Below are 72,089 nucleotides of genomic sequence, written 5' to 3'. Positions count from 1 at the left end.
TTCATTTCTTGTTGTATTATTCCATAGGCTTGGTGTCTACTCATTGGGTCTGCAAAACAAAATATGTGCCAGGAACACAGATATTTCTCTACAATCCAAGCTGTGACTCTACAGTAAGTACATAACTGAACTGTACAGATCTAGGACATATGAAAATAACAATAATATAAACTGAGAAAAACAAAATAGGACAGGTAAAATTTCCAGTATTTAAGGATGAAGAACAGGATTCGGCAAATCCGCTCGCCAACTCGTAAATACGAGTAGAAATTGGCTCCGTTGGAGTGAAACTTGCTGTAGTACTTGTCCTGCAGGGCGAGTATTTTTTACCAAAGATATAATAAATCTAATTAAAATGGAGCAACGAAGAAGCCAGGTAGCAAAAATACATTAAAACAAAAGTTAATGTTATGATCCATTCAATTCCGTTACGCAACTGCATTATGATCGCATTAGCTCGACACTCGACAGTGAAGAACAAGATTCTGGTAAGTGCCGTTTTTAACGGACTTTACAATCGACGCTATCTGTAAAAAAGTCGTCTTCTTGATGAATTGCAGATTTAGTACAAATTAAAAAATCGGCTTTTTTTGTGAATTGCAGGATGAGTACAAAATACAACAGAATGAGTGTAAATTCTTAGCAGCTCGTCCTGCAGAACAAGTTGCTTTCAAAGAATTTGTCGAGCCCAGAAGAAATGTTACAGTAATAAATAAAACAAGTTATTTTTGAACATATTAAATGTTCAAAGTTTCAGAACAGTAACTGAAACAAGTTATGATGACCCTTAAGTTTTCAGTTATCTTCAAATAATGTTTGATAACTCAAAACAGTTGACTAATAAATGCATATTTTCATATAAAATATTGTTTAAACCAATAAAGTAGCAAGAAATGTAATGCAATGCAGATGTATAAGCGGCCCCGGCAGCTTAGTATTTAGCACCAGAAAGGTATTACAAGGCCCCGGGTTGGAGAGTGCGCAGCTGAACATTTTTCTCATCCTGTGACATTTAGCTCCCAACAAAGGACTCACTGTGAATGGTTTTATTATGTCTGTGCTTCAAGATAATGGAAACTTAAGGACGAATTTCAATATAGCAGGGAAGTGTTTTTGCATGAAACTTGTATAAACTGTCTTAGTGACGCAGCTGTACATATTTTTCACCATATTACAAATTGTTCATAGACACTATAAAAATAACAATTATGTTTACCACTAGAAGTAATAAAATAATAAAATCTGTAAAACGATCCTTTGGAAGCAAAGAATGCAACCAAGAAGAATAATTCTCCCATTAAATTGTTCCTTTTGTTGCAAGATTAATCAATAAATAAAGAGTTTCCTGTAAATAGAGATTTAATCATTTATACATAAAGATTTAAAGAAGATGTATTTGATAAAATTTAAGAATCATAAAACGAACTCTAACTGCATGAATGCATTAATATATTTTTTATACATTTCTGTTACGAAATGTACTGCGACGAATCTACGTCATGCGCCATTTTCTACGGTAATATAAACTCCATACTTATATAAAGATCATTTACGCAGGATAATTCAATTAATTATTGAAACAATTCTAGATATGCAGATAGTGGACGAAATATCATAAAACTGGTCCGAGAAAGTAAAAAGTGGAATCGTTATGACTGCAATTTTATCTTCCAGCTTGTTTATTCTTTATAATAATACATATCAGCACGAAATATTTATATTCACTAGTGATGGGCTAATCGATTAGATTTGCCAATCAATTAATCGGCATAATCGGACAAGCCAACCGATTCGATTAATCGGATATAATCGGATAATCGGTTAGTCTAGTTGCATATCTATAAGTTCACCTCACAGTGTATGTTTTATGTCATTACTTAAGAAATGAACCACACCGATATCAAATATTCTATTTCTATCGTATCCATAAACACGGGTAAGTTAACACCATAAAAGTAAAATATTTGTGAAGATAGTAAACTTCAAATCAGATACTCGTCTTAATTTCAACAGGGACTTATCTAGTGATATTGTGTTATTAAATTAAAATTATTTGGAGCAAAAAAGTATCAACGATTTATTAGATCTAATTCTTAGTTAACAACTGAAATGATTTCAATCCCACAAAATCAAAAATTGGAAATAACTTTGATAATATGCTTGCTTAAGTTTTTCGCATTCTATGCATACTGCCATACTAATGTCAAGAGCTTAGGTTGATAGTTTTCCCGGCTTGATTTTGTAAAAGCCATATACCTTCCAAAATCTGGGTGATCACAGGTGATCTCAATTTCTTTCGAGACTTGGATGAAGGTTTCCCTTAGCGTAATTGTCCCAAAGAACCGTAAATACCAGAAAGAAAAAGGTCAGAAACAACTAAATTATCCGTTTAGGGTGCCAAGTAATTAATCGGTCAGGGAAAAGTGAAGTCGGCGATCGCGCTCATGAATGCAACGCCGACGATTATTCGATTGTCGCCCATCACTAAATTATTCACTTGTGTATCTATAGAGAATATCATGTCATTTCACTTGCGGCACGGGTAATTTTATTATATTTATTCAAATGCTCTTCATCACAAAAAGCAGTCTCCATGAAAAATATCATGTTGTTGTTGTCGTCGTCTCTGTCAATATGAAAACGTTTTATTTATTAACGATTACGTAATAATTATTTGGTATAGGTGTTATGTATTTGTGTAACGGGTAAGAAAGTAACTAGTTTTTGTTGGCTAAATTTATATTTGATAATATTCAGTGTACACTTACATTTTTTATGTCATTGAGTTTCTATCCTTGTTAATGTGAATCTCTCTCCAAGTCTATCCTACCGTATGCAATATGATAAAACGACATGATATTTCCAAGGTAGATAATATACATACATAATTATCTACTGCGTTTGTATCGCAGTTAGTTTTTGAAACGAAATAGAGAGAATAATACTGTAATTTATACCATATTGTTATAATTTACTTCTTAAAATACTATCGTTTCATGTTTAGTTTTATATGTGTCACAGAGTGAGAGAAATGTGCAGTCAGTCCGGGGCTCGAACCCGACACCCCTCGCTTACAAGGCGAGTGCTCTACCGACTGAGCTATACGGCTGCCTGACACATCTTCTCCCCTACACCCCCCACAAATTGGAAACTCGTCCTTGAGTTCCAGAGGTAAATAATATTGCATACGTCGTAAGACTGACCAAGCAAGCTTGCCACGATCCCATGTTGGGCGCCATATTTCACAGGGTGAGAGAAATGTGCAGTCAGTCCAGGGCTCGAACCCGGGACCCCTCGCTTACCGGGCGAGTGCTCTACCGACTGAGCTAACCGGCTGCCTGACACATCTTCTCCCCTAACGTGACCAAGTCCGTACCGTGACATATGTATATTTTAGAAATATAAATATGATGCATATCTGACGGTATCAAAAAGAATATCAAAAAGAAGAGGTAGTTCTGCACGTTTTGATAAACCGGAAGTAATGGTTTAATTTAATTTTTCTGGAAAACGTAGAATAAAGCCTGGTTTCGACGTACGGAAATGAAAATCATTTTATGACTTCATGGCAATACATGTAGGTAAGTGAATTTATAACACCGACAGCGTTACTATCTTTCTAAAGTTAAAATATGATATTAAAACATCTGACAAGTTTAATAATTCCGAAAAATGCATTAAAATTAGCTTGAAATGGCGATTCTCTTTAATCGTGGGCAATTATCTCAAAAACAAGCACACAGACCTATATATTTTATTTCACCATATTATAGGTCGTTTGTTTATTTACAGCCGTGAGGAGTTTTATAAATATCTACATTGTAAAAAAAATCTATTTGCGATAATGTTATCAGAATTGTAATTTTCCCATAGACTCCCATTAGGCTCTCTTCAGTAACTCACAAAATCGCTGTATATATATGAGACTTGACACAGTGTCCGTAGCTGGCGTTTATTCATAGATTTCTGTAGCGCTTCAGTTGCACTGCCATTTTACATTATGGATGGACACGAGGCAACATTCCTAAAACTATTTCAGTTCAGGATAGATCTACGTTGTATTTTCACGCAATTATTTTCTGTCTGTCCGGGAAGAGACATATTGTGTTGTATATTCGGTTGAAAGTGCGATCCTTTGGAAGATTGCCTCATTAAAACCAGGACGTCATGAATCTCCATCAATGCGAATGTTATCTTATGAATTATTCTGGCAATATAAAAGTGAGGTATTATAACATTGATTTAAAACAGAACTATTTGTACTGCTATATATGGACAAATGAGAGTTTGCCGTGTTACCATGGTTGCGGCCAGCTGCGTACAATTCTAGAGTATGATAAAATATATTTGTTTGACAATATAGTCTGAAATATGCAAAGCATACGTGTAACATAAACAACTGTGCCAAAATGTCATGTTAACATTTTATTCAGTAAAGTGTGGATATCATTTATTCAGCAATAGCAAATGCGACAAGAAGTCACTTCTGCTTAAAACACGAATGTAACGAAGTGATACCATGTTGATATTTAATATGAACGTAAAAGTAACTATGGCAACATTTCATTTCATTTAACCAACGAATGACCGTCTTTTTATGATGTCTTTTACATTGCTTTCATATTTGGTAATATTTCTTTGTCATGTTAATTAACATCATCTCTGACTCGCACTTTGGTTACAAATAAAAACCTGATTATTTCCTAAATCTGGTTAAGACCTCGGAAAGCCTTTTTTTATATTCCCTCAAGACATATAAGAAGACACAAATGTCTTAAAAAATAGCTAGAATTTCTAATATTCTTCATTAAAAAGATAATTACTTTTATAATACATATTAATGCACCTGTTGCCAGATGTTATTATTTCTGTAATTCAATCGCGGCACTTGTTTCACTGTACTCTCGTAAAAAACTGAAACTGAAACTGAAACTGGTTTATTTGCTTAAACGCCTATTTCTACATTTAAAACATATTCAATGGCGTTTTACAATACAAGTTGAAATAAAATATTAAATATAAAATATTTTAAATAAGATTAATTAAAACGAATCAAAATAGCAATTATTAATTTAAAGTCAATGATAATACTATATTTTAAAATACTACTAACATACAATTATCACAGACAAACATTAAATTTCTATCACTGTCACCAGCATCATTGTTTAAAACTCAGTCATTCTTAGAATAATGCAAAGTAGTCTCTGAAGAAATGCGTTTTCAACCTTTTCCTAAAGCAGTCAATTGAAGAACTTTGTCTGATGTTCAACGGCAAATTGTTCCACAACTTTGGCCCTATAGTACTAAAGCTTCTATCACTAAAAGTTTTTCGCTTGTTGAAAGGGACGATGTAACAGTCAACTGATGACTCCGAGGATCTGAGGGAGCGTTGGGGGATTTTCGGTGTTAAGAGTTCAATCAAATATGCAGGCGCATTTCCAACATGGCAATTGAACATGTACGTCAAGATCTTAAAGTTTATTCTGGCTTTGATCGGCAGCCAGTGCAAATCGTAGAGTGCCTGCTTAGAACTGTCTCTTCTTCTACGATTCAGAACTAAAAAAGGTCAGTTAAATATAGTAGATCATTATAGGTGATTTGATCTGTATTGAAGAATATGAAGAAAGCTTTCGCGATCTGGAAGCGACATATTATTCCAAATATTTCTGCGGCAATGCAAAATGTGATAGTACAACATCACGACTGAATGTGTGTAAAGCAGATTACAATATTCTTTTCCACTGTGTATTGACAACATTAGACATATTGTCGATGATGTTTCAGGGCTGTATTCCAACTGAAATCACTATTCCATCACATGGTCTATTCCATAAACTTTAAATTTCGTGTTTAAATCGTATAAATGCGACCTACGCACTGTCTACCAACATCAATTAGTTGATATTTTAGTCCGTGACGTCCGTGCAGAGTACCTAATTAGAGCACAAGCTTCATAGATCGGCTTAGCTATATCTTCATCTCAAATTTTGGATAAGAAGTTACAGAATCACTTGCTAAATATATCCCATTGTCAATCATTTTATCATAAATACCACTTTTACAAACACATTTAACAAATTTTGAGAGGTTTTCATTCTTACTGTCAAACTTTAAAAAGATGAACCGTCACATTTAAGCAATATTTTATCACATTTTGCACTTTTCAACTATATTGTTAGAGATTTACTGTAAAATCATTTATTTTCGTTGGCATGAAATTTCGTGGTTTTGGTCAAAACAGCAATTTCGTGGGGATATGAATTCGTGGATTTGAACTTTTGAACATGAACTGATTGGGAATTTTACTTGTTCGTTGGGATATTCGTGGATTGACTCAACCACGAAAATTAGTCCCCCACGAATATCAATGATTTCACAGTATTTATGAATTGGAAAGACACACTACGCAGTATTTGGTCCCTTTTCAAAATATATTTTATTGTTTTTACGAAAATTTTAATTACCTCCTTTTATATGGAAGTATTTTAGGAAACAAGACTATTTTTATTTCAAAATAATTCTTTGTTTTACAGCTGAATTTGACAGAAGTTGGGATATTTCAATAATGTGAGTTTTAATACAGCTTGTAGCTTCCAAACTCATTTATTTCCTTCTATTTTGGTAGACAAAGGGAGAAACCTGCACTTCGAATGAATTTCGGCTGTGTTTAGAATTATCGATGCAAATCTTTGACGAATATGATACAACAATTTTTGTTTTCATTCCATTCCTTAGGCTAAGTATGTTTATCAAGTTTGGACTTAGGTCTAAATACACATATATACACACTCAGTCGTCAAAATTCCCAGCGACGTCCGCTAACTGTAGATATTTATTATACACATATATAAATTCTGTCAAAAAATCAGCTTGTATTTCACAAGTAAAAATGAACTGGCAGACAAAATTCCATATTGTTCCATTTGTATTGTATGTTGCCGGACTATTTTCATTTAATATGCATTACCTGACACAGCTCTATAAAATGCGCACACAAAAACTTCACTCATTTCTATTTTAACATCGACAAACATTTAAGATTTATTTCGATAACAAAGAGAAGGAGGTGTTTAATAAAAGGGACATTACAACAGTAGCTAGATCTGGGATTTTGTATTCGGCTATCGTGGATTTTGCAAGGACGGATCATACTCGGCTCATGCGCGCCTTGTCAGATCTGATCTGGCAAAATCCAGAGCATCCCAGATCGACCTACTATTATAATAACCCTATTTTACGTCTATACTGCCTTTAATCAATAAAAGTATTGTAAGTTGCTATATTAGATAGTGATCGAGGCTGTTATTTCATACGTGAACCCATACCCTTAGAAGTAATAGTTTGTAGTTCATTCCAAAAATATGCGCTTGAAGTTCTCACATTTAGATAATTACAATCTTGCACAAAATATAGCCGCGCATATATAAAATATACTTTTAGAAACAAAATGCCTTAAACGCTCAGATTCATGTGAAGAAAGCAACTAGTCTGAATTGATCGGATCCTTTTATTTTATCTATAGAAATTAAGAATAGCACGTTTACACGTTGAAATTTCAATCCTTATCTTGTTGTTTCATAACTCATTTTGGACAAAACAAAAGAATAATCTTAATGCCTTTGAAAAGTGTACCAATGAGATTTCAGTTTTGACGTTTCAGTACCAAAATATAAAATAAAAAAGCGCCCCCGTCCACGCCTCCCACTCCACCCCAACCGCACCATCCACGGAATATCAACCTCTATATTGTCATTTGGAAAAACATGTAGTATTGACTATAAAAAGACGCCATTTATATTAGTTAAATAAAATGGAATTCGTAATGCTGCCTGTATTAAACAGTGTTTGAAGTATATTAGAAGTAAAAATACGTGTCCTTATAATTCATAACTAGAGACTGAGTTTTGATATTATGCGTGTACTGATACGTATATAATCAATATGCGACTGAAGTTTATAATTAACCCTTACCCTGCTAAATTCCTATAATGAACTTGTCCATGATCTTTCAATTTCAATAGTACCATTAACCGTTAAAAAGGGGTGCTTACCAAAAAGATATTGACTGAATGGTGAACAGTGCAGATCATTATCAGACTACATGGATGTGCAGGCTGATCATGATCTACACTGGTCGCCAAGGCAGAATCAATCGTGTCCAGCATGACAGGGGTTAATATCTAAAAACTTTAAAAAATTTGAATGTAAATAAAACTGCAACTGAAAAAGTCCTTTTGTGAATCTGAAAGACAAATATTTAAAGCAAGTTTGAATCTACATTATAATCCAACATTGAATATTTCTTTCCTCACAGCAGATAATTTGTTTCATGTACCTTTCAAATTACTACATGCACTTTTTAAAACCATTTACAAAAGTCTATTGGCAATGAAATATCAAAATTAAGGGCGAACTGAATTATACAATCGCATACATTTTATACATTTCAATACCGCAACACATTTAGAAAAGTCGCAAAATAACACATCAGTAAAGAACATAGATTTATTTAAGTAACTGGTTCACATTTTATTTAAGATATATTAATCTAAAACATTTTTAAAACATTTTTAAACAACATTTTTAAAGATGGTATATAAGATAATTGTTCTGAAACGAACTTATTCAATTTGACCCCGTTTAGGTGGAATATTTGGAAAAGAAGAGGGGATAGGGTTTACTCATCCCAATGTACTTTTGGGGGATGAATAAAATGAATATTCGCGTATGTTTGTCAAGAGTCCGTCAAAGATACTTCTCTGTATAGCTTTGTAAACACTTGGGGTCAGGAACCTCTGCCAAATCCCTCGCCTCCTCCACAACTGCCAGCTGATATCCAATAGTCTCGGCGAGACAGTATTATGATAGGATTTTACTATGAATAACTACCTAAAACGTCAAACATCTCCAATTCCTGGCTCCCAGCTCTTTCCTTCGACTACAAAGAGCAAGCAAGCAACCTAAAACAAATGGCGTTGACCAATCGAAAGCTGGCTTACGAAAGCCATAGTGCCGCGGCCATCATTAATGAAAGAAAAGAGCTTAGTGACACGCATAGGACCAATCTGTCGTAAGTAGAATATTGCATCAATCGCTTCTCTATAATTGCAGAAATGAGCTAAACAGTCAGAGAAACTAAATAAGCCAACTGAGCACTTAGAAGCTTGCGTATTTGAAACAAATGCCGTTAGAATCTTAACAATGGAAATATTTCAGGGACTGGATAAATGTTTATATTTTTTTAGGCAGAATGATTGCTTCTTTGGTAGTAATGAGTGATGGCAAAATTTGCATCGGCATGCGGACACTTCTCTAATATTGAGTTATTACTTTTCATTGACCCTTTTTCAATGGCATATCACTTTGAGCTCCGTCCCTGTCCTCTCATAACAAGAGCTAAGCACGTCACTTTCTAGCTTTTATAATTTCTTAAAAGATTATTAAGATGGGGTTATATCGGACAAATTTTGACACATAATGATTAAAAATGGAAACTTGAGTCAGAGAAAGTCTTTAACAGAAAATATTCATGGATCTATTTTTTTCTTACTGAAAACATTAAACCAACTCAAATGTCTACGATCATTTTTTTAAAAATTCAGATTTCTTTTCATTCATTTTCTTCTGTGGTATTAACGATCAGTATATTTTTTCTCGCGGAATGATACACATATTCTCATTACGTTACAAACAGTAAAATAATTTTGTGAAATTTATATATATATAATTCAATTGCTAGTTCATATGATATCTAATAGTGCTAAAAAGAATTCGTTTTACACCCCGTGATGTAAGATGACTCACGTGCTGCAATTTATCAATGAATGCTAAAGATACGCTACAATAAGAAACTAGTGCTAAAAAGCATTCGTTTCACTTCATGCCTTCTATTAGTAAAAGAAAACGGCATGCAAGAAAAAGAATCTGAAACATCTGGCTCTCAGGTTACTATTTTACGGTAATTCGACAGTTACCTTCGAACCTGTTATTTCCATCCGCACCTTCAAACAGTGAAAGATTATTATAATATTGTTTTAATGTTGCTCTGGTATGAACATAATTATATAATAATTTTGTACGGTTTCATTACAAAATGTAATAATAAACAGTATTTTAATTACAATAACCGAAGTTGTTGTGCGTGGATGAAGTTGATATTAAAAAGCCTTTTGTTGATATAAAAAAGAAGGTGAAATATACAGTTTAAACAGGAATTTGATGAAAATGTACATAATATGAGTTGTCTACTCCTGACAATAGGATGCGCGAAAAGTCACTGTTCCACATCTAGCTTTTAATTTTTCATAATCTTCAATCATTTATGTTCGTGGTTTGTCTCGCTAAAACGTGCAACATCATGTGACCTACATGTGAATGGTTTGCTTTTCATTCTCGCATACTAGAGGTCCAGCATCATGGTTCTTTTACTTTGTTTATTAGGAATAATGCCGAATCTCTAATCTACGAAGAGTGATTGCTTTAATATATGCATACTGGGGTATTCTGAAATTCCTATGATTACTTAAAAAAATGAAGCTAAAATTGAAATGCTTTATATTTTTTGATGTACAAAATGACCGAATTCTACAAAGAACCATTTCATGAAATAAGCTCCAGTTTTTTTAAGAAATGGGCATTTTCGTACTATGCTGCATTTGTGTGTTTTCTGATATCATAACAAAATCATAAATCTAAGACTATAGCTATTGAGTGCAAAAACATAGCTATTGAGTGCAGAAAACTCTAGACTGCATTTATTTAGTACAAGTAAAAAAAATTCAGTCAGTCGCATAAAATATTATATTCCTAACTTAGCTATTTTCATATAAAAATTGTCTTTTTACTACATACGCAACTACTACAATTTTGTATTTAATCTATATAAATGATAAAATTGTGTCCTTTAACCATAGAAAACTTGAAATAAATCGCCGTAAATGAATTTTTAAAATTCTAATTCACATACAAATGACATCACAAATGACGTCTTAAACTCAGTTTGAACTTAATCTGTCGATATGAAAATAAATGACGTGTTTAGTCTAATTGTAATTCCGTGAAGATTGAAAATATGTTTGTAGTAATATCTCGTGTGGGCACTTTGGCATCAAGAACAGCTCGACAGTTCGTAGTTCTTACTATCTCTAAATAAACTTAGTGCTTCTTTCAATAAATTGCATTTTAGATATATTTGTTTAACTAAAAAAAAACGAATAATAAAACCGGGACCAGCTTACAGCCTTGACGTTATAGATCATATAGTTCACACATTTGATACTTATCTAAAGTACAGTAGTACTTGTAATCTTATGTTAAACATAAGGTAATGCTATTGTCGAAATAAAGATATCTAATGTTTAAAAGTACTTTTGATCTAATGTTAAACTCAGATATTGCTGTTGCTCAAATAAAGGTAATTTAGCGTTTAAAAAGTAATTTTGATCTATGTTAAACACAGATAATGCTATTGTCGAAATTAAAATAATCTAAAGTTCGATAGTACTTTTGTTCTTATTTTAGACACAGGTAATGCTGCTGTCAAAAATAATAAAGACTCGGTTTTTGGTCCGAAGTGTTTTTCTTTGCTTGTAAAGAATGTTATTGAAGGTACACAGTCCACTCAAACTGACGAAAAAATCGTTACCATGTATGTAAATCGATTTCTGTACACAACGAATAATTTACGGGTTTATAGTTTTGGACGAGTACTGAACATTATATTATTGTTGAAGATTTGTTTGTACTACGTCAAAAACCGCCTCTTGCTTTGTTTTTTGTTGTTGTTTTTTTGGTATATACACGACGATTTTGTTGTGTGAAAATACTAACATCATGCATATATCGTAACCCTAACCTTTAGTCAGTATATTATACATATTATACACTAAATGCTTGCGAACATGAAATAATTTGTGTATTTTTGCCGAGTGCTCCTTTGTGGTTGTTAGCCATAACTATCTATCTATGCATTATGTAAAGGACTATAATAAATTCTTCATTGCATTCAAACTTTCTCTTCCTTTCTAGCTTTATGTACATGTGTCTTTGCGTATACGGTCTTAGTTGATCATATCATTTCTCAAATTATTGTCCTACTCATTTTGTATCTTTTCTTCAGTCCAATCTGCATTAGGTCTGTCTGAAGATTCGTTTTCGATTTCATACTCTTTTGTTACTGCTCGGATTTTTCTACTTGATCTCCCCTATTACCGGCATTTTTATCTTTTCCTTCTGAATCAGTATTTCGGACGTTGTCAAGTGATACTCTGTATGCTTCTGCCATCTCTGTAACAATTCCTTCTGTTGGCTCGCTATTTCTCCCTCTTGTTGTTAGCCGCTTCGTTATTTGTCCAATTACGATGACAAACGCAACCACTCCAAATGTGATTAGTGTCGCTACTCCAGATTTCGTAAATATCGTTTCTTCTTTATCTCCAGTTTTAATATCACTGCTGCCAGTGTAATTTATACGGTTATTTGTTGTCGGTCTTAATTGGAATTTATAATTTGTATCATTCTTGTTGAGAAAAATGTAACTGACCGTTTTAGGGACATCATTAAATGCATGGCTTAAGCAAACAAGATATAGCTTTTTTTCTTTGTAGTGTACAAGCTCATAGTTTGGCTGAGATAAGACTGTACCTGAACTAGATATATGTTGTCGGCCGATCTTTTTGACTTCATGTTCAGAACGGGATACCCTAAAGCAAAGATTAATTGGAGAAATAAAAAATGAAGTTCGATTGTCTTTTACTTTTCCGTTTCCTAGCCCGTTATTTGATTTAATCATATCAAAACAATAGTTACAGTATCGAGTTTGTGGTTTCAAGTTAATGTACAATTGTGAAGATGTATCAAAACTGATGACAACTTCGAAAAGTTGATTGATCGTTTCGTTGTCAATTATGATTTCAAGCTGTTGCTTGAGAAGCACAAAATTGTTGATCATTTTCAAAATAGAAATATATTTTCCATGGTCGAAGTTTGCAGATATTGACAAAATTACCAAATACTGGCCATATTCTCTTGCTTGCAACGGCATGGTATTGCTTTTCCAGATATAATACTGAAATTGCCCTTCGCCTAAACGATCACGAAGTAAATTGTCAAGACTTGTTGCAATAGCGGTTTCTACTTTTTCCTGATCTTCGTCTTGGAGGCTGACGAGCACATCTGCCTGTAACATTACCTGATATTCTATTCCCTTCATCACTCCAAACATTGGAGCACAGTCTCCATTCTTGACAAAGAAGTATAAAGGGCATAGCACCAGACGGCATGTGTCCTAGAACAGTAAAACAAGTAGATTCATGAAACGAAAGAAAACATATTGCAAAATTCGGACACATTAAATTTTTCTTAATGTCTCTGATATTGTAATAATCATTGAAAACGTAGACAGACACACTTAGTAAATCTACAGGTAAAGCTTTCATCTTAGCTGAAAAAAGTGAAAATGAAACGTTGTATTTAATGGATCACATGAATGATATTCCTTTCAATTGTTGGGAGACATTTTCCGATAGATCAGAGACCACAAAATATTCTTACACATCATTTCGTCCCTTTTTTATCAATGTTTTAGGGGATTAGAGTCATACCGACACAAGTTGTGACATATGACAGTTTTCCAGCTTTTAATTCTTAGGAAGAAAGACTCAAGGCGTTATTCAAGCACGGTCGGATACCAGTGTGGAAACAACGACCTTCGGTGTTAAACCAAAAACAGACAAACAAATAATCACAATAAACAAAAATATTGTATTTGTTTTTGTTGCTAAAACATTTTTTATATTATGTTTAAAGATGTTTTCATTTGATACTGCTTTAGCTCTGAGGCAAGGGTTGTCAATTATTTCCTTTTAGCAATAACTTTCCAGACACCTAGTAAGCTTAGCATATTCTATCCAACTTTGCATTTTATCCAATGAATACGGGCCATAAAGGTAAATAACATATTGTAATGAAATTTTCGCTGGGACTTAGTTAACTCGGATGCAAGAGAAAGTCATAATATATTTCAAATTAGAAGAACAACATTCAGTATCTATCAGTTTCAATATCTGTTTCTCTGTCATTCTGATTAAAACTTGTTTAAGAATAAAATACCTTTTTGCTATCATAAACATATCCTTTTTGGCAGTAAACGTATCCATCATCGTTTGGAAAAAATCTCTCGATAACTTTGCTTCCGCTGCGTGGATTACGGGTTTTAGTGTCGTCTGTTGTATTTAAAGTTGACAACTGCTTTGTATTGCCGATAAAAGATTTCAGAGACGCTGCAAAGAGTCTTTCGTTTTCATTGTTAAATGCGTAGCACATTTCCTTAAACTCTATGCCGTTACAAAGCAAGCATGCATAATTTTTATATATGCGGGTTCCTGGAAACAATCTTGCCTTTATGGGCCAGAAGGCTTTGGAACACAATGATTGTAGAACATAGTTTGAATTCTTGTCATAGCATGAATCAATGATATTGTCAGCCTGGCAAAAATTGAGTGTAAAACTTAAATCCTTAATAAGATTTTCATATTCAAAGGCAATGTTACACGTTTTCTCCCGAATAATTGACTGAGCAAATTCGAAGGGACTGTTCTCAAGATTGTTCTTGAAAACAAATTTTTGTTGCTTACATTTTAGCCAAACATTCCAAACTATAGCGGATATGTAGTATTTGCCTTTGTTACATAACTCACAAAAACGGTTTTTAAATGTAAGACCTGAAACCGTATCAGTAACTGGTATGTGATCATATATGTCAAAAGACTTTAAGTAATCAATCTTCATCTCGCACTTCCTTTTCACGTCCAAGTCTTTAAATTGGAATGGACACAAGGCTACCATGGTAAAGCCATCTTTGTTCAGGATAGAACCATGTTGTATTTTTACGCAGAGTTGCTTGTCCATGGCTGTTTTATTCACATCGTTGATAAAAGGTTCTGTTGTATATTCGGATGGAAGTACTGATATATTGAAGTCCTCTTCCTTGAAATCAGGGCAACATGAACCTTTCGCAATACAGGTGTTATCACATGAACACTTTTGGCAGCATGGTGAACTGAAACTAAAACTTGATGTAAAAACAGATCTGTTTGAAGAGTTACAAAGAGCAATATATGGGCAAATCCGTTTTTGCTCTGTAATCATTGCTTTCACCAATTCTGAACTGTTCAAGTTTAATAAAGAAATATTTGTTAAAACGTTAATTCCTTTAATATCCGAGAAACGCGCATGCAGTGTCAGTAAACATAATACAATGTATACTGTTGCCATTTTAATAAATGTAGTACGTGCAAGATTATAACTAATAACGGTTAATGTATTGGTATTTATACAATCCAGCTGAAAGTCACTGTTAACTCCTGGCTGCATCTGAATTCCAAATAACTATGGCAACATAGTTATACATATATCTTTTAGGCTTATGAAAATCTGCGTGAAATGAAATATACCAGTTTGACAGTATATATTTTATTAACTGATGGTCCCCGTGATCAGCGATGTTCAGGGCTTTATTTTATAAAAAAAATGGTCATCACTTGAATAGCTTTTGGCAGTTATAGAAACTTTATAAATCGGATTATAGCAAGAAAATGTGCCCTGCGTGAATTTCGAGACATAAAGGTTTACATCTTTTACCTTACTTAAATAGAGCCTGGTTGATTAAAACGAAGAAACAACATGTTCATGGTTTTGAAAGCATACAATCACTGCATTGCTGCATTATACATTTATAAAGTTCTGTCATACATGTTATCAGCTTTACTTGATCTCTGTCAAATTACAAGCCTGTGTCCCTCATTAGTTGAATAGGGAAGGTGAGGAAAAGAGTGATCTTCAAGTACTTTTTATAATAACCTAAATATGAACTGTCTTTTATATAAACATCAATCTGGGTTTTTCCTGGCCACTCGACAATAACCATTAATTGACATGTATAATCAAACAGGTAAAACCGTTTTTTGACAAAATTCCTCGTGTAAAGAATTCTGTGAAATAAGTACAGCGTTTGATAGAGTTTTGCACCGAGGTCAAATTGCGAGTGTAGCGAAAATAGCAATCTTTATAATAGGCGACATAAAGATTTTGTAGGATCAACCTTCTTGGTGAAAGAAATATTAACGCCGGCGTGCCTGAAAGGTCTGTTCTGTGTCCACTGTTGTTCTTTATGTATCTCAATGACATAGTAGATGTATTTTGCAGATGATAGATCTCTGGTTGTTAGTTAAAATAGCATCATTTATAAAGAAACTACCATCAACCATGGTCTTCAAATCTTGTTAAGAGTGGGCGCAACAATAGTTGGGGCATTTTAACCCCTCAAAGACAGAAGTTGTATATTTATCTTTGGCAAAAAAATGATAGAAATCTCCGTTCACTTTAATTTCAGAATGCACATTTTAACTTTTGTTCCCACGTATTGGCACCTAGGAGTCAAACTAAATAAAGCACATTTTTGATAAAGCAAATTCGGCAAGTAAGATTCTAGGAACTAAGCGTATGTTAATGTTTAAACTAAAACGGAATTCACCCCTAACTGGTCCCTATATTATTGTAAAATGAATGATAATGAATTATTACAAACTTAGTGTTATGGTACTGAGTTCATAGATCTCTTTGATTTCTGATATATTATTCACCGTGATCAATGAATTCAGCCCCTAAACTACGCTTATTTTATATACTATATATACTAATATTAATAGAACTATTAAGATTAAAAAACAGGAAGGTCGAATTTAAAAGTGTTTGATTATTCAATGTCCGCTGAATTTGTCAAGAATTCGTTAAGATGTCTACAAAAACTTTTAGAGTAATGACACATATATAAGAGAAGAAGAAAATGTGATAAACAGTCCTTTCTAAAAAGCGACCATTGCACGCATAGAAAGCAAGCATTATGAATGAACAGAGGAAATAAGGAAACAATTGATTTCGACCTCATAAGCCTCCCGGTCATTATGTTCTTCAGTCGGAACAACTGTGATGTCATCTAAGGAACGTTCTCCCTGACTATACGCGAACGTCATCAAAACATTGGCCCGTCATCACTAAGCAGCGTTGTCGTAACTCATACAAAATGTCAATGGTAAAGAACAGGCCGAATGTAAATATTGTTAAATGCGACAAAGTGTGTGCGATTTAAAATGTAACCTTGTTTATAAAGAGAAAGAAAATATAATGTAAATGTAAGAAATGAATTAATTATTTTCCGAGTTCATGCGAAATAAATGACAGAATATGATCGGCAAATTAAACATGAATCGCAAGCGCAATTCATGGATTTGCTGATCCTATTCTATTGTTCAATTCACAAACTGCAAAAAAAATCATTTCTTATTTGAACACTATTCAGTAAATGATATTCTTTACGGATCAAATGCTTTATAGTATGAAAACCATAGCCAACACAGAAGCTTATTTTAAGGGATTAGTGGTCATACATGCTTAACAAATGATGCAATATATCAAAATGCTGGCAAAGTATATATGATTCTGGAAAAATTATTCTATGACACCTGTGCAAGCCAAGATATCAAAGATGGCGCCAAAGATGCTGCTGTTTTTGTCAGTTATGACCAAATTGTATTAATATTGTTGTTTTTTATCCTTTTTAAAATGTATTTAAAATTACTTATTGTTGTAAAAACTCTTAAAATGGTTTAGTCAGTTTAATCTTGACAAAACAGGGTGTTGGAAGGTTTAAAGTCATGGTCAAATTAAATACCAACCCCCGATTTATTGCAAAAACAATTTGAGTATATATTTTATCTAGCATTTTCTTTGTAAATGAACAAATGTGCCTAACATGCATCAAAAGTCGAAAGTTTCGCAAACCAAAACATGTACAGGGAAAATAACATTTTATTTCTTCTCTTTCTTCCGTTTATGAAATAACAAAAGCTTCAGTTTGAACTAGCAAACTCATAAGCTCATGTCATAGTCTTCGCAATTACATTTCAAAATGTTCAAAGTCAAAGTTAACTCCAATTTCAAATTCAAGGTGAAAACACTAAATAGCCATTTTTTGTTGCATTTTAGATAGTCCTAGTACTACGTACTATAACCTGACAAATGTTACACTTTAATCTTAAACAAAATCATAAAATAAACTGTGTCATGCTATTAACAATTTGTAAATATTTTAAAGTCGCATCTGGATGTAATACAATCTTGACAATATTTCAAGAAATTAGGATATAAATCAAGTAAATTGAGAGTAATTAGAGCTAATTAAAACTGTTAAGCTGTTTTTTTTTACAATAAGATAAAATACGAGTGTCTGCTATTGTTTCTGAATTTCAGGATCTATGCTTTTAAAGGGATTTTAGAAATTATATTTAAAGACTAATTGGCTTCTGTTGTGTCGGAATTGTGTTATGCCAGAAATATGCGAGAGAAATATGCAACACATCTTACTCACCCCGGCACCTAGCACCAGTATAAGCAAAATTATTCTATATATCTGCTTCACCATGATATACTAGTATTTCCTTCATTTCAGATAACCAAATTTATCATTAAAGAAATATTGTATTATTACAGTATGTACCTTAGCCATAGAAAACCTGTTATCAAACCGTATGTTTGGAAGCACTGGAAATAGCACTTTGGGCTATACAAATAGTTGCGCTAGAAGCGCATTTTTGTTCTAATGTCACCATGTGTTAAGCAGCTACCATACTTAAAGTCAAAAGGTAAAAGTGACTTTATAATTTTTTGTTCTGTCTTAATACTTTTTTGTTTGATAATCAGAACGAAGATTTATAGTTTGACAAGACAAAAAATGAGAATTATAAAGATAAAAACATTATCTATATATTTATTTATTTATCCTATAGGAACGCATTCCCATGGGAAACATTTCCCTATGGAACAATTTCCTACAGGAAGTCTTTCCTATAGGAACGTATTCCCATGGGAAACATTTCCCAAGGAAACAATTTCCTATGTGATTCCCATAGGAATTCTTTCCCATGGGAAAACTAAATATTTTTATAAACAAATAAGCTAGCATGTGCCACAAAAGTATTTTCATAAGACAACTATGATATTTTTCTAATAGTTTAAATGAAAATAAAAAATCAGTATTTCCCATGGGAAATTCCCATGCGAAAATTTTCCCAAATGTGGTCATTCTAATAAGAAGTTAGGCAACATTTAATACTGAAACATGTACGAAAAATGGATTTTAATTTCGTTCAATATAATACGCAAATCGAATGCTTTTTAGTCCGTCTTAGAGGATGTCTTTAATGTCAGGACAACAGCCAAAAAACCAACATTGTATGATCAGGTTTTCCATTTATGATGTATGCATTTTGTTATTTAGAGAAGTCCAGTTTTATTTTCTATGTCTTGAGAGTATTGGAGACCCTTACACATAATTCTAGCTTAAATGCAAACATCCTTTAGGTTAAAAAGGGGCATATAATTTTGTAAATTGTGAGTCAGAGATATAAAAAACAAGTTCAGAAAGGTCATTTCATGATGCCGAGGGCTTATGAAGAGTTTGGAAGAATTCAGTGCAATAGTTCCTGTGAAACCTGCTTACATGCAAAAATTTACACTAATGTAAATCTGTAAGTAGGTGGGGGAGTGGGGCGGGAAGGAGGGCTTAATTTTCCCATATTGTAAGCAAGAATTATGAAACCTGTCATGTGAGGTTATGTCAAAGATGTTTGCAGTGTCTGAAAACATTTGGTCAATTCTGAGAAACATGTCTAAATCTTACTTTCATAAAATTTCTATGTCGAAAAGGAGCAGGATGTTAAAAAGGGACGGGGTGTTAAAAGGGGGCAGGATGTTAAAAGGGGCAGGATTGACGAAAGACTTGAGATGAGATGAAAAGCTTCAGTCAAGTACTTTCTGAGAAACATGCTTAAAAGAGATACTTTCTTCGAAACTGACAAATGTTGACAACCCATAGAGTATATTACATTTTGTACTGGTCTTGTGTGATTATCTCATGATGCCAAATACTATTATGAGGCTTAAAAACATATGGCCAAATAGTTTTTGGGAAATCTGCTTATGTGCAAAACTCAAACCGAACTTTCTAAGTTAAGAAGGGTATAAAGTTGACAAAACAAAAGATAGAGTTTTGCTGCTTATCTTGTGAAGTCGTCTAATGATTCTTAAAACATGTGAATTTTTTTTAAAAGCATTCGGCTGGGCACGATTGATTCTGCCTTTGCGACCTATGTAGATCATGATCAGCCTCTACATCCTTGCAGTCTGATCATGATCTACACTGTTCGCCATTCCGTCAGTATCTTTTTGGTTTGCACCCCTTTTAACAGTTAATCACGGGGGAGGAAGTGTTACACGAAGGACGGAGTTCTTCTGATAACCTGTAATGTTTTCTTCTGACAACTGTTACGGAGTTCCTGGAAAACGTTACAGAGTTCTTCTGATATCTGTATGACAAAACAAGGAATCGGTCGGCAAAATGGTTAATATCAATCTTTAAAAAGAGAGATTGGGGTGTAAAACTAAAGTTTGATGATCAAGGTTGACTAATGTTTTGTGCTATGCGTCAGAAAAAAGCTGTTTAGTCCAATAATCAGCGCCACTTCTTTGAAATCAAGACATTTTGAGTAAAATATCGAAATCGTTTCCTTATTCATACATATTAATCTATTCATTCACGTTCTTCATCCTCACCATACGCAATAGCCTAATTTTAGTGCAAAGCTGCAAACATAAACCACTTTCTAACAATTTAATGCCCAATTTGTCAAATGTTACGAGTTCAGGTGATAACTCTGAAGATGTCACAGAGTTCTTATGATAACTTTGTGTTACTGCCAGGGTGTTTCTTGAGCTATGTTGAGATACGTTTTAGCTAATTTTATTATTTAGAAAGGGTGTTAATCATGTTCTTATGTAAGATATTTATCCAAGGCACAGCATTGTGGTTATATGATGTATGGTATGTGTGTTTTGAGTTCCAGTGATAACGTTTTAGTGTTATATTTTTAATTCTAACTAGATATTACTTTTAAAGGAACTGTGTACGCTCATAATGATGATCTAGCTAACTATTACTTTACAATATTTCCAAGTAAACTCAAAACGCACTTCTATTCATCTTATAGCCGTTTGGCAAATGCAAAGGTCGTTTCTGGTGAAGGATTGATATAGATAGCACTTTAAATTCACATCAATATGCATTATGATATTCTTTAAGACAAATAGCATATGCATGTATGAGGATTACAAGCGCCTTTTTTGGTACGCAGTACTCAGCGCATTGAAAATTATATGCATTCTGTAAGATGCTATGACAATACCAAGTTTTTTCGCAAAATTTACGCCAGTCACATTTAAATTCACCCTCTGTGTAATGTCGCATTGTGACTGTATTCTTTCAGCGTCAACTTTTAAAATTCTATTATATGAAGGATCAGAAGAATAATGATGGTAAAGTTATAATTATGTTACTGATAATATAAAGCATTAAATTATTATCATTATTACATTCTTTATGAAACTCTATTGATATGAATACAACTGTATACATAGTATGCGAAAGCGTTCGGATTAAGGTCAAATGTTTTGGTCTATAACTTAATGCAAATGGTCATGCGATAAACATTAACAAAATCGCATACACACAATTATCCTTTATAAATTATATGTATATTGTCATGTACATTTGAAGCTATAATTTTGGTGTGTTTTAGTATAATTTCTTGTCGCCGTTTACGTATTAATTAGTTATTGTACGATTTTTGTTGATTATGGAGTATAATCTACTGTCGCGTGGCAAATTATGGTCCCTAATCAACAAATATCATAAAATAACAATTTTAATTTAGAATCATTTCCTTTTTGTCATAGCATGGTCACGCATGGTTTAATTTTGCCACACGGCCTCAATGTTGTAATTGCGACTTTCCTTTCAGGATGAAAATTTACAACACAAGCAACTGCTTCAGACGGTGTCAGGAATCTTTTGTGACAGTATTTACATCTGACTGTCGTATCCTGAAAAAAGGACAATTATCTAAAGCTTTACCTAGCATATTGGCCTTTTCAACCTACCACATATCAACTCAACGTAAAGGTCATAATATGAATATACATAACAAGACAAGCAATTGAATTGCATGAAATGACAACAGCAGTCATACATAGTAATGCAAATAAACCACTTCAGAAAAAAAACAGCTTCTGCAAATTCAACATTTAGATGTACCCTAAATTAAAGATAAAGGGTTTGATTTTAATTCAGTGATCAATCCAAACGGAATCCACTAAACCGTTGTTCGCGAACATTAGCACATCCATTGACGGAACGAACAAAACAATTTGCTGTATTTGTTACCTATTCTTATTTTACTATAATTATATATTATATATGTCATTTTACTGCACATAGTTTTAAACTTTACAAAAGACTCATATCATACGTTATATAACCACAATACTGTGCCGTGAATAAACATATTACATTAGAACATGATTAACACCCTTTCTAAATAATAAAATTAGCTAAAAAGTATCTCAACATAGCTCAAGAAACACCCTGGCAGTAACAAAAGTTATCATAAGAACTCTGTGACATCTTCAGAGTTATCACTTGAACTCCGTAACATTTGAAAAATCGGACATAAAATTGTTAGATAGTGGTGTCAAGGCTACCGTTATTACAAATTGCGTAAATATTTTGCTAAATTTTACTATCGTAATTCTGATTTAGTTTTAAAATTCAATAGTAATTTAAAGACACTTCTGCGAGAAGGTATTTCTAAACCCGTTTTTTTATGGGGATGTGGTTTACAAACTTCGTAAGATCTTGGGTCATGGTAATTTTCCAAATATATTTGGTAAAATTATAAAACGTTTTACTAAAAGAGGTTACGACCCAAATGTTTTGAGACATACCGCATGTTTAGTGTTCAACCCGTTTACAGTTGGACACTACGCTTCCCTCTTTGATTGTGTCTGCCGGAAGAGGGGGAGGACTCTATGATAAGCAGTTTTTAAATCCTACCAGGACTGAACTGTTTTGATATCTGTCTTCTGTCCTGTTTCGTCGGGCCCTTAAGGGTGTTTCTCTTGTTGCTCTGTCTTCTGAAAAGGCATTGAGTACATACGTTTTTGGTTCTAAAGGTTTGCTTTTTATAATTTTATACACGAGCATTTTTGTGTTTTACATGCCATGCCTTTTTGTTTCCATTACGTGTGTTAGACATTCACCTGGAGGGGATTACTTTTATTTACACTGTCCCGTGTCTTTGGAACATGCTGGGGGTAAGAGTGAGGTTAGGTGCGCACCATAAACCGGCTTAAGCTCCCCAGTGGTGTTTTTGCCACTGACCGTTCCAAGGCGGTGCCCCACTGTGTTCCTTTGTTTGTTCGTTTTGTCCTCTTGTGTAGGCTTTGTGTATGTGTGTGTGTTCCTTTGTTTGTTCGTTTTGTACTCGTGTGTTGGCTTTGTGTGTGTGCACGTGTATGTGTGTGTGTTTGTGGTGTGCACGTCTGCGTGCTGTAGGTTTCGTTTTGGGGAGGCTGCGATTTTGGTACGTGGCATTCCCTGTTTGATATTTGTCTTTGTTTTTTATGTTTGCAGTTTTGCACTAAAATCAGGTTATTGCGTGTGGTGAGGATGAAGAACGTGAATAAGTTGATTAATATGTATGAATAAGCAAACGATTTCGATTTTTTACTCAAAATATCTTGATTTCGAAGAAGTATCGCTGATTATTAGACTAAACAGTTTTTTTCTGACACATAGCACAAAACATTAGGCAACCTTGATCATCAGACTTTAGTTTTACACCCCATTCTCTCTTTTTAAAGATTGATAATTACCATTTCGTCGACCGATTCCTTGTTTTGTCATACAGATATCAGAAGAACTCTGTAACGTTTTCCAGGAACCCCGTAACAGTTATCAGAAGAAAACATTACAGGTTATCAGAAGAACTCCGTCCTTCGTGTAACACTTCCTCCCCCGTGGTTAATGGTACTGTCCAACATGAAAGATGGATAAGTTCATTATAGAATTTACAGCGTAAGCGTTAAGTAATGTTTTGTGAAAGCTGCTCATTCCAGAACGTTTTACCCTTAGAGGAACTATACAGAATCCAGAACGTCATAACATGCAGCTAGCAATAGATAAAGATGCTTACCAAATTATAATAAAAATGGAAAGATCAGTTTACGTAATATTCATTCAAACGAAATATTCATCACTGACAGACACTCCCTTTAATTTTATAGAAAGAAAATAAAAAGGAGAAACATCTATCGATTCACAAAGATGTTAAACTGCTCAGATAACCTGTCTCGCAGGCAAGTAAAGAAACGACAGAAGAATAAGTAGCAGCTTTTTCAGATCCGAATATAACAAATATTTTTATCTTTCTTTTGCAAAGAAGAACTTGAATACACATGACGAATTTTCTGTGGAAAGATATTTCATAATTTAGCACTACTATAGCAAAATGATTTGTGCTATATTTAGGTACAAAGAAAATATCTAAGGCCATAATTTTCATTGCTGGAATATGTTAGAGTATTCTATAAATAAGACGGAACAGGACTTACTGTAGTTTTGTATACCGCTCAAGTATGGGATTAATTTGACATTACTTTCAATTATAGAGGACATTTAGATAAAATGCGATCTTTCATCTGTTGGTTTGACTTGGCTATTGACGATTATAACCTTTCTTGAACAAGCTATATGTTTTATGTCTCGACCGGTACAAATGGCGATGGAGAGAACAGCGCATATAGTGTTACTTGTGTGGCGTGAATCTGTGTGTAGGCAAAATATTGTCTGGCTGTCTGTGCATTGTCGGATTTTGAAATAACTTGGCACAAATTATTGCCATAATAAGAGGACATGTCACAGTTAAAATCCAGACCCCTAGGTCAGAGATCAATGTCACACTTGTGTGTCTGCACAAAATCTTTTTCTGGCGGACAACCTTTTGCACCTTGTCAGATCCTGAAATCATATGGCATAAGTAACCACCATTATAAAATGAAAAGCACCAAAATACCATATACTACTTTCCAGTCCATACCAACAGGACTCACACTTCTGTGACTAAACATCTCATAGCAGGGGCAATACACTGGTTAACAATTCTTCAACTACCACTGTAGGCTATTAGACATTAGACAAGTAAACATCTCTTTTTTCGGTGGTTTCCTGCATTTACTGATATTTTGTTTGACAACATGGAATATTACAACGTAATATAAGTAATTATATATACGTGAACAATTTTACTAGTCACATGTATAATTATCATGTTATGCAAGCAATTATATTTACGTGAGTTTCTATATTGAATATCTTTATTTAAGTAATTAGTTATTCACTAATTACAACAGAAGAGAGAAATTTGAGCTTAATGATTCGGGATAGTCACATCTTAACTGATAACAAGCTTTTGTCATGCAATACAATTATTATGTTTGATATTTTTGTTCAATTATTCAAAGCATTTGAGAAGGATTAATTGAATTCATACAAAATTTTATCAGTACTTTTACATTTCAGATGCAAATTTGAACTCTTGCAATTGCCTGTAATATAATAGTGTAACACTGCCATTTGTACCGTAACTGTTGTTGTCTCTAAACTTTTACTCAGTGTCATTTTTTCAAAACATATTCAGCAAAAAAAGCACACTGATGTTACATTAAAATGTTAGTTAAAAGTAAACTAAAATGAATTCCGTTACCTACATGACGGAGTTGGGTAGTGGGGGGGGGGGGGGGGGGGGGGGGGGGGGGGGGAGAGAGAGGTAGTGCCCCACACCAGTTTTGAGGGTGGAGGCCTGCATATGGTTTAGGCCGCCCCTTCAAACTTTTGACCCAACAAAACTGAATTTTCTTTGAAATAACAAATAGCAGTAGATAAAGAATATAAGTATTAAATGTCATGCTATTATCAATAAGAGGAAGAACGGTTTTCTTAGCTCAACTATTCGTAGAATAGGTAGAGCTGTTGGACTCGCATGTGCGTCGGCGTTAGCGTTTGTGTAGGCGTCTCGATTTGGTTAAAATTTTTGTATGTAAGCTGATATCTCAGTAACCACTTGTAAGAATACATTGAAACTTCACTTACTTATTCAATGTGATAAACTGACTTACATTACACAGGTTCACAACTCTATTTTGCTTTTTTACAAAAGCATGCCCACTTTTTGTCTTAGCAGTTTTTGTTTAAGTTTTTGTATGTAAGCTGGTATGTTAGTACAAACTAATTGGAATGGATTGAAGCTTCACACACTTGTTCACTGGTCTGAGGATCTGACTTGTACTGCCCAGATTTCAGAACTCTATTCTGCTTTTTAAAAAAATTATGCCCCTTTTTTGACTAAGCAGTTTTTGGTTATGTGTTTGTATAAAAGCTGGTATATGCATTTCTGTTGTTCTTGTATTACCCCGATTGGGGTAGGACATCCACGTAAGACACCCTCTATCGAGGTAATTTACCCCGATCTGAAGATATGCCCAACCTGTTTAACTTTATTTTCAATAGAGAAGACCAAGTGTTTCAATACTTTCAGCCTTTTGCCGACTTGCTTGTACTATTGGTGTGTCGAACGGTTTCATGGATTGAATAGCATCATAACGGTTTCAAGATGCACTGGACGACGTCAAGTTCTAATGAATCGTTTTATGTTACAATGCACGTACTCATGTTTCGTTAAACGGCTTCACATTTGGCTGCATAGCATCAAATTTTTATACGCCGCTCCAAGTTACACGAAACAGTTTCAACATGCATTAGACGGTGCCAAGTTTTAATGACTCGTTTCATTTTACACTGCACGAACTCATGTTGCGTTAAACGTTTTCACATTGGACTGCATAGAATCAATATTTCATACGCCGCTCTGAATTACAAAAAGCGGTTTCCATATGCATTAGACGGCGTTAAGTTGTAATAAATCATTTCATTTAACACTGCACGTTCTCACTGAGCTGCATGGTATAATTTTTGTCGGATGATTTCATATTTCGATGCATTGCAACAAGTTTCTCAATGCATCTTTTCATGTTTCAATGTCAGGCATGAAGTTTTGTAATTGGAAAATAGATTTTAGTCTTGCGTGCTTTGTTGGCAAATAAAACAAGGTTTTGAGTTCTGATGCGTCGTAATCTAATCACGAAGACCGAAGGTATATGCAGACAACAAAGACGAATAACTATAATTATACAGACGTTACCGTCTCGGGGATTTTTATCCCCTATAAAAGAGGCTTATTGATGAAAATTATCTAAATCAAAACTAAGATGCCTGCCACAAATGGGTAGAACAGTTATATGTTTTTATTGCTATGGCCCATGAGTTTATTTACTTAGGACGTTTGTATGTGCAATTTCCCTTGTTTGTTTTGTTGTATTGGCCAAGTTGAACAGTATCATGATAAACTCACCGCTGACTACTTTTTATATGAAGCTAACATTGTAAAATAACATCTGACATACATTATTTACCATTCTAACACGATCCGCAGCAGTTGCTATATAAACATATAGCGAAATCGCCTATACATGAATCTACGATAAAATATAGCTCTTCCATTCCACCCTACGATTGTAACACGACTGTGAGATTCTACTCTGCTTCTGTTATATACCGACTAAATACTCGACTTTTCAGTGATATGTAGTAGTAATAAAAAGTACATCAAATTTTCTGAAACAAACAATTTCTAACTGATGAATTTATTTGTTTATAATTTTACCGTAAGAAAATGTTTCAGCCCGGTAAGTTTCAACTTCAACACCAGTGCATCTAGTCTGGTCGTGTGTGTAGTTTACAATTTCTGCGCTGTAGGCACCACAGATGTCAACTAGATTCTACTTTGACAGTAAATAAATTATAATTCATGTTCAAATCTTCCAGACTCAAGTGTTTACGTATTTATATGCCGCCGCAATGTTCTGGCGTGTATGTTTTAGTGCAATCATGAAGGTGACGTGCACTATTTTTAGAAACTGCATGTATAAACTTTGAACGAAGTATTTACTTCTGATTTCTATATCTGACCTTAGATGTTATTGAAAATAACATTTTTACAGCAGTAACTACTTAATACTTTAATTAAAATTTGTTGAATATCGGAAAATTCCGTATTATGCAACGCTTTCCATTTGTGGGGAGGTTTTTATAATAGCATATGCAGCCGAATGACATATCGAGCTAAAATGTAGTGCTGTAAAATGCGAAGAATTTGCGTGGTTAGAATCGTAATAATAAATATTTTCCAATAATTTTATCAGTTAATAAAATATGGGCAGTCGTTCGGATGCGAATATTAAATCACTCGTGCTACGCACTCGTGATTTAATTATTACGCATCCAAACTCCTGCCCATATTTTATTAACTGATAAAATATAGGCACATATTTATTATTTCTTAAGTAACAAATCAACAAACCCAGGCAATTCATCATTGGATGTTAATAAAAAAAATAGCACTGTAAACAATATGACGTTAATACAATCCTATATTTTTGTCACTATTTGATCTTTTCCTGAGTAAAGAATACATGTCCCTAAATTTTGGAACAGTTTTGCTCTGGCTTTTCTTGAGCTTATCTTTGCCTTACTAATGTATTCTTATATTAACTATGTTTGTCAGAAAAAAAGTTCTTGCAGTTGTTTGTTTGAAATATCCGACATTAACTATATTTTCTTATATCATGTATATTTATAAGTTTTCCATTTTAAATAAAGTCAGCTCTCACGTAAAACAGATAAAAATGCTGGATTCTTCATCTGAAGCTCATGAAGTTATAGTGTGGTTGTACAGAGAGAATACTAGTACAAGCTGAACAGTGCCATTAAATGCATCTGCATACATAATCCTGATTAATAAGATGGGACATCAAGGACATTGATGCAAACATTCGACAGGATTCGACGATGTATCTGGTTAAGAAAAGACCTCAACAGGAAAGGAGTTCCGTTTTCTAGTAGTATTTTGGCTCTTAGACAAAGATTTAGACAAATATGTGGGCCTTTTCCATGATGCTCAATTACATGTTAGTTTGCAAGAAAAGATTTCTGGTCAGAAAAACGACTCAATAATCACAGTTTACGTTGGTATTATCTTTTCTGTCAGAAAAATAAAGACATGTCTCCCTAATAAAATACACACATACGACCGCACTATATATAATGATTTTTTTCTCGTAAGTTCTTATCATCTATTCTAACACTTTTAAGATTTTCTTCTATATAAACAAAGAAGAATTTTACCGTGTATTGTCTTGTCGATTAAAACACGTTTCACAAAATGACCTACTTTTAACGCCAAGGGAAGTAATGCGTCCATTTACGCATAAAAAGGATTCCAGATTAATTTAGTATCCCTCCCTGGTGTAATTCGAACGTATTAGATTGGAAATAGATTTTAGTTTTGCGTGATTTGTTGGCAAATAAAACACGGTTTTGAGTTCAGATGCAAAGTAATCTAATTAACAAGGCCGAAGGCCTGAGTAATTAATTTCGACGCATCTGAACGAAAAAAAGAACGTGTTTTATTTTCTGTTAAGTAAAACCCCAACTTTTTTCAATAAAACAAGGCAGTCTGAAATACAGCTATATCCCCCGCCGCTGTTATGGATAGTGGCTCAAACCTTTGACCTTGAGTTGTGACCTTGACCTCAAGCCAACATGGCAGACTCATGGGTTCTGCACATCGTCTTGATTAGTTAATCATTTGACTCAAGTTTCATGATTATCCTCAAAGGGGTTTAGGAGATACAAAGCGGGCACAGACGGAAGGGCGGAAGACGAAAGGACGGACGAAGGGCTTTCAGTAAAAGAAAATGGCCAAAATTTGTGGGCAGTTGAAGTAGAGCCATCAGTTTTGGTAAATTGGCATATCTACATAAAAGAGCTTTTATAGCATACAGAGAAGTGTCATATTTACTGGGGAAAGGGGCTAAATTATGTCAAAGTTCAAGACAATTATTTATAAACATCGCACCCGAGCCCAAAACCTTACATAAATCGTTTTTGTCTTTACAATTATTCAACTATAAATGCAATGTTGCTGAAGAATAGGCTACAATACTGGCAAACTTATTTTTTGAAATGAAAAGCAAAAAGGTACTAACCGGTCTAAAATGCCTTTAGCCGAGTGAATGTACTTTCGATTTAAGATTCGGCCATTTTTGTTACAGCGAGATATTTCGCTCACTTAATCTTTACAGCATACCACCTTACGTCCTCGACCCACTCCCCCCCCCCCCCACCCCCGTAGACTGGCTGTCACCCCCACCACCACTACCCCCGGTTATTGGTAACAAGAGAGTTCAGCAGTAGAATTGTGAGTAGACTGGCTATTAATGAGCATTGATCAAAAGTGTACTGCTTTGGAAGTATGTCGTAGAGAGTAAACACTGGTACCGGTCTAAAGCCCATTACTAAAGTTAATGTGTCAATGTGTGTATGAATAAGTTTGTGCGATAGTTAACTTGTTTATCTTTTAGTGAACGACGTTTGCTAATTTCTTCCAGGGGCCCACTTTGAAATAAGTTAGAACTTTTACGAATATAAGTAGATCGTCATAACTATCTAGCTATTCTTAGAATATGAGTTAGACATAATTAACATAGGATTGTCTTACAGTTGAGTTAACTTCATCTTTTTCAAACGATATGAGTTGTATCTTAAGCAATTAATGTTTCAAATCTTCATACTTAAGATAGAAATTATGATGAAACGTTCGAACATTTGTGAAACGGGCCCCAAATTTATATCCTGAGCATGTGCAATCTGACTTTTCCTTCTAACATGAGTATCAAAGTTTCAAGTACTCACATGATCAACAAATTTCACTTCACATCCACCAAGAACATTAACACGCGTGAAGTTTATTTTAGTTAAATGTTGTATAGTTTCCTATATATAGTAATTTAAGGTTTTGAGTAATTCATTTTCAACTTAAACTCACCAGTCATATTTAATTAAGAACATTGTTAAAACATTCAAGAAGATGTTAGAGAACATTTGACTCGTTCTGTGCGTTTCCAGTTATCACTTTAAAAGATGTTAGTTAAGCTCTGCGTTTAATATTTGCCAGTGTGCCGTTTTTTAAAACCATTTTATTAATTCAGAATGCCCGTTAGTTGATGATTATAAATACCCTTTCGTATTTTAACTAATAATTTAAAAAAAAAGAGTTAAAAACAAATCTGAAGGGAATTAGAACGTACTTGCCAAATTGAAATGTTGCCCCGACAAGACCCAAGATTTGAGCCGTTTTAATAGAAAGTTCAACAATTCTGTACTTTTTCTTTTGTACTTCTTACAGGCTATAAGATTGCTGCAATGGAACATGCACGACTTGCTCGTGTTGATACACGACTTTTAGGGTCACACAGCACATGGTGACCTAGCTATAACTGTTATTTTTCTAGAATTATTTCTAAAGTAAGAAAATGCAAATGTGGTTGAAATAAATAACTCTGAAATAAATATCTTATTACTGAGTTAAAAGATTTGTTAGGTGTAGGTACATGAGTGTAGATCACCTATTATAATGCACGCTTCCGAGTATTGGAATACTAATTGCGAGTTTCTCCTGTACAATTTCCAATTTCCGTCATCTCTCAGTTATATTACAAATGTACCACACTTATAATTCGACGCTAACGTAATTTAATTTAATATCTAAACAACATATCCTCGTCCATATCAAGGTCATCGTTCATGTATTGCTATGTACACGTATTATACGCTATGCTTCTACTTCTGGCGTCATGTTCGTTTTTACAACAACAACAACATTTACGTTTATTACTGTCAGGCTCATATATTGCTGTACGTCACGTGACATCCGGTGAAAGTGTTGTTGTTTTTTATTGTAACAGATTTTCAAAGTTTTTTATTATCTAAAGTGCTTTTCGCCTGGATATTCTAGCTGGACTTTAATAAATGACCTTTATAAACGTATAGGTTAGCTATTTCTTTAGTATGGAATTTGAAATGATTACATTGTGGACATCTTGTTGATAATATTATAGGGTGGGGTGATTTTTGAAAAGTCACTATACATCCCTTGACAAAAATCTTCGTCACGCTTGATTGCCGACAACAGCTCATTCACCTGTAATTGTAGTACAATGGCTACTAGATTTTCTCAAGTTGAACTGACTGAGAATAATGAGACTGGTGATTTAGTTTTTAGGGGGAAGCGTAAGCACATATCTTCAAGTTCGAGTATAGAACCTTTATCGGAGTTTGAAATTGCTAATACAGAAGATAAACTGTCTATGATATTTGATGAAATTTTGAACTTAAAAGTCGAACAAGCAAGTACACAACAGCTTATCACCTCAACCCATGAACATCTGAAACTTGCTAGCGGCAAAATAAACAATATCTGTAGTGTAACAAATAAACAATCAAACTTGCTGAAAACATTATCATATAAATCGATTGATATAGAGGCACGTGGACGAAGAAACAACTTGATCTTCCGTGGTCTTCGGGAAAACCGTTACGAGAACTGCGCAACACGTGTCTTTGAATTCTTGGCTAACACGTTGCAAATTGACACTAAAGGGATTATTATAAATCGTGCACATAGGATCGGCGCGTACAAGTTGGGCCAGAAATCGGATAGACCTATCATAGCCTGTTTCTTGAACTACAATGATGTTGAACATATTTTGTCATGCGCTAAAACACTAAAATCATGCCCAGGATATTCTATCGACCGTGACGTCCCCAGAGAAATTTCTGACGCACGGAAGCGTCTATGGCCGTTGTATAAAGACACCAAAAAGGCTAACACTGACAAATCTGTTCGTATTGTGTACCCCGCCAAATTGATGTGTGGCAATAGGGTAGTAAAAGATGAATTTCCTGACTGGAACAGTATTTTGTCACAAAGTAGACTTGTCAATATCCCAACTCTTGATGAAGAGTTTGACATAAACGATGACAAACCTCCGTTTCCTATGGCACCAGTTACACGTACGTTTGGCCTCTCTTCACGAAATTCACAGCCTACTACCGATGGAAGCGATACATCCACAACTCTTGTCAGTGACAAACTTACATCTTGTCATGCTAGCGCAGCTTGTGATGTCATCCAGCACCAGTCTATTCGGGACGACGTTGCTTTAGACTTGTCACGTGTCAACAGGGCTTTATCACCAGTACAGTCCCAAACAAACACCCAAACAAACACCCACAAGCTTGCTGCTGCTACTCCTGTACAATCAAGCGCTATATCATACAGTTCCAAAGTGTTTATGAACATTACACCGCCGTCTAAAGCCAATTGTCCGAAATCATCCAGACCTGAACCGGGAACTCATGTTACTAGGTCACCTACACGTCGAAGTCCTGGTCGTCGTCGTGCTCAGTCTACGTCGGTGCGTAGAAACATCAGGTCCCAGTCTAGACAAGACAACCATGCGCAGAAGTCTGCAAGCAGTAGTATACCGTTTAACTCTGACGCACAATCAACCGCTACAAACGATACCCCTGATAGTCGAAATGACACTGGTTAACGGTCACAGGAGAAGGTGCGCATGCGATTTGCACTCTTGAATGTACAAAGTCTTGTATCTAAGAACTGTATTAAGTTGAATTGTTAAGATATCTTGTCCATTTTTGATGTAAATGATATTGTCATGTTTACCGAGACTTGGTCGAACGAATTACAAGATTTAAATGTGGCCGATTTTGAATACTTTGCATTGCATAGAACCAAATCTAAGAACTGCAAACGTGATTCAGGTGGTATAATTATATATATCAGAAATACGCTTGTCAATGAAAATACATAATTTTTTGAAAGCGAAGATGATATTTTATGGCTGAGACTTGACGGAAAGTCGTTTTCTTTAACTGATGACTTATTTGTTGGTCTTTGTTATGTTATGCCCGAGAGGAGTAGCCGATTTAATGTAATTGAACAGAACGTTTTCGACCGCTTGTTAGATTCTATTGCTTTTATTCACAATAGTACCAACGGCAAGTGCAATATAGTGTTATCTGGCGATTGTAACAGCCGTACATCCGATAATCTTGACTATATATCTTTTGATACAAATGAACCTTTTCTTTCTCTACCAGAACATTATACAACTGATGTTTTTTATCCAAGATTTTCGCAGGATAAAGGCCATTTGAACAGTAATGGGACTGCATTTATTGAGTTTTGCAAACAGACTGGTCTTCGTATCTTAAACGGTCGTGTAGGTGATGACGCCGGCGTTGGAAAATATACATTTGTGGGTCACAGAGGCTGTAGTCTAGTTGATTATATTATTGTATCCGAATCATTGTATCCTTACATTACATCCTTTATAGTCCATGACCCCAATCCGTTATCAGATCACTGTGTTATTGAATTTGCTTATGAAAACATTGTTATTCGTCAGCATGAAAATGGATCTGATGATAGTGATTATTTAACGCTAGACAGTAAATATGTGTGGAATAGTGTACTAAAAGATGATAATGTTAATGCTTTAAATGATACAGTTGTAACTGAAAAGCTAAACGATCTGATTTTGAATACTGGACGAGCTGAAAATTGTGTTGACATTGAATCAAGTTTGAACGATTTTGGAAGTATTATGAATAGTGTAACTGATAAATTGTTTAAGAAAAAAATTAATAAAAACTTTTATAATGTTACATCACAAAACAATAAAGCATGGTTTGATGATAATTGTGAAGTAAAAAGAAATGAATTTTATGTGTTTTTAAATCGCTATAGAAATTGTAAAACTGACGAAAACAGAGTTTTGCTGTCTAAATCACGCTCAGATTATAAAGCAGCTTTGAAATTTGCTAAAAGAAAATACGACGATGAACGTACACGAAAGCTTGAAACTTATCGTCAAACAAACGCCAAATTGTACTGGAAGTTGTTAAAAGCTGCCTCACATATGAAAGATCCAAATATACCATTGTCTGATTTTGAAATATATTTCAAAGCTGTAAATAATCCTGACGATCACTTTTTTAATCCTGATGAAGACGTTTTGTACTTTAATGAACGTTTTCTTAATAATGAATTTCATGTCATGTTCAATGAGCTTGATGTACCTTTAAGTAATGTCGAAATCACATCTGCCATTAAGGAGCTAAAGACTGGAAAGAGTGCGGGCCCCGATAATTTATTAAATGAATTTTTTACGCATGGTGCTTTTCGATTATTACCTTACCTTAACACATTGTTTAACGCGATTTTTAACACTGGATGTTTCCCTGAATCTTGGTCTGAAGGATATATCATTCCATTGCATAAAAAAGGTGCAGTAAATGTTCCTGATAACTATAGAGGAATCACATTACTTAGTGTTTTAGGAAAACTGTTCACTAGAATTTTAAATAATCGGTTAACAAATTGGGCAGAGTACTATAATATATATATAGAAGCACAAGCAGGTTTTCGAAGTGGCATGAGTACCACAGATAATATTTTTGTATTGCATGGTCTTATAACTCATATTATCAACAATGGAAAGAAGCTGTACTGTAGTTTTATTGATTTTAGTAAAGCATTTGATTATGTAGAAAGAAATAATTTATGGTATAAGCTGATTAAAATTGGTGTTCGAGGTAAGATGTTAACTGTTATTAAAAGTATGTACACTGGTCTGAAATCTCGTGTGAAATATAATAATAAACTTAGTAATGAATTTACATGTATGCTTGGTGTACGTCAAGGTGAATGTTTGTCGCCTTTTCTTTTTTCTATGTTTTTGAATGATATTGAAGAATATCTCATTTTGAACAATTTCGAGGGTGTAGATACATATATGACAAAATTATTTCTTTTGCTATATGCCGACGACATTGTCATCTTCTCTGAAACAGCAGACGGACTACAAAAAGGATTAGATTTACTTCAAGAATATTGTTACAGATGGAAACTGAAAATCAATGTTAAGAAAACTAAAGTTATTGTTTTCAGAAAATCGGGAATGTTACCGAGGAACTTGAATTTTGTTTTTGATAATGAACAGATTGAAATAGTTAAGTCTTTCTCGTATCTTGGTATAGTATTTACACAAGGTGGATCATTTAGCGAAACCCAAATTACGTTGGCTAGTAAAGCACAGAAGGCGATTTTCAAATTAAATAGATACTTACTGAATTTTTCAAATGTTTCTGTTAATCACAGACTAGAATTGTTTGATAAACTCGTTTTACCAATTCTTAACTACTCTTGTGAAATTTGGGGATTTCATAATGCTGTTAACATAGAACGAGTACATACTTTGTATTGTAAACGAGTTTTAAAAGTTAAGCGCACAACACAGAACGATTTTGTATATGGTATCTTAGGAAGATTTAGTCTTATTAATCATAGATACATTAGAATTATTAGATATTGGTTTAAACTTATATGTAGCAGTGATAATAAGTATAATAAAATTGTATATAACATGTTAATGGCTGATGCAGATATACATCCAAATAAGACTTCCTGGGTTACTTTAGTCCGAGACTTACTGTCTTCAATGGGATTCCATGATGTATGGCTTGCACAGGGAGTTGGTAATTTCGATGTTTTCCTACATATTTTCAAGAAACGCCTCCATGACAATAGTCTTCAGTTATGGCACGATCGTTTAGAAAATTCAACTCGAGCAATTTTCTTCAGGGAGATTATTGATTTTGATTTTCAATTTTTTCTAAAATGTTTAAACGTACAGAAATTTAGGATAGCGTTCAGCAGGTTAGTTGTTTCCTCTCACAACCTTAAGATTGAGTCTGGCAGGTGACATAGACCAAGAAGTATTCCATTAGCAGATAGAAAATGCACAGTTTGTGATAAACTTGAAGATGAGTTTCACTTCATTTTAGAATGTTCATCCTTTTACGATTTACGTAAACAATACATCAACAGGTACTTTTGGATTAGACCAAGTATGTTTAAATTGAAACAATTGTTTCAGTGTAAAAATGAAAATGTAATTAAGCGTTTAAGTATATACATATTTAAATCGTTTGAAATTAGAAACACTATAAATGGCACATAATATATTTTGTCATTATACCTTGTCTCTACATATGTTGAGTACGATATATGTGTAAGATAGCGATGCAGTATTGTATATTCATATGTTGTACAAATATGTAAATTTGTGTTGATATAATCTCATACTCAGCTAGTCAAAACAAAATAAGAAATGACACCTTCTCCGCATACAACAAATTACTTGACGATCAGCTGAACCCTTAATCTTTCTTACTTTTGCTAGTTAAGAATGTCCCGTTGCTATTTATTTTGAGCAGAACGTTGTGTTTATACATGTACTTTTTAAAGCTGGTTTATATCAACACAATTTTCACGTGACTTGCTATTGTTATGTAATTGTAATTCATGTATATGTTCACATGGGCCTATGGCCTATTGAATCTGAAATAAAACCTTCTTCTTCTTCATATACTAAGGAACAACATGACAGAAAAAGATCAAGTAAATACTATCGTCTGGTAATGTACATGGGGGACAGTGTTATACTTCCATATAAGTGAGAAATCTTATAAATGTTCACAAAAACGCGATGTATCAAAAATGGTAAAAAATATCGTGAACTTGTGCTATAAAATCAACACAGTTTTAAACGATGAGTTAACTTTATCTGGTTATCAGGTCATACAATAAAGAGTCGCTTGCTTTCCTCGTGCAAATTTTGCAAATATACTATAATTAGTAAGTAGCGTGGGAAAATTGACCGTCGGAGTCATTCGGCTGGAAATTTAATGAATGGAAAATAGCATTAGGCATTGAATTAAAATGTGACATACGGGCTTATTTTGCAGTCGTGAGTAACAACTTTTCTATGTATCTTATTAGTTTCGTCTGAAGTGGTTAAGTATGATTTTAAGAAACTTAGCAATATGTTTTAGGATTTTAATCGAGTTCGCCATACTTGGTCGAAGGCTAAAGAAAAATCTACATAAGAGCAATAAAGTTTTTTCTTTTGTTGTCTCAATTTGTCAATAAGATATTTTAACGTAAAAATGTGGTCGCATGTAGAATAACTAGACCGGAACCCGGCCTGATTTTCATTTAAAATATTGTTGCGCTTAAGAAAAATATTAACTCACTCATTTAAAATAGCCGTAAAAAGTTTTCCCAGACAACTTAAGATTGTTATCGGTCTATAATTAGAAGGATCAAGGGCAGAACCCTTCTTTTTAAATATTGGCTTTATTGTACCAATTTAAGTACATGTATCGGAATGTATTCAAACTTTACATAAGAATCTCAACATTTAATACTAGCATTACTTTCTCTGGCTAGCAATAGATAAACCACGAGAAAGATTTGACAATACATTAATACTTATTCTAATATGCTTTTCTCTGTTAAAACACTCTTACGCTAGAATGACGTCACGTTAACTTGCGGTGACGCCAATGTTTTGTTGCGACCAAGAAAAAGCGCTACTATATTTTATCTACTGTTTTAGATTAAGGACATATTAGAATCGAAATGATTTATAGCAAAGCCGAGTTTTAACAATATTTATACGCTCCGGCGGTAATACGTCGTACAAATAATTTCAATCGGGCTGCGACCTCGTTAAATTATTGAGCCCGACGTATAACCGCTCATCGTGCATAAATAGTGTTAAAGCACTCTTTTGCTATAAATTATTTCTTAAATACAATGAATCATAAAAGGTGGGGCTAAATATGTTACATCCAGAAACAAGCAAGTTTTCAACTACAGTCAAACCTGTCTAAAAAGACCACCCTTGGGAGAGCCAAAATGTGGTATTTATTGGGAGGTGGTCTTTATTCACAGGTTAAAATACACTGTGAATGTTAAAATGGGAAACAAAACATGTGGTCTTTAGAGCCAGGTGGTCGCTGTTCAGAGGTGGTCTTTAACACAGGTTTGACTAACGTCATTGTAAGTAAACACAGATTCATTCTTGACCGTTTGCTGCGAAAATCCTTGTATGGCTGACATGCAACCTCGACTAAAGGGCAGGTAATGCTCTTTTGTAAAATAAAATATACGTACGCGTGTACACCATTTATTGGTAATGTACATTGTTCAATGTAATTTTGACTTTGCTTCTACTGCCTGGTTTCATAGTTTGACACATTGACTAAACATCAACTAAACAAGTTACAGATCACTCAAAATAAGTTAACTAGATTTATTTTGAACTTAGATTACATGACCCGCATTGGAAAAGAACAGTTCTAATTGGTTACCAGTTGCAGAAAGAGTTGACCAGATAACTCTTTGTCATGTTTTAAAATCAAATTCCAAAGGACTCCATCATATATGAAAAAGCATTTTTCCCAGCCAGTACAATACATAACTACAGTTCCAGATTCAGGGTATCTGCCAGTATTAAAACAACTTCTAGTGATATTTAAGTTACAACTTTACAGAAAGTGGCCGTTATTTTTAATTACCTAGGATTAAAGGTTTTGGTTCTAAATCCTTTGCTTATCATGGTTGTTCTTTGTGGACAGTTTGCTTCAGAATATTAGTGACATTAAGGTTTTAAAAGTTTTTTTAAGTCCAAAGTCAAGGAATATTTATTAACATAGAGCAATTCTGCATATTTTGCTGTATTATTCTTTTCATTTAATACAGCGTTGCAATTTGTTAATTTGTTAATAATTGTTAGATTTATGAAACTCAGGATGAAGCCATAACATTTTCTAGTTAATCTGAGTTCTAATTTATTTTTTAATTTTTATTGCTTAAAATAGTACTTTTTTCAATACTCTTTCATTTGAAAATCTGTGATAATAATGGATAATATTTTTATTTTATGCCATTTTTGTGATAATCATTATTCATATCTTCCTTCGTCAGACCATTTTATTATAAAAGGACCACAATGGAAATAAGGGATTATTTTATCCCTTTTTGTGTGATTCATTTGCTTGTTATGATTTAACTTATTATAATGTTTAATAAAGTTATAACGCGTTTCCATATAAACAAACATTTTATACAGAAATAAATCTACTGTAAAAGCTGAAATTTTCGCTAGGGTTTAATTTGCGCTATATTCGCGAGCCCCCAATCTTTCGCGTAAATATCATAATATCCCTAAATATAATGCAAATTAAGCAATTCTCGTCATTACCCAAACCTTCCCCAACATATTAAATGGAAACGGCCCTATTTACAACAATTGACTTTGTTAAGTGTTTCCGCAATATTATAACTATAGGACTGTATAATTTTAAGAGAAACAGAACAAACCACATAACTGTCTAATTTAGACTGATATGATTACTTTGTGTTTGTACTGCGTTTAATTAAACAAACATTGACATCTAGATTACATGTAAAATAAAAAAGTGGAAAAGCACAGATCGTCCAACACGACATAAACTAAAATGTTGCAGGCTCGGTTTGATTGAGCCTGTTCATGCAAGCTGTCGTCCACGCCCTCTAGCCCCTCAACATTTACACATGTTATAAGTATTAGGATATAAATTAGAGACATCCGCAGATGTATTCATACGGCGGTGCACATGGAACTTTTAAAGCCGTGTTGCTACAGGTATAGGTAATACATGTAATTAGAGGTATTAAAACATCTATACAATCAAAAGCGACTGCTCTTTATGGTAGACAATCTTAAGATAACACTTCACGAAATTATTAAAAACCGAAACAAGCAGATTAATTTTTTTACAATTTCGCCTAAATAAAACCTCGCGAACATACTCAATATTTCAAATTGCCGAAATTTTGTCCCAGCACAAATGTGTTTTTACAGTATCTGTCTGAAATCTTTAATTCTATCGGCATGTACTTAAAACTTTGCCTCAACTTACACAGTATCTGTATCCACAAGTCTTTTCTTGTCTTTTCATCCTTTTCTATGGTATCAGTAATTCTTTTTTAAATGAGTCCATTATCCAAAACCATGGTAGCGCGCATGACGTGTGGCTTTCTTCGTCCCTGTGTTAAAGCAGTTCTGCACGTTCGGATAATTTTTTCTACGGTGTACAATTTGAACAAATCTTGATTTTTTTTTAAACTCATATACTTAAAGAAACTAATAAAACAAAAACGGTCATGTCTTAATATTTTGCTAGACTGATTTGAAAATAAAGTTTCCTTTTAAAAGGAAAGTCTTGCCTGGTTTTGTAATATAGGAACTATATCAAAGACTGCAAGTATAGCAGCTTATGGTCAAAATAAAATCAGTTCGCATAAAGCCAAAAACATTGTGTAAAAGCATCCATAGACGATTCCGCTCTAGGTCGGGGTGTCTTCAACGTGTTCTACTTATAGTCAAAAAATGAGGGTTTTCCGTTGCCGACGAAACTGGAAGTAGTCGACATCTCTTTCTTTTTCGCAAACATGACTAAGCGGTGAAAACATGCACAGAAACAGTAATAAAACGCAAACGCCCGTTGGACGGAAGCATGTAGGTTTGACTAATCGGTGGACTCCTTACATTCTGTTGCTTGGATATATTTTGCTTCCCAGCTTCTTGTAGTAGACATGATTACATCTGGGGAGGAAAAAGCAACCGAAAACAATATATAGGCTTGGAGCCTTAGCTCCAAGCCAAAACAAGAACCTTAAACAAACTTGCACTGTGGAAACACAGTCGTAAATAAACATATTGTCTATCATACGGTGAAATAAAATGTGTATATCGGTGTGCTTATTGTTGGGATCTTTGACCATGATTAAAGAGATCCGCACATTTCAAGCTAATTTCAAGACAATATTTGAACATATTAAACGTGCCAAACTTTTAAATGTCATTTTTTTATGTATAAAAAGATAGTAACGTCGGCGCTGTAATAAATTTTCTCATTGGTTGCCATTAGTTTCATAAAATGAGTACCTTTTCCGTATGCCGAGACCAGTCTTAACTCCATCAAAAGTATAGAACTACCTTATTTAAATGAATGTTTTAAATGCATTTTTCACATTTTTTAAGGATCGTGCAAACTGTTTTCCTTCTCTGTTCTAATTATGCCATTTTGTTGAGTTACCACTTCTCTGAAGAAAAAGAAGACGAACAACTTTCAGAAAATATACTCATACATAAAAACTACACTTGTTGATATTATTTAAGTGAATAACTGAGCCGCGCCATGAGAAAACCAACATAGTGCGTTTGCGACCAGCATGGATCCAGACTAGCCTGCGCATCCGCGAAGTCTGGTCAGGATCCATACTGTTCGCTTTCAAAGCCTATTGCAATTAGAGAAACCGTTAGGGAACAGCATGGATCCTGACCAGACTGCGCGGATGCACTATGTTGGTTTTCTCATGGCGCGGCTCATTTTAGTAAAGTGTAAACTTGAGCAGAATTCAGTCTGTTTTACAAAACTCTCGTAGTTTGCTATTTACGCCGAACTTTGACAGCTGTTCTTCATATTTTACAAACATGAGTATAAGATATGAATAAATATAGATATTCAATTCAATTCGATATTTTATTTGGCATAAACAAATAAATGTTCATCGCCAGTACAGTGGCGTACAACCCTATACAACACAGTGTTTACAAAGAGAAAAGCATGAAATTAAGATATAATCTATAAACCAATTGTATGAGAAAAATATCTAGTTATTGCAACTTTGCAAAATAAAGGAAAGACCTGTACAATTCAAAGGTATACAACATTTTGCATATTCAAATAATAATTGATATATGAAAAGTTTTCATATTCTTTATTCAAATAATAATTGATATATGAAAAGTTTTCATATTCTAAGGGAGCATTATCCTCGAAGAATGTTAGCTTCGTAGACATATTTAGCTATATTATTAACCAGACTACTCTGTGAGCAATTTAACAGTGATTTAAATTTGGCCAAACTTGGCCAGTGGCAGTAATAGTTTGGTAAATAGTTAAGATAAATAGAGAACAATTTAAATTTCTAGTAAATCTTACATATACATTGAAGTAATTATACGTCTAAAAGTAAACATACATAGATTAAACTTTGTTCGATACATCTTAAACAGTGAAAACAACCAATATGGTTGACTAGTTAATATATCGGCACATTTTATTAATGAAACATTTTCTACATTTATTTTAAATTTCAATTCGCGTGCTCTTTCATTTCACGCAATCTCTCTATAACATACTTTTCCTGCTTCTTATGATAACTGATGTAAATCGACATAAATAGTGTTTGGATCTGCTGCATGAAAAACACCATGTTCCTCTCTTTAACAGTGTGATTTTTTCGTTGTCATGGTTACGCCTTTTTGTAAATCCTCCTGCCGACAATACTACGGTCATTTAGTGGACTACTGTCCTGAAATAACAAACAAATCAGCAATTATACTTTCTACTACTGCTGCTGGATGCCTATTTCTGTCACGATAGAGTTTTTCAAGAAATGTTTTCTAACTTTGCAAAAATGCATGTTCTTATCTTTAATCATTGCGACAGATTTTGTTTAAAACTGTTTTAATTTTTATTGCGCACTATCTTACTTAAGAATTTTCTTAAAGAAAAAAACAAACATTTTAAACTATAAAATTGAAAATTATATACACACACATGTAAATAATAGTACTAGCATCAATTGTCGATTACCGCTGTACCTGAATAGTAATATATGTTTCTTAAGTATTTTGATCAATCCGTTACAAACCATACTATTAACTATAAACTCTACGAAATAAATTGTCAGTCAGCTTACTGAACGGAAACAAAGTATACATGTTTCAAGATTTCAGTAACCAATTCAGCACCTGTTTACTTTTTTTTCTATATGAATTACGGTTTACGGCAGCTTGTATGCTTTATGAAATTGTATTTGTTAAGAATTTCAAAGGTATGTATAGTTTTCCTATTCAAAAATGATATAAATCCAAGTATACATTTTGGAGAAGTCAACAGAAAAAGCATAACTGATCATATAAATATAAAGATCAGCAAAGTGATTGAAATGTCTTACCCTATATTTGACCCCGGGGTAACCGACTACACCTAAAAGTATTACTGCCTTTTATACACTACTTCGTGGTCGCATACATGTGAAAAACGACTTATTTCAATTTTATTGAGTCGGCTAAAGGCTGAAAGCTTTTTGACGAGTCCTTGCTATCCAACGATTCTCTAAATGGACCGAATAACATGTGAAGGGATGTAGTTCCATTAGATTTCTCAAATTTCAAACAGTTCACTGCATGAATGAAGTTAAGTTGTGTCAATTCCCTTTGCTATGACCAATATACGATGTAATCTGTCATATTTATGACTTGTAATTGTGCAATTCTCGAATGTAACTCATTAAGCATAAATGTGCATTTTAAGAATTGAGCAGGCTTACAAATCTTGGGTAACATCCAGCGAAAGACAAAAAATAGTTCCAGCAGGGCTCTAGATAAGATGCGTATTAGCGTAAATTACGCATAGAAATAATGCAAATACGCATGTCTAATAATTTCTAAGCGTATAAAAACGTATATAAAATTACAGAAACGCACACAATGCTTTTTTAAAAACAAAATCTGAATCGTCTGGATGCGTTAGGTAACATAGCCGATCAGCCTTAATTCTCCCACATTGAACGTAAACACGCATCGTATGATTTCTATAAACTTTGCGTGGGTTGAATTTTGCAGTCAGTAAACGGATAAATTATCGGAAGAAGAAGCTCTTACCGGTTTGTTTAGTTACTACTGATATTAATATGGTTTTAATTCTTATTTTTCGAGAAATAAACAAATCGGCGAAACGTTGAATTGTATTTTCTTGTAGTTTTTGAAATCGAAAGTAGATCGTCTATGTTTGGCGAAACGAAACAACTTTTTTATGAAAAGATTTAAATAAAAGGTAATTTAACCGTAAACTTCAATGTCAGATACTGCCAATTGCTGCTAAATGTCTTCGTATCATCACAATTTGTAAAATATATTGTTCAAACTGGAGAAAAGTGTAATCGTATCCGGATATAATATTTTGGGTAAATATCGAGCTGTGTTATGAAATTTTAAGAAAAAAACTAAAAACAAACTGAAACTGGTAGACTATACTGTCAGTACATCAATCATTAGCCGACTCAGGCCATTCAGGCCTTTGATTACATTTTGTATGTTCAAGGCGTAATGCCACTTTACCCCAACCCACTCCCCGACACTTACCCTGTCCATGCACATACATATAATAGCATTAAATGAATTTCAAGCCAAATATAATTGTTCGGCAATAGTGGGTCGAAACTTGCTGTAAGTCTTGTTAAAACATTGATGATGAGTTCGACAATTTTCCATTTAGTGTTTTTTCCTGTAGGCATGAAGACTGCAAGCAGTTTTATTTTTGTCCATTTAGAGATGTCAAAATTATAAGTTAATTTAAATTCTAAATGTAACGAAAAAGACTTGTATTATAGTGTTATATGTCACCTGAAATAACAACAAAAAATAAGTTATGAAACAAACTGCCTAACAAAAGTTAGCAACAGTTTAACCGCTTTCTAACAGCGACCCTAAATCTCTTTTTATTACAACATTTTATATTAAGATGGTTTCAAATAAGAAGAGCTGCCAACGGTCAATATGCAAAAGGTGACAATGCCAATAAGTAATGATTACGTTCTGATAAAATACAAAAAGCTAAAATATACACTTTCTTACAGCTGTACTTACAGATATAAGTTCACCATCTTTTACAAACATAACCGTGGCTACATCTATCTTCCTGGGACCTGTTAGCTGTGACCTACTTTCGAAAGTTAGTTTTCCGTTTTCGAAAGTACATGTTAGCTGAAAGAAACACGTGCCTCTCATATATTTCTATGCAGTCTATCGATTAATGTAAAAGAAAGAAGACAACAGTAGTTAAATAAATAACTCGCGTGAAGTTGGATTAAAATGCAAAAATGCACATTCTTGTTAACTTTTGTTATTCCAAAGCATCTCTTAAACGACATAATAAGTAGATAACGATTCCTGTCGACACTGCATTTTTTCCTAGAAAAAATAATTAGTACAACTTGCACACTAACAGGTTTAAGCCCTAAAACTCCACATTGCATATGTCGTGATTACACGCGATTCAAGTCACATAAAAAGGCATATGTTCCCCGTGGCGATCAGCTTAACTGGTAGATATTTTAAAGAACTTGTTGATGTCGCCATCATACCACTGCGGATCACAGCCGATTTCGGTTCATGATTGGTACATTTAGCTTTGGGGTGTCGGGTGTGAAAGTCTCGGGGGTTATCATTCCTTACCTTAGTGCTGAAGCGGAAGAACGACACACCCGTTTGAGAGAGGATGGGCTGGGACGGGGCGGTGAATTTTTGTCAGTGCTGCTGGAGCACTACTATCATTCTTCTGATTATTACAAAGGGAGAATAATTAAGGATATAAAACCTTGTTGTGATAAAGCGGTGGGTCTCTTTTGTTGTCCTTCGCCTCAAACTCTTTGCCAAACTCGTATGTTATGTCGTGCATTACGCCTCGACCCAGATCCGTTGAGTGAAAAACTTTATCACCTTGGCGTACAATTTTCATTTTAGGTTTGTTTTCCATGAAAAAGTCAATATCTTCTTTTTGCATGCCTTTAACAAAGAGATATATTAGCATGGTTTGCATTTCTTATGGAAAGTAGTTTAAAAACAAATCGGTATTTATTTAGTCAATACTAACATATTTTAGCTTGGCAGTGATGGAAGTTTCAGTCCAAAACTGCAATATCCTGTATCTGTAATTCACTTTAGGTGTTTTGCCTTCGATCTCCGGGTAAGGAGAATGTTTTCCGTGACGACTTGACTTTGGAATTATGTTTGAAGTCGTTCTCAACCTCTAACTAATGTAGAAATCAGAGAACAGGTCTAAACTGGTACAGAATCCAGAAACACATAATATATAACCGAATTGCTGTAAGCCCATAAACAAACATTATCACTTGTTTGAATTGTTTATTCTGTGGATTTAGGAAACAATTTTCTTAATATGGAAGACAGCTGGATGGCTGCATCAAAAGCTTGAATTTTACATCCCAAATGGAGTTCTCAAACCCACCGTGTTCAGGGTTCTGCAACCGATACAAAATAAACGACTTAAAGTAATTAATGAAAAGGAAATATACTTACTCATAGCCTCCATTGATTCTCTCAGGTTGTCGGTCCGGACACATACCCATTCGCCGCAGAATAATTTCTCGAATTCATCCATGTTTTCTATAAATTCTCTTTGGACGAGTTTACGGGATCAAAATATGGCACGTAAAATATTACACTGTATATTAATCTAAATACTTAATTCGTCATTCATTCTTAAACCTGTATTGATTGGGTGAACATTTAACATGAAATGCAGCCCTTGTCCTTTTAATCTACTGACAGATTATCATAAAACAGTTGTTAGTTTAAAAATATTAATAGTTTATTTAAGCCCTCTTGAAACCTATTTGGTTGTGTATGTACGTGTGTGCTTTCGTACTTTTAGCCAGCAGAGTTTTATTTTTAATTTGGAGCATATACCTATCCTTCTGTTCCGACAAAACATTTTTATCAATCGTTATAATAGCAAATTGAGTGCCTGTTATTGTTTATCCAGTTAGCATCGATAAGTCAGACCAATATCGGCTAACCGAAATCTGTTTATGATATTTATCCGACTATCAGCCGGTATGAGAGGTGTGCCGACACCAATCTGTTGTGAACGATATGATGAAACCATATCTAAATCTGATTAACATCTAACATAACATTAACATCTACTTATACTTTATTGAACATTATTACATTCTGGCCGAATAGTTAAATTGATTTGTATAAGATGTTGTTTTTATATTTACACAAAATCTTGATGTTGGAAGGAAGCAATATCAAAGCGATATTATGTGAACTTTGCAAAACCCTTGGTGGCCTGATAATGAAATCTGAAATTGATGTTGGGCAGATATTGAAAACGGCATCGCATCTATGTCGACTAGATTATGTAATGCTATTTCTTAGCCTTAGAACGAATGTGTTATATCTAGAAACAAGCTATTTTTCAATAACATAGCTGTTGGTAAATAGTGTCATTGTAAATAAACAAATACCTTGGACTGTTTGCAATGAAAATTCTTGTCTCGTTCCCTACAGTGACGTTGCGTACGTTGTTGGCGAACATCGGAAAGTTTTAAGTTTCGTACATTTCAATGTTTCATGAAATTCGTTTTAGAAATACGGTTGTTTATCTTCTTATATCACAAGAAAGGTAAAACAATCTCCCTGTTAGTAAATATGATCGCATTTGCGTTTAACAATTAGTAAATATTTAATTCGACATAGAATCATAGAAAACAACACTAAAACGTCATGTAAAATGTAACAGAATTCACCAATGCGCATTATTTAACGGCTTGGTAAATTCATAAAATTATTTTTTCCGTCAAATATGAAGACTCGGTTACGTGACGTTAACTATATTTGACGTCATTGCAGTCATTTGCTGTTCAATACTTCCTGTAACAAACAGGAAGCAAAAGACAGATCCAACTTAAAACGTCAGATTTAATGCCTTCCCTCGACAGGATTTGTTAAAATGTCTGTATTTTCTTTAACTATTGTATGCTTTCTATAATATTTATTTTGACAAAAAGTACATAAATTCTACTTTTGAATTAGTAAGTTTTTGTCGTATATTGACTTTGATAATGGCGTTTAATATATGTATACTTTAATCTAGCCGCGATGTCACACGTGTCAAAAAATGCAAAAAAATAAAATAACGAAGTTGTTACGTGCCGAAATATTTAAAGAAATATGTATTTGTTTACAAAACAGCGACTACAGTCTGAAAGTACATACAATTGTCTGCAAATTGATATGCATAAGTCTTACGTTGAATATGAATTAAATTTAACACATGAAAATTGCAAAATCTAGCCGAGATGTCACAGCCGTGAAATTAATGTAACGTCGACGTTACGTTTGAAAACTAAATAATGTATATGTATTACAATTGTATCTGAACACCGCAATATAATTCACTGTCTGATAAATAATTATATTGAATAAATATTATAAAATACATCTATATCAAATATTTCCTTAAATATCGAAACGACATGATTTATGAAAACTGTAGTCCAACCACCCCAAGTAATCCCTTTAACGTCTAAACGGCTAAAAACGACGATAACGTCAGTTACGCTAATGTACGCCAACAATGAGCGTAACGTCCGTGTGATTGCCAAAAACGTGGTATGGAAAGACAATCTCAACGAAATGACAGGTCACGTTCATTTGTAAAGTTACATATACGTACATTTATACGTGGTTTTAACTTTGCCTCAACTTAAACCGTATCTATGTCAACAAATCTTTTTTCTTGTTCTTTCATCCCGTTTTATTAATGGTATAATGCAAATTCCTTTTTGCATCGGAGTTCATTTCCAAATGCGTAAACGGTGGCCGAGAAGCTGTGGCTAACAAAAATAATGGCAGCACGCATAGCCCGCCCTGTTAGTCTCCTGTTTTTGACATTCATTCTACGTTGAACTATGCAATTGCAGATGAGACAGACAAGAAAATGACTACGTCAGAAAATAACATTACAAGTAAATTTGGACAATGTAAAACTAGGGTCAGTGGGTACAAATTGGCCTTTGTTAAAGTACACAGTGTTGAGTATATATACACTACAAAACACTAATTAAGATACACTCTGAGTAATTAAAGTAGCATTCTCATCTCCAAAAGATCCTGAATTACCAAGAGCACAGAACAGATCACGTGGAAAATCCACTTTCCGTTTATCATCGAAGGAAGAAAAAAATATTACAAAACGCGGAATTACTCCTTGTACTGCATACATTGTAATTCGTACTCGTAGGCCAGTTGACATAAATTGTTTAGGGCATACTTTTCCTCATTTACATTTCTTGATCGAAAGTCACTTTAACCATTTTTTGGTCTTTTTTAAAAAATAAGATGATATCTTAAATGTATTGAAATATCCTTGCAAACTCTAGTCCCCTTATCTCAGAAAAACACATTCAACTTATGCAACAATACGTATCTCTCTTTATGAAATGTAGCTTTTATGACTTCGCCAAAAGGTTTTGTACGTTAAAGAGATATAATGTAGCCACGGCTATTCCGGACACACGATCACAAACAAACTATTACTACTACTTTGAGTGTTATTCTTTTCTTTTTTATTTAAAAACATGTTTAGCAAATACATTTGGAATACATTGGTATAATTTAAGTGAATATTTTAGTAAACATGTGTAGGTTAAACTTTGTGTCACTTTACCTAAACAGTAAAAATAAACAATCTGGTTGACTAGTTAACATAACGGCACATTTTATTAATGAAACATTTTCTACATTTATTTTCAAGTTCAATTCGCGGGCTCTTTAATTTCGCGCAATCCTTTTCTTAATGTTACAGATGTGTGGATCTAAACTGAATTTTCCATTTCTATATATTAATGGCAATTTCTGTTTCTATTAACATTCTTTTCCTGTATACGGTAACTGGTGTAAATTGACATTAACAAAGTTTGGGATCTGCTGCATGAAAAACACCATATATCTCTTTCGTTGCGATGGTTACGCCTTTTTGTAAATCCTCCTGCCGACAATACTACGGTCATTTAGCGGACTACTGTCCTGAAATAACAAAACAAAAATTTAAAAAATACGTTCTTCTACTGTTTAGATCCCTAATTCTATCATATCTAGCTTTTCACGAAATGCTTTTTTACTTTGCAAGAAAAAAAAACATTTTAAACTATACACATCAAATGTAAACACAGTTGCAACTCAATATCTCGAACTCGCTTATCTGAAAATTCCGGCTATCTTGAAGATAGCTGAAGTACCGTCCCGAAAACACGTGCACAAAATATCATTTTAAGTCGAATTTTGGATATCGAGAAGTGAAACCATCGAGATGCCGAATTTCAACTGCAGCAGTATCAGCAATTATCTACTACCGACGACAATCAGTCAGGTCCAATAGATGATATATTGCGGTAAATTGATTGACATAGGGTGTAAATAGAGTGGCAATTATCTACTACCGACGACAATCAGTCAGGTCCAATAGATGTTATATTGCGGTAAATTGATTGACATAGGGTGTAAATAGAGTGGCAATTATCTACTACCGACGACAATCAGTCAGGTCCAATAGATGTTATATTGCGGTAAATTGATTGACATAGGGTGTAAATAGAGTGGCAATTATCTACTACCGACGACAATCAGTCAGGTCCAATAGATGTTATATTGCGATAAATTGCTTGACATAGGGTGTAAATAGAGTGGCAATTATCTACTACCGACGACAATCAGTCAGGTCCAATAGATGTTATATTGCGATAAATTGATTGACATAGGGTGTAAATAGAGTGACAATTTATCTGTATTCTAAGCGAAATGTTCTTGTTCATTAATTTTGCTTACGTAAATGATGTATTTGACAAATCTGTATAAATATGGTGTCAAATTGTGTATAGCCGAACTAGACTGGCATAAGCATGGCTCGGAAGCCGGCCAGGGCTAAGGCAATCCGCTGTGGACCTGAGAAGGTATGAAGAAGGGGGCAGATAATTATGAAATGCTAAAATGCTTATTTGTGCTAGCTGAAATTTTATTAGCTCTGTCAGTCCGAAGTTATACTATTCGTGACAGGAAATAAACTAGAGTGAAACTAAACAGTGTTTTAAATTGTTTATCCGGCGGATTAAGGACCGTTACGCTACAATATTTTTCACTCGAAAAATGATCAAAACCTAAGTATACATTTTTTGAAAGGTTTTTTCACTCTCTAAACAGGGATAACATACCTTATCATTAAGCTTTGATTTCAAATATAAAGATCAATGAAGTGATTGATGTGTCTTACTCATCAAGAATATTTGAACAAGGATTACAACCGGGGTTACCAACTATACCCAAATGTATTATTGAATTTTGTACAATACTACGTGCTGGAGGGAGACATACACAGGTTTAAAAATGACTTGTTTTAACTGTATAACATTTTTGATGTTTAAGGCGTATAACAGCCCCCCACCCCTCACACACAAACACCACTCCCCCCACCCCAGGCTCCCTGCACATATATATGAAGGCGTAAAATGGTTTTCAAGAACAATATCGAAATTCTGATACGGAAATTCCTCAATAAACTTTTGGAAACAGTGGTTAACATTAAGCTATATTTTTGCGCTGACATTAATGAGTTAGAAATTTTGCCCTTTAGTAACCAGTTTTATCTTTCTGTAATCATAAAAACTACAATATGTTTTATTTAATTGACTTAGAGATGTAAAATACCTTTCCAAAATGTATAGTTTATATACCTTCTAAATATAACAAAAATATTCGAAAAGATTTATATGCCATATGACGACAAGAAATCAAGACACCCAAATGGGACTTAGTCGCTCGCCTGATGAGGACCATGATCATCTGACCCTGCTTCTGACAAAGTTTGGTGAACATACTTTAAGACGTTGATAAATATTAAAGTTGTTTATATTCTGTTGTAATGGCCCGAAAATGCGTTACTATTAGAACTGACTTCTAGATAAGACTGAACTTATTTGTTTTCTATTTCTAGTTCTGGTGTTCCTTAAATGGGACCAAACAGAACCATTTGAACAAATCTGGGAGAGGACATTACAATGACGCCACAGTCCAAGTTTGATGAAGATCCATCAAGCAATTATTGCAAAGACGTTGTTTAAAGGCATTTCTTGTTTTAGCTCTAGCAGCCCCTAAAAGGCGTCAAGTGTCCCATATTGAAAAACATTATTGAGGACCTTATAAAAGTACTACAAATCAAGTTTGACGGAAGATCCATCTAGCGATTCATGAGAAAAGGTCATTTAAAGGCATTTCTATTTTATCTCTAGCAGCCCATACAAGGTGCGAAGTGCCCACAATAAAAGGTTGTAGAGGACATTAAAATGTTACAAGAGATCGAGTTTGATGAAGATCTATCAAGCAATTCATGAGAAGAACTTGTTTAGAGGCATTTCTATTTTCAGCTCTTTAAGCCCTTAAAAGGGACCAAGTGCCTCCACTTGAAACAATTTGGAAGAAGATCTTATAACGATGCTACAGTCCAAGTTTGAAGAAGATCTATCCAGCAGTTCATGAGACGAAGTCATTAAAATGTAATTCTATTTTAGCTCTAGCAGCTCCTAAAAGGAACAAAGTGCTCCCATTTTAACAAATATGAGAGAGGACCGTATAGCAATGTTACAGACAAAGACTGATGAAGATCCATCAAGTGGTTCATGAGAAGAAGTCGTTTAAAGGTTATTCTATTTTTAGCTCTGGTGGCCCCTAAGAAGGGCCAAGGTTAACCATCTCAACAAACTCAATAGAGTTCTATGCCAGGATGCTATAGACTAAGCTTGGAGTAATTCTTACCAGTAGTTTCAGAGGAGGGGATGTTTAAGTAAAAATATTGACACAGGACGACGGACGAACGAAGTGCGCCGGGCCATCCACCTATACTAATAGCTCACACTGGATAAAGTTCAGGTGAGCTAATGAAACATGAAACAAACCTTGCAGCTTTACCGCTTTCTTATTCCGAACCTTTTTATGACTACATTTTGTGTCATGGGAGGAGTGCTGCCAACGGTCAACATGCGAAAGTGGACAATACCAGTAAGTAATTATCCTTTGATGAAAAAGCAAACACTAAAATATATTTACTTACCGAAATAAGTTCACCATCTTTTACATACAAAACGGTGACTGTATCTAGCTTTCTGGGACCTGTTAGCTGTGACCTGCTTTCGTAAGTTAGTTTTCCGTTTTCGAAAGTACATAGTACCTGAAAGAAACACGTAACTCTGATAATTTGTAAGCTGTCTATAGGCAAATGTAAACTGGAGCGGTACAGCAACAATGGAACAAATTATTCCGCCTCTATTCCTGTCGCAACAACGTCATGTTATAAAATGCACATTCTGTTTAACTTGTTTTAACAGACAACATCTCTTAATTGACATATTAACTAGACGATTAAGGCTGGAGCCATTGTACTGTAATCGTCCTAGAAATAATAATAAGCTCGAATTGTATGCCCTAAAACTCAACAGTTCATATGTCGAGTTTACGCCCAGTTCGAATCAATCTTCCTAATTCGGGAGAACAATTAATACCAATGAAATATCTTGTGCTAATTAACCACGGTACACTGAGAGATTAACTGTAGTGTACCTTAAACATATGCATGAATGCTGCATTTTAAGTGCTTATGTGGTGTATATTTGGTGGTAGGTGATTGGTTGTAACTATGGCCCCGTCAATACTTTTTTTTAATATTTGAGGTACCTTTGTTCAAAATGAATTAATATTAATGTTTAATTACTCAAAGAAATCAATGTGTACGTGTATGCAGCTATAAGTAGTAGATGCAAATATTTGGCTACACCTTGATGAGTCATTATTTTGGCAGCAGATTTGTATGACGCATATTTGAACTAGCAGCTCATATTTGGCTGTCCTCCTTGAAAAGTACCCGAGAGTCAATATGGTTTGAAATAATTCTGCCACATTTAATGTACACACGCATTTAATGTTCACCGTTAAACTTAAGTTAAACCTAACTCTAATCTTTTGTCAGTATATATTGACCATCGAAAAAAAAACATGACGACGAGTCAATAAAAATCAGATTCTTAAAAAAGAGTGTTGTTTTATTTGCAATTTTGGCGAACATTGGGTGTTGGTGAATGGGGGAGAGGAATAGTTGCAATGAACATTTATTCAGAACTAATTCGTTTAGATGTACACAACAGGGAAAAGTAACCATGGTAACAGACGTGTAATAACGTGTCTATTTCAGCATGGAAAACAAAACAAGTCTAAAATAGCATGCTTTCTATGAGATGCATTGTCGACCTTATTTTCTCACGCTTTTTGTTCGTGGAAAGCGCGCAACAACACGGCTAAATTATATTTCATACCTGCACAAACAGATCTATGAATGGCACTTTAAGTATATTCTATATCGTTGTTTATACAATACAAGCGTGCTTTTTTTCAAACATATATTATATTGTCATACTAAAGATCGAATCTCCGTGAAATGTTCTGAAGATTTATGAAACACATATACCAGCGCTGATAAGAAAAATCAGACACTCGACCAATTAAAATTTCATTCTTTCTCTGCGTAAAACAATTGATTTTTATGGAAAAACTTGTAGTAACAGGATTTATCACGATATTCTACGAGATAATATTCTAGCTTTATTTCAATGTATAGCACAAAGCAATATCAAGATCAATGCAAAATCTGTGTAATTATTGATTTTGGTAATAAATATTACTTACAGTTCCTTAAGGCTTTAAAAACAGATGAAATAACTGTTCAAATAGATGTTATGCATAATTATATGGGTAGAAAACACTTCTTTTAATATTGCACATGAGCTTTTAAGATTAGAGCCATAAAGGGGGGTAATCAAAAACAATGGACGCAATAAAACTTTCTATTATGTTAATCAATATTCAAACCCTTGTTAAATATTACAGAGAATAATTATTGAAAATAGGATTTACCAAGAAATCAATATATTTTACATTGATTGCGAAAAATGTGGCAACAAAGACATTATGAGCCTTTTAGGAAGATACTAGTAATCCAGTCAGAAGGAATTGATTTTAAGTGAGCGAATAGTCTTTAGCTGAACGACATTAAAAAGAACAATTAAGGAGATAAAAACCTTGTTGTGATACAGCGGTGGGTCTCTTGTGGTGTCCTTCATTTCAAATCCTTTACCGAGCTCGTACGTAACATCGTCGACTACGCCGTTACCCAGATCCATTGAATGAAAAACTTTATCACCTTGACGTACGATTTTCATTTTTGGTTTATTTTGCATGAAAAACTCGATCTCTTCTTTTTGCATGTCTATAACAATAAAGAGATATATAAGTAGAGTTTTAGACTAGCTAATAGACTGATAATAAAGAATTTGTCACAAAATTTCAACTTTTGTAATTTTTCTTTTATTATATGTTATAGTGACAAATGCCAGTCTATTTTAGAGATTTTCTCAGAGAACTGATTGTGGACATAGGATATGGACTGGCTACATTCACAATTTTAAAAATAAAAATTTAAAAAATGATATATCATAGTCTAGGAGCTAGTCTAGTAGAGTTTATAAGTATGGTTTGCAATTTTTTATTGGAATAGTTTAAAATCAAATTGTTATTTATTTAGTTAATGCTAACATATTTAACTCGAAAGTAATGAAAGCTTTCAGCTAGTTTGAATCACTCTGAAGTCCTTGGCAAAAAAACAACAACAACAAATGTGCTGTCATATGAAAACGTGTGCGGTCATGACACCAGTGAGGTTCGAAACAGCGAATACTGGCACATGTATTTAAGATTTACCGAAGGGGTCGTCGTGGTTACAATCCCCGGGTAAGGCGAATGTTCTCCTTGACGAATTGACCTTTGAAATATGTCTGAAGTCGTCGTGGCCCTTACGGCTGATATAGAGACTGGTACAGTACCCAGAAACACGAAACCGAAATGTTGTTGACAAATGGCGTTTAGCCAAAGAACAAACACAATCACATGTTTGTATTGTTTATTTTGAGGATATAGGACACAATTTAGGTAATATGCGACTATCTAGCTTTTAGACTACTAATATATGTAGACGTCACATGCATTTCCGGGCAGTATTTCAGACACTTGTATACTTGTATAGCACCAATGACCTTCAAAGGACAGCTGGATAGCTTCGTCAAAAGCATGAATTAACATCTCAAAACGGAGGTATCGAACCCACAGTGTTCAGGGCCAAGTGATCTGACGGAAGTTTTCACCAGGCCACGAAGGTCCGAACTTTTTTTTGAAATTTACCCGCAGTTTATAATATCCTTAACAGGAAAATAATTTATAGCATAATTAGTACATTTTTTTGCAACCGATACAAAATAAACTACTTTAAATAACTAATTAAATTCAAATTCACTTACTCATAGCCTCCATTGATTCTCTCAGGTTCTCGTTGCGGTCCAATTCCCATTTGCCACAGAATAATTTCTCTAATTCATCCATGTTCTCTAAACTGCTCTCGGGATAATGTCAGACTTTTGTACCAAGTTTAGGAGCAAAATATGGCACGTGTATTAGTGATCTAAATTTTAAACTGATTCGTCATTTATTCTTAAACCTGTATTGATTGGCTAGACATTAAAGATAAAATGCAAATATCATAATACAGTTGTTAGTTTAAAGACAGTACAAGTTCATTTAAGCCTTTTTGAAACATACTGGGTTGTGTGTATGTATGCGGTTATTTTTTCGTCTTAGCCTGAGGAAAAATGATAACTAGCACATGCATGTAGGGTATGATCGCGAACCTAAAGGTAGTTAATCATATATTTTGGTGAACGTATGGATTTGTTCAAAACTTTAACACCCGATCATTCACATTTATCTGTGTTCACTGAATCCTTAATACATGTTAGATTTTCACTGGTGTTTTTTTTTTCAAAATTTATTTTCATATCCTGGTTATCCAACCAAGATATTTTAGCATAATATAAAGTTAATAAACATATTTGATCTAAGGTATAATATGAATATAAGCACTGTTGTATTAGATCTTTCCCAGATTTGCATTGACAAGTTTATATTCAGCCAAAATTCATAACTAATGCAAGTTTGTAAAATTATTATTACCTCCCTTTGCGTATCTCGGTGGCACAACCAAATAGATAAATTTTGAAACTCAGTGCCGCGCTGTTTTAAATATTGCCTTTTGTTTCAAGTACTTATTATATCCAAATATTCATCTAATGCAAACGTAAAACAAGAAATTATATTGAAATCTAATGATATAGTCCCCCTTTTAACAGTTAATGGTACTGTCCAAACTGAAAGATGGACAAGTTCATTTTAGAAATTTAGCATGGTAAGGGTTAATACATTTCGGCCAAATTTCGGAAATCAATTAAGGCCCGATGTTATACATTTATTGACTTATGTTGAGGTCAATAATATGTGTCCTCGGTCAATATCATTTTTACAGATCCGTATAAACACATATTGACCGGAACATAAGTCTATAATTACCAATCAAATGAGCGCATTTGAGAAGGGTATATAATATTGTTTTATACTGACTCAGAATCTTGATATTGGAAGCACTATCGAATCGATATAATGTGAACTTTGCAAATCGATGGTAGACTGATATTGAAACTGAATTTGATGTTGGGCCAATTTTGAAAACGACATCTGCTCGAAGTCGGCTAGATATGTAATGGTTGCTGGATATCAGCTCGGTATATCTAGAGTTGAAGAGGTTTCACTTTGCTTTTTGTAATCTAACCCTATCATATTACCAACACGTGTTTACCTTACCTTGAAACAACCTAACGCAGGGTATGGCTTATAAATCGAATTACGCAGATGTCAAGTACATTGTTGTTTGTGCCCATAATGTCCGTCCTTCGTATACGGTTGTGCCTGATACCAGTTATAGGGGCAAAACACAAGACAAAGAGTCAATTGCGCAGTGGTATGCAGGTTTGATCACAGTACAAGTGATCTGTTTCGATTCCCGTTTGCGACTTTTATCCCAACTTATGTTCAGTTCTGGGTGATAACTTAAATTGTTAAACTTTTAAGATGTATCGGCCTAGACTGTATTAAGCTGGAAATAAGTTGCCCATCCATTTTGAGCGCATGGGAGCGTTCGTCAAACACCAACGTTGATAAGAATCCTTTACCTATCCGAGTGTGGGCGATAATCTTCATCAAACTACCCATGAAATATCCCTCTCAGCTACTATGCGCCATCCTCTGGTGAGAGATTGTCACAGAAAAGGGAGATGACTATATATATGATAATATGAAAATGTTGCAGCATAATCTTGCTGACCTATATTCTTCATGACTGTAAAACAAGCAACAAACAACGGATATTTCTTCAATTTTATTGCATCCCGAGGTATAAATTGAACCTTCTTTTGATTTAAAAAGAGAGAAAAATGACACATTAAAAAAATTAGACATGTTACAAACAAAAATCATTCGACAGAGCACATTACTTTGTTTTTGTTATATGTTTGCAATGTGTGTTAAAATACTAAAAACGCATGTTTAAAAGACGCTGCCTAATTGTAAATGTGTGTGTTTTATTCAACATATAAAAGTGGTCTGATATTGGGGCCAGATGTCGCCGATATTGAAACTACTTGAAACTGATGTACAACACGACATGGATCCGATAAACAAATGATACCGGTCCAATGATGGCTAGAAAGTTTGCAGGGTTAACTTATATCTCCACACATTTCTAGGTCTGTTTAAATTAGATGTTAAATGAATTATGCTGGTATTTTCTAAAATGCTTGCTGCCGTTTTCGACGTACATGGCTGTTTACGCCTTTTTGTAGATCCTCTTCCCAACAATACTACGGTCACCTAGCGGGCTTGTTTCCTGAAAAGTGAAAACAAAATTAAAATATCCATGTTCAAAGTTATTTGTTATAAAATCGATTTATATATTACGACAAATTTCTACAATTATTACATATTCATAAGCTTTTTTATTTTACAAAGATTATTTCAATACAAATTTAGAAAAGATCATGTTTGAGCATGAAAAACTAATTAGAAAATTGCCCTAAGTAATGTTTCGGATGAACCCGAATAGTCTACTGTTTTATATCCAGATGCATCCGCTTCAGGGGAGATAAATGATAACAGCAATATTTAATAGTATGATGGTGTAGTTCATATTTCTATTACATACTTTACATATTTTAGCAAAAATATCGCGAACGCGGTTTGTATTTTAGAGATTGTATTTGTGTACAATGTTTGCACTATTTTCTTTTCGAACTGTCCCCCCCCCACCCCCACCCCCCGCCGCGGAAAGACCACGTTAAAGAACACACAGTTGTTATCTTCCGCCGAGTCTTTTCACGTGATGCCAGTTAGTTGAGAATGTAAAATTAAAACAAACAGAAAAAAGGATAAAAACAGCACGCGTGGGATTTGGGCATCCGAGTTCCCACAAATTGCGTTTTGATTTATCTTTCATCTCCTTCCGACAAAACAGTACCCCCGACAGTTTTTAAAACAAAGTCAGTCGAGCTATTATTTCGTGCACTATGTATGGAAAAAAAAGATGTAAGAGGAGTGCAGTATATTTTGTTCTTTGGTCACGTGCGGCTTCGTTTGTTAACTTAAATTAACGGCTGCCTGATCGCTTTTAGTGCTACGGACTATATATTGACATCTCGTTGACTTGCTTACCGATATAAGTTCACCGTCTTTTATATACATGACTGTTAGCATATCGATCTTTCTTGGACCTGTTAATTGAGATCGGCTTTCGTAGGTCAGGTTTCCGTTTTCAAAGGTACAAAGAACCTGAAAAATAACACAGATATCACGTTTTACATGAGTGGCTATCGTGAAAAATGAAATTCCAGGAAATATCACGAACAATAAACATTTGACAAAAATACTGCCCAAAAATGTAAGTCAGCTGCAACTGCGTTTTGAAATCTGTTGTCAGAGTTCCTGATGTAAATTTCTTATGTTACTTCGCAAATATTCAGAGTTACAGAATGAAATAATTTACCATGTTGTGTGTGAAAAGCTGAAATTAGACACCAGTCTCAAAATGCAAACATGCCATTGGTCAGTTTCGGAAATGTGCTCAGAAACAACCAATCAAATGCTGGAATTTTGAGACTGGTCTCCTAACTCAGTTTGATCTATTCTTGCTTGTTGTAGCTCAAGATAAACTGTAGTAGCATGCCTTCAACTCATTTCGTACGAACAAATTATCAAGGAAATCCTGATTTAAAACAAGAGCACCGCCTTGTGGGTGCTGACGCTCATCTGATTTTTTTGTGTAATAGAAATATTGTCCTACCCATGATTTTCTAAGTCTAAAAAGGGCCATCATTCTTGCAAAAAGCAGGATAGAGTTATGTTTCTTGATGTTCAGTGTCCACTTATGATGGTGAAAAACTGTTGCAAGTTTTAAAGCAATAGCTTTGATAGTTTATGAGAAAAGTTGACTTAAACATAATACTCAACCAAGAAAATGATTTTCTAAGTCCAAAAGGGGCAATAATTATTGCAAAAAGCAGGATGGAGTTATGTTGCTTGCTATACAGTGTCAGCTTATGATGGTGAACAAGTATTCCAAGTTTCAAAGCAATAGCTTTGATAGTTTAGGAGAAAAGCTGATCTAAACATAAAAGTTAACCAGGCAACGCCGACGCCGACGCCGACGCTGACGCCGACAACCGCTCAAGTGATGACAATAACTCATCATTTTTTTTCTTCAAAAAATCAGATGAGCTAAAAATTAAAACCTTGTTGTGATATAGGGGTGGGTCGGACTTGGTATCTTTTGCCTCGAACTCTTTGCCAAGCTCGTATGTGACATCGTGAACTGCGCCTTTCACCAGTTCCGTTGAATGGAAGATTTTGTTCCCTTGGCGCACAATTTTCATCGTGGGTTTGGTGGTCATAATGAATTCGATATCTTCTTTCGGCATTTCTTAAAGAAAAAAAATTGTATAATAAAATGTACAGCAAATCTCCACTGAGAACGCATTCATTTTCAAACGAAAATGGAAAAACGACAACGTTTAATGAGAGATTGCACTACAAATATCTTGAAATATCGAAAATCATCAGCCGTAGTTTATTTCATTTTATTTTAAATTAGGAATTCACGGAAACGGACATTTTAAACCAAGTAACCAGTCGAAAATTGTGAACCATAAAAAGAAGTGGTGATTGCAGTACATCTACGAATATTTTTACGTGTAGTATTTTATTCCTGGTTTATTATAAGGCATCCGAGTTGGACGTGTTCAAAACATTGCAATTTTCTAAGATTTTAGACGAATGCATTAAGAAGCTGTATCCGAAGATTTACACGATTTAATTTTAGGTTTATGAAGTGAATTCGTGAAAAAGAAACCGATAAGGAGGGAAACGGAGCGTAGCGGAGTGACCGACCGAGGTGAATTCTCTTCATGGACTCTATCTGACATAGTGTGAAATCAGAATTGCAGTCAGTCGTGTCGGATTCTCCGCCAACCTTTGACCAGGGTCACTCAAAATGACACTGCTTTGACTTACAAAAATGTGTCGGCTTCCTTTGAAATACGATGAAGGGGCAATCATTGGTACGCATGCGCATTCAATCGACGCTCTTCAGTGTGTAGAGCTGTTCTTCGAAAATTATTGCTACAGTCACATTGGTCTTAAGGAATAAGAAACCACATTTTTTGAAAAATAAGTCGCTCTGACTGGTCAAAAAAGTAGGTTGCTCACTATGCGTAGGTATCAACCTCCTAATTTCAGATTAGGAACGCGGAATCAGACCGCGTGTTATATTGACTTTGCTAAATAAAATGAAATAAGCGTGATAATTGGCATTGCAAAAAAATAAATATTTTTTTCTCAATTTGAGCGAGCTCAAAATAATGTCAATAGTAATTCAAAAAACACTTGTTCTTTCTGCGTTGTTTGATTTTAATTTTTCGTCGAGTGCTATACTTCTAGTCGCGTCCTGTTTCTGTTTATATAATTCATGTTTAGATAGTTTTGTCTGGTATTAAAAGCAATTTACACAATTTTTAGGATACTCAATTTCTTCCACGTCAGTAAATATTGACCAAGACATGTTCGTGAATTAAGTAATGTGTGCACACGCATTTGGTCATGTCTAGGCTCATATTTAACACAGACCTGACCTATAACAGAGATTTAATGCAAAAATCATGTAAATTCCTGTACAAATAAAACTTTATCTAATTTTTAAAACGTGAATGTCGAAACGTTATTAAACATAATCATATGAAATTATATGAATAGCTGTTTCTCAATCATTAAATACGAAAGATAAAGCTTAAATATTTTTTGTCATAAAGGTCGGACTTTGCATTGTCACATTATTAGTGCGCTGTATATTCGGTTTAAGATGGAGTCTCAGCCTTTAGATTATTAAAAAATGTAACAGAATATACAAATAAAATAATGACTTAAATATTTTAAATGTATGCATATACATACGCCCTTTGCGCGCACGTGCAGATACACTGAAGCATGTAATTTAGATAATGCAGAACTTAGAACTTAGACAAAATTATTTGACTGAAAAAAAGAAACGGACTTACTGCTGTCTTCCATAGATTTTCGTAAGTTTTCATCTCTGTCGTACAACCAGGTATGGCAAAATGTTTTCTCTAACTCATCCATGCTAAACTGAAATTTTGACTACAATAGTTGTAAAGACTGTCACCGTTAACTGTAACTGAACTAATGAGTTGAAAACTGGAACTTGGGTATATATACTATATTAAGGACCCTGTAAGACTATTATTGTATTATTGATTTAATACAGCCAATCTAAAAACCAAGTAAATATCATGTTTGGTCATTCTAAATCGTTAAATATTTAAACAGATATTAAGCGAAGCACTTAAGTACTCTGTTTCATGTCCGATCTCTTTCAAATTATTAATCACACTACGAGCATTTAGCATTACTGATGTCATGAAACCTTTCCATAGATTACAAAATAGGAAAATCCCTTCAATTAAAATGATATTAGAAATAAATAACACCGCTTCCATATAAATAATTATGTTTGCGACATAACTGCTGATTTAAGGATAAATTTAACGGTTGTCTCATTCTTCTCCAGTTACTGATGTCCATTTCTTTCGAAAAATTCACGTATACAGCTTTTATTTTTTTTAACAGATATTCCGGAATATTGATATTTTATTTTATTGCATTAACTATAAATAAAAGTACTCTTATTCGACAATTTAGCCCATAATCTTTAAAAGTCTCTCAGCCATATTGCACAGCAGAGCCAAAGGTGTACAACGTACTAGTAGATATTACAAAGACTCTCCGCTGTGATCGAAACCCCGTTATAAGGGATATAGAACTCCCTCATATGATGGTGTTGGTCTTCCTTCAAAATGTTAAGATGAAAAATGGCGATATTACCAAATATAATTCCTTCCAGTTGGTATGACTTTTTTATTCAGTTAAAATGGTATAACCCACTGTCACTGCACAAGCCATAAGCTCTGAAGTAATTTCTATATCTGATAATGCCCGTCATACCGCAACGTATATCTATGTTGTGAAACGTGGCTACAACGTGAGCCAACGTACAACGACGTGTCTGAAACGTGATCAAATGTGACAAACGTGAACTGGAAATCTTAATTTCGGACATGTTCATGATTTGCTGCCATTTTCCAACAACGTACTAATATAGTACTACAATGTGACAACAACGTGGAGGGAACATAGTACAACGTTATGACGTAGCAAAAACGTAACAGATCGCAAACATAGCGCGCAATAGATTAATTTCAAAATTGTGTAGGTTTATATACTATCATTAAAACAAGAGGGCCATGATGGCCCTATACATCGCTCACCAGAGTTGATCTGCCCTAATGACCTAGTTTTTGACCCCGCATGACCAAGAGTTGAATTTGACCTAAAGATCATCAAGACAAACATTCTGACTAAATTTCGTAAAGATTTGGTTACAACTCTGGCCTATAGAGTGTTCACAAGCTTTTCCTTTGATTTGACCGCTGACCTAATTTTTGACCCCATATGACCCAGATTCGAACTTGACCTATAGATTATCAAAACAAACATTCTGACTAATTCCCATGAGTTTCGAACTTAAATTGTGGTCTCTAGAGTGTTGAAAAGAATTTCCTTTGATTTGGCCTAGTGATCTAGTTTTGACCCCACATGACCCAAATTCATACTTGACCTAGAAATGATGAAGACAAACATTCTCACCCAGTTTCATAAAGACTGAGTCACAAATGTGGCCTCTAAAGTGTTCACAAGCTTTTCCTATGATTTGACCAGTAAACCTAGTTTTTGACCCCACATGACCCAGTTCCAAACTTGACCTAGAGATCATCAAGACAAACATTCTGACCAAGTTTCATAAAGATTAGGTCAAAAATGTGGTCTCTGGAGTGTTCACAAGCTTTTCCATTGATCTGACCTGCTGACCTAGTTTTTGACCCCACATGACCCTGTTTCAAACTTCACCTAGAGATCATCAAGACAAACATTCTGACCAAGTTTCATAAAGACTGGGTTAACAAGAGCTGTCTCCATAGGATGACATATGCCCCCGATGGCACTTTGAATGAGTAGTTATGGCCGATGTTAGCTACGGAGCTGGGTCTTGCGCGTGACACGTCGTCTTACTGTGTCACACATTCATGCGTAGTTATTTTAAAATCCATGCATGAATGACAAAGATATGGACCGGACACGCCCATCAATGCACTATCATGAAAAATGACCTTTAACGTCTAAGTGTGACCTTGACCTTTGAGCTACGGTCCTGGGTCTTGCGCGCGACACGTCGTCTTACTGTGGTACACATTCATGCCAAGTTATTTGAAAATCCATCCATGGTTGACAAAGATATGGACCGGACACGCCCATCAATGCACTATCCTTTAAAGTCTAAGTGTGACCTTGACCTTTGAGCTACGGACCTGGGTCTTGCGCGCGACACGTCGTCTTACTCTGGTACACATTCATGCCAAGTTATTTGAAAATCCATCCATGGATGACAAGGATATGGACCGGACACGCTCATCAATGCACTATCCTTTAATGTCTAAGTGTGACCTTGACCTTTGAGCTACGGACCTGGGTCTTGCGCGCGACACGTCGTCTTACTCTGGTACACATTCATGCCAAGTCTTTTGAAAATCCATCCATCGATGACAAAGATATGGACCGGACACGCCCATCAATGCACTATCCTTTAATGTCCAAGTGTGACCTTGACCTTTGAGCTACGAACCTGGGTCTTGCGCGCGACACGTCGTCTTACTGTGGTACACATTCATGCCAAGTTATTTGAAAATCCATCCATCGATGACAAAGATATGGACCGGCCACGAAAATTGCGGACAGACTGACAGACCGACAGACCGACAGACTGACAGACCGACAGACGGTTCAAAAACTATATGCCTCCCTTCGGGGGCATAAAAATGTGGTCTCTAGAGTGTTCACAAGCTTTTTCTTTGATCTGACCTGGTGACCTAGTTTATGATTCCACATAACCCAGTTTCAAACTTGACCTAGAGATCATCAAGACAAACATTCTGACCAAGTTTCATAAAGATTGGGTCAAAAATGTGGTCTCTAGTGTTCACAAGCTTTTCCTATGATTTCACCTACTGACCTAGTTTTTGACCCCACATGACCCAGTTTCGAACTTGATCTAGAGATTATCAAGACAAACATTATGATTCCACATAACCCAGTTTCAAACTTGACCTAGAGATCATCAAGACAAACATTCTGACCAAGTTTCATAAAGATAGGGTCAAAAATGTGGTCTCTAGTGTTCACAAGCTTTTCCTATGATTTGACCTACTGACCTAGTTTTTGACCCCACATGACCCAGTTTCGAACTTGATCTAGAGATTATCAAGACAAACATTCTGACTAAGTTTCATAAAGATTGGGTCAAAAATGTGGTCTCTAGAGTGTTCACAAGGCAAACGGACGACGCACGACGGACGACGCACGTCGACGGACGCCGAACAATGGCCGGTCACAATAGCTCACCTTGAGCACTTTGTGCTCTGTTGAGCTAAAAAGATAGAAACAGTTGACGAATATTGGTTATAAAATTTCTTAAGGAAGAGTTATACACATATAAAAATAAATATTATGTAATGAACTTTTCCAGAGACGTTACCGCCATCAGTATATCTGAAAGCACAATGCAGTACCTTTGATATCTGAAAAAATCCGACAAAATGTAATGACTGTTAGAAATCTCAAATCAAAACATTGAGACATACACTATATTTTGGGTCAGCCTTATTTAATTTCGTCCCGGCCGATTATTGATTAGTTCTGCTTTGGTGTTAAAATGTCTAAGCTAATAGTTTGGATACTATATTGAATTAGTGTAAGTGTGTTTATTTTACATCGAATGAACAAAGTTTGTGTTTACCAATCAAGTACTAAAATAAAAATATTCTCTAGATAGCAACGATGGTGCAAAGTATTTTCTTACAAAGAACCCATGCATCCCAAGTAACGTGACATTGCATTTACCGTGCTAAAAGCTTAAATAGTTGGATGCGGCCATTTTTGTCCATAGGAGATAACTCCTGGAGTTATTTATTTATACTTTTTTATGATTACGCCCCCTTTACCTAAAAAAAAGAAGGGAATATAGAAATTAAGGAAACATTTTTTTTTAAAGATTTGAAGGTAATACCAAGATTTCTGTACTGACCTCTTTATGTAATTAAATGCATAAAAACCATATACATGTGTACAGTTAACAGATCTTTGATAAATGGGATATATGTGTGGGAAAAGCGGATTTGCATGGACATCTCAAACATTGTGAGTTCGATTCCCGAGCGAAGCGTATGTTTTGCGTAGCGAATTGTAAAATGCACTGTCTGAAATCTTCCAACCGCCACCTTTGATTCATGATGAGAAGTTGACAATTACTTGCGGAGAACAGGACTGGTTAGCATCGGTATAGAATCCAGGAAAACTCCAGCCTATAACTGTTGAAGACATGGATGGAGATTCAATAACTTGACAATGTGTCATGTATACATAGAACAGGACTTTTAATTTAAAGGTCATTGTCCCGTTTAAAGATCAAATACTTATTTGTTTTATCATTCTGATATATTTCATTATTTGGCTAAGACCCATGCATAGCCCAATGTCTACATTGGATGCTTTTGTCCAAGTGCCACAATACCTAGGACAAACACTTGTGCATTACATCACAAAGCGGCAACATCCGTGTAGTATAGAATTATATAAAGTTATTGCTGGAATATTTCATTTAAGATTCCGCAAATATACCAACACTGGTTAGAAAATAAGAGCCTTTATGAAAATTTTCTTTGATAAACTTTTCACAGAAGTTAGCGGATGTATTTAATGACATAATTTGTACGGAAATAGAAAGGTTTGCACCTGTATAGACGACTTAACCAGGCTGGAAACATTGTCCGATCGGGCTTAGAAGCCCAAATCAAACTATTATTCACCGATCGTGTTTAAATTTATGAAAAGATATTATTGTTTTTGTTAATAATTTGAAAACAATTGTATTGATTACTTCTGAAGTCATGTTACATGAAACACTGCATTATGTTAGAAGCTAACATCAGCAAACTGCAATGAGCCAACGTTCACTTCACATGTATATATCGTGTGAATGAAACAAGGCCTCTTGAGCAAAAATGTGCATTTTGTAGTTTGATAAATAGTAGGTGTTTCTAACATGCAAATATCAGCTGAAGAAATTTAGGACTTTCAAAGAAATTCAGGGAATATTTTTAAGATATTCGTAAATTTTTTACTTTCTATTCATGCTTGATTGGGCTTCTAAGCCCATTAAGGCAATTGTAGCAGCCTGTTAACACAGTTTGGTTGAGGTATTATTCCCATTAAATTTTGTACCACGAAGTCTTAAATCAACAGTGTGGATGTCGCATCATCTTATTGGCTGAATGAATACAATATCTAGGCAAGTGTTTGGAGACAAAAAACCAACAATAGGGCCACGACTGCCCTAGGTCACTCACCTGAGATACACTGCTTGCTTCAAGTTTTGGAAGATAATTATACAAGGAAAATGTCTAAGAAATTATTATGGAACAGCATATTTGTACAATCTTTGTAAAGGGCCAGCAGTTTCTGACAATGATTTTAAAATTGGGCCTGCTATTTCTGACAAGAACATTTTTAAGTTTGAAATATACAGATATAGGGAAGACGTTACCACAGCCCCTGGCAGCCATGTTTTTTTGACGAATCAAAATAATTTGAACATTCTTGGTAGAGGGTCACACAAGGACCATTTGTGTGAAATTATTTTAAAATTGGGTCAGCAATTTCAAACAAGAAGACTTAAAAGTTTCCTATATATACATATAGGGGAAAAGTGACCACTGATCTTGGTGGCCATGTTTTTTGACGAATCGGAAAAAAAGTATACTCTTAGTAGAGGGTCACACAATGACCATTTGTGTGAAATTATTTCAAAATCAAGCCAGCAGTTTCATACAGTCAAGAAGATTTATAAAGTTTCCATTATATACATATAGGGAAAAGTGACCACGTCCTCTGGAGGCCATGTTTTTTGTCAAATCAAAATTATTTGAACAATCTATGTAGATAATCACACAAGGACCATTTGTGTGAAATTATTTTAAAATAGAGCCAGCCGTTTCATAGAAGAAGATTTTTAAAGTCTCCAATATACACATATAGGAAAAAGTGACCACGTCCACTAGCGGCCATGTTTTTTGACAAATCAAGATAATTTGAAAATTCTTGGTAGAGGGTTAAGTAAGGGCTATGTGTGCGAAATTATTTCAAAATAGGACCAGCCGTTTAGGTGGAGATGTTGTTTTATTTCTAGCCTTGGTGGCCCCTATGTGCAACCAAGCAGAACCATTTGAATTACCTTGGAAGAGTACCACTGAAGGAACATCAACTTCCACCAAATGGTTTAGGAGGAGATGTTGTTTAAAGGAAAGTGTGGACAGATGAAAGGACGCCAGACGGTGAGTGATCACAATAGTTCACCCAAAGCACTTTGTGAGCTAAAAATGTTAGGCAGGACAATGTTTTACTGTACAAAGTACTGCAGTCAATAGTGTCACTAATGCACCAACTTTACCCGGATATTACAAGTACACATACATGTATTCCATGAATAAATATGATAAAATATTTGTTCAGAAATTAAAGTGCCAGAATGTTAGCAGTGAAATATGGATTCAAGGGCACATAACTCTCAATCTACTAATTTGATACAGCCCGTAATCAAACTTTAAGAAAGTTTTGTAAGGGTACGCTCAGAAATACGGAACAATGAAACCTGGCATTTTTTATAAATTAAGGGCACATAACTCCAGACTTACATCTCCAGTCTGGCACATGTTCAATGTTAAATGAGATTTATTGACATACAAGTTCTGTGTTAATATAAACAGGAATGGTGAGGAAATCATGGTGCTTAAATGTAAACATTGTGAAGTACATTTTCTGTATATCCCTTGGCCTGGAATTCTACAAAAATACATTAATTTTAACAAAAGAACTCTTAAAATATGGTACGTACTGGTCAACGCTATAGTTTTTTTTGAATCCCATAAGTTATATAGAAGAAGACCAGTCAACCTTTATCAAAAACTAGATGCTTTTGTAGACCTTTTGTCTACCCCAATGCATAGTCATATAGGCAAGAAATCAATAGGTAGACTAGCCACTAGACTGATAATAAATATATTTCTACATTTTTCCCTTTTTATCAAATTCAATTCCATAGAGACAAAAGCCGGTCTATTTTAGAGATTTTCACAGGGAAATGATGTTAAAATTATCATATGATATTGGACATAGGATATAGACTGGCTCAGTTCACTACATTCAGTCATAAAAATGTAAAAAGATACATCATAGTCTAGGAGAAAGTCTAGTCAATAGGGGACAGGAGCAAATGCGAAAGAGACACTGATGGTAGGCTGCAATAGGGATCATCTACTTGGCATGTCCAATCATCCCACTAAGTTTCAACATTCTGGGTCTAGTGGTTCTCAAGTTATAAAGTGGAAACAGTTTTCAATGTTCAATCCCCTGTGACCTTGACTTTTGATTGAGTGACCCCAAAATCAGTAGAGGTCATTTACTCTGCATGTCAAATCATCCTATTAAGTTTCAAGATTCTGGGTCAAGTGGTTCTCAAGTTATTGATTGAAAAGTGTTTTCTATGTTCAGCCCCCTGAAAAACAATATGGTCATCTACTCTGTAAGTCTTATCATCCTATGAAATTTGAAGGTTTTAGGTCATATAGTTCTCAAGTTATTAACTGGAAATGGATTTCCATGTTCTGTCCACTGCGACCTTGACCTTTAATAGAGTGACCCCAAAATCAACAGGGATCATCTACTCGGCATGTCCAATCATCCTATGAAGTTTCAACATTCTGGGTCAAGTGGTTTTCAAGTTACTGACCAGAAATGGTTTTCCAGGTTTAGGCCTCTGTGACCTTGACCTTTAATAGAGTGACCCCAAAAGCAATAGGGGTCATCTACTCTGCATGCCCAATCATCCTATGAGTTTCAACATTCTGGGTCAAGCAGTTCTTAAGTTATTGATAGAAATGGTTTTGCATGTTCAGACCCCAGTGGCCTTAACCTTTAATAGAGTGACCCCAAGATCAATAGAGGTCATCTACTCTGCATGATCAATCATCCTGTGAAGTTTCAACATTCTGGGTCAAGTGGTTCTCAAGTTACTGACCGGAAATGGTTTTCCCTGTTCAGGCCCGTGACCTTGACCTTTAACAGAGTGACCCTCAAAATCAATATGGGGTCATCTAATTTGCATGTCCAATCATCCTATTAAGTTTCAACATTCTGGGTCAAGTGGTTCTCAAGTTATTGATCGGAAATGGTTTTCAATGTTCAGGCCCCTGTGACCTTGACCTTTATCAGAGTGACCCCAAAATCAATAGGTGTCATCTACTCTGCATGATCAATCATCCTATGAAGTTTTAACATTCTGAGTCAAGTGGCTCTCAAGATATTGATCAGTAATGGTTTTGCATGTTCAGGCCCCTGTGACCTTGACCTTTAATAGAGTGACCCCAAAATCAATAGGGGGCATCTACTCTGCATGATCAATCATCCTATGATTCTGCATGTCCAATCATCCTATTAAGTTTCAACATTCCGGGTCAAGTGGTTCTCAAGTTATTAATCGGAAATGGTTTTCAATGTTCAGGCCCCTGTGACCTTGACCTTTATCAGAGTGACCCCAAAATCAATAGGTGTCATCTACTCTGCACGATCAATCATCCTATGAAGTTTTAACATTCTGGGTCAAGTGGTTCTCAAGTTATTGATCGGAAATGGTTTTCCATGTTCAGGCCCCTGTGACCTTGACCTTAGATGGAGTGCCCCAAAAACAATAGGGGTCGTCTACTCCATAAGCCCTACCACCCTATGAAGTTTGAAGATTCTAGGTCAAATGATTCTCCAGTTATTGATCGGAAATG

The 72,089-nt window shown here is 34.6% G+C and overlaps 3 protein-coding genes across 3 annotated transcripts; all 3 read right to left on the bottom strand.

Moving 5' to 3' along the window:
- Positions 1-42,477: 42,477 nt before the first annotated feature.
- LOC123549992 (uncharacterized) lies at positions 42,478-47,140 on the bottom strand. The gene is made up of 4 exons (XM_045338440.2): positions 47,059-47,140; positions 46,337-46,524; positions 45,607-45,723; positions 42,478-43,265 (listed from the first exon to the last, which is right to left on the bottom strand). Exons 1-4 carry the CDS (start codon positions 47,138-47,140, stop codon positions 43,206-43,208), a joined length of 447 nt encoding a protein of 148 aa, XP_045194375.2. The 3' UTR covers positions 42,478-43,205.
- Positions 47,141-50,244: 3,104 nt separating this feature from the next.
- On the bottom strand, positions 50,245-57,125 carry LOC123549994 (uncharacterized). The gene is made up of 4 exons (XM_045338441.2): positions 56,940-57,125; positions 55,668-55,855; positions 53,651-53,767; positions 50,245-50,577 (listed from the first exon to the last, which is right to left on the bottom strand). The coding sequence occupies exons 1-4, from the start codon at positions 57,019-57,021 to the stop codon at positions 50,518-50,520; spliced, it is 447 nt and encodes a 148-aa protein (XP_045194376.2). The 5' UTR covers positions 57,022-57,125; the 3' UTR covers positions 50,245-50,517.
- A 1,768-nt stretch (positions 57,126-58,893) lies between these two features.
- On the bottom strand, positions 58,894-63,300 carry LOC123549995 (uncharacterized). Its single transcript, XM_045338442.2, has 4 exons — positions 63,129-63,300; positions 61,311-61,498; positions 60,235-60,351; positions 58,894-59,413 (listed from the first exon to the last, which is right to left on the bottom strand). The coding sequence occupies exons 1-4, from the start codon at positions 63,208-63,210 to the stop codon at positions 59,354-59,356; spliced, it is 447 nt and encodes a 148-aa protein (XP_045194377.2). The 5' UTR covers positions 63,211-63,300; the 3' UTR covers positions 58,894-59,353.
- Between the last annotated feature and the right edge of the window lie 8,789 nt (positions 63,301-72,089).

This window comes from Mercenaria mercenaria, chromosome 6 (assembly GCF_021730395.1).
Source record: "Mercenaria mercenaria strain notata chromosome 6, MADL_Memer_1, whole genome shotgun sequence".
NCBI lineage: Eukaryota > Metazoa > Mollusca > Bivalvia > Venerida > Veneridae > Mercenaria > Mercenaria mercenaria.
This window is presented reverse-complemented; position numbering and strand designations above follow the sequence as displayed.

Coding starts and splice junctions, on each gene's coding strand:
- LOC123549992 (XM_045338440.2), bottom strand. CDS start 47,140: ATGGATGAATTCGAGAAATTATTCTGCGGCGAATGGGTATGTGTCCGG. Junction 46,525..47,058: donor AGAATCAATGGAGGCTATGA/GTAAGTATATTT, acceptor TCTTTGTTAAAG/GCATGCAAAAAGAAGATATT. Junction 43,266..45,606: donor AAGATGGTGAACTTATATCT/GTAAGTACAGCT, acceptor TTGTTATTTCAG/GACAGTAGTCCACTAAATGA.
- LOC123549994 (XM_045338441.2), bottom strand. CDS start 57,021: ATGGATGAATTAGAGAAATTATTCTGTGGCAAATGGGAATTGGACCGC. Junction 55,856..56,939: donor AGAATCAATGGAGGCTATGA/GTAAGTGAATTT, acceptor TTATTGTTATAG/ACATGCAAAAAGAAGAGATC. Junction 53,768..55,667: donor CACCGCTGTATCACAACAAG/GTTTTTATCTCC, acceptor TGTTTCTTTCAG/GTACTATGTACTTTCGAAAA.
- LOC123549995 (XM_045338442.2), bottom strand. CDS start 63,210: ATGGATGAGTTAGAGAAAACATTTTGCCATACCTGGTTGTACGACAGA. Junction 61,499..63,128: donor AAAATCTATGGAAGACAGCA/GTAAGTCCGTTT, acceptor TTTTTCTTTAAG/AAATGCCGAAAGAAGATATC. Junction 59,414..60,234: donor AAGACGGTGAACTTATATCG/GTAAGCAAGTCA, acceptor TTCACTTTTCAG/GAAACAAGCCCGCTAGGTGA.